Source organism: Scyliorhinus torazame, chromosome 10, assembly GCF_047496885.1.
Source record: "Scyliorhinus torazame isolate Kashiwa2021f chromosome 10, sScyTor2.1, whole genome shotgun sequence".
Taxonomy (NCBI): Eukaryota; Metazoa; Chordata; class Chondrichthyes; order Carcharhiniformes; family Scyliorhinidae; genus Scyliorhinus; species Scyliorhinus torazame.
In genome coordinates this window covers 105,218,904-105,283,708 of record NC_092716.1, presented here as the reverse complement: position 1 = coordinate 105,283,708, position 64,805 = coordinate 105,218,904, and the positions used below count along the sequence as shown (strand labels likewise).

General features: G+C 50.6%; 1 protein-coding gene across 2 annotated transcripts; it reads right to left on the bottom strand.

Moving 5' to 3' along the window:
* Nucleotides 1–27,697: 27,697 nt before the first annotated feature.
* On the bottom strand, nucleotides 27,698–45,474 carry tmem208 (transmembrane protein 208). Of its 2 annotated transcripts, XM_072518562.1 has the most exons (7): nucleotides 45,305–45,474; nucleotides 42,933–43,647; nucleotides 42,610–42,708; nucleotides 42,209–42,268; nucleotides 40,841–40,974; nucleotides 33,948–34,032; nucleotides 27,698–30,116 (listed from the first exon to the last, which is right to left on the bottom strand). In XM_072518562.1, exons 5-7 carry the CDS (start codon nucleotides 40,924–40,926, stop codon nucleotides 29,979–29,981), a joined length of 309 nt encoding a protein of 102 aa, XP_072374663.1. In that variant the 5' UTR covers nucleotides 40,927–40,974; nucleotides 42,209–42,268; nucleotides 42,610–42,708; nucleotides 42,933–43,647; nucleotides 45,305–45,474; the 3' UTR covers nucleotides 27,698–29,978. The 2 variants fall into 2 exon arrangements, with proteins under 2 accessions (XP_072374663.1, XP_072374662.1); XM_072518561.1 differs by lacking the exon at nucleotides 42,933–43,647.
* Nucleotides 45,475–64,805: the final 19,331 nt, after the last annotated feature.

Genomic DNA, 64,805 nt, shown 5'->3' with positions numbered 1-64,805 from the left:
GAGAACGGGCACGAAAAAGCAAGATAGCGGCTGGCTGGGATCAGGCAGTGTGGGCCCAGTGGTCACGGGAGCAGCAGGAGTTTTTAAGAAACTGCTTTGTGGATTTAAAGGCAGAGATGCTGGCCCCTATGAAGGCTTCAATTGAAAGGTTGGTGGAGACCCAGAAGATGCAGGGGACGGCGATCAGGGAGGTGCAGCAGAAGGCCTCTGATAATGAGGATGAGATTCTGGGCATGGCGGTTAGAGTGGAGACGCACGAGGCGCTGCACAAAAAATGGCAGGAGAAGCTGGAGGACCTGGAGAATAGGTCAAGGAGCAGAACCTGCGGATTCTGGGTCTCTCTGAAGGTGTGGAGGGGTCGGATGTTGGGGCGTCTGTGACCACGATACTGGGTACGCTGAGTGTACGGTAATTTGTTTTGTTTTTCTTTCTCTATTCACACGGGTGTAGGAGGGGGACTCTCTCTACCCCACTTAGGTGGGGGGGAGGGGGGGTTGGAGATTTGTAAGGGGAACCCACAGGGGGATTGGAGGTGGAGGCGGGAGCGGCCGGGGCCAGCATGAGTCAGCTGATTTACAGGAGTGCAATGGGGGGGGGGGGGGGGGGGTGTAGGGGGTTAAGCGGATGCTTGACTGGGGGGGCTATGATGCTGCTATGCTGACTGAGGGGGAATCAATGTTAAAGGGGAGAGTCGGGATGGGGGGCCTCCGCCTGGGGGGCCGGAGGGTGTGGGAGGCGCGGGCACGTGGCTGGCCTAGAAAAGGAGATGGCTGGTCGGCAGGGGAGGGGGTGGGGGGGGCTGATCACGTGGAACGTGAGAGGCCTGAATGGGCCGGTCAAGAGGGCCCGTGTGTTTTCGCACTTAAAGGGGCTAAAGGCAGATGTAGCCATGCTACAAGAAACGCACCTGAAGCTCACGGATCAAACCAGGCTGAGGAAAGGATGGGTGGGGCAGATTTTCCACTCAGCTGGATGTGAAGAACAGGGGGGGGGGGGGGTCGCAATTTTGGTGAGCAAGGGGATGGCAGTTGAGGCGGCGGGTATTGTGGCGGATAAAGGGGGTCGATATGTTATGGTGAGTGGCAGGTTGCAGAGGGCCTGGGTGGTGCTAGTCAATGTGTATGCTCCGAACTGGGACGATGCAGGGTTCATGAAGCAGATGTTGAGTAGGATTCCGGATCTGGAGTCATGCAGTTTGGTAATGGAGGGGGGGACTTTAACAGGGCAGCACGGTAGCCTTGTGGATAGCACAATTGCTTCACAGCTCCAGGGTCCCAGGTTCGATTCCGGCTTGGGTCACTGTCTGTGCGGAGTCTGCACATCCTCCCCGTGTGTGCGTGGGTTTCCTCCGGGTGCTCCGGTTTCCTCCCACAATCCAAAGATGTGCAGGTTAGGTGGATTGGCCATGATAAATTGCCCTTAGTGTCCAAAATTGCCCTTAGTGTTGGGTGGGGTTACTGGGTTATGGGGATAGGTTGGAGGTGTTGACCTTGGGTAGGGTGCTCTTTCCAAGAGCCGGTGCAGATACGATGGGCCGAATGGCCTCCTTCGGCACTGTAAAATTCTATCTATGAAACACGATCCTGGACCCGGCACTGGATCGGTCTAGGTCGAGATCGGGTAAGAGGCCGGCAGCGGCCAAGATCCTGAGGGGGTTCATGGACCAGATCGGGGAGTGGATCCGTGGAGATTTGCCAGGCCATGGGCGAAGGAGTTTTCCTTCTTCTCCCATGTGCACAAGGCATAATCGCGGATTGATTTCTTCGTGGTAGGTAGGGCGCTAATCCCGAGAGTGGAGGGGGTGGAGTATTCGGCCATTGTGATCTCGGACCATGCCCCGCACTGGGTGGAGTTGGGGCTGGGGAGGAGAGAGGCCAACTCCCTCTGTGGAGAATGGACGCGGGACTACTGGCGGACAAGGAGGTCTGTGGGCGGGTTCGGAGGTGTATCCAAAGCTATGTGGAGACCAATGATAATGGGGAGGTTTCAGTGAGTGTTGTCTGGGAGGTGCTGAAGGCAGTTGTCAGGGGGCAGCTAATTTCAGTCAGGTCCCACAGAGAGAAGAGGGATAGGATGGAGAGGGAGAGATTGGTGGGGGAGATACTTAGGGTGGACAGGAGGTATGCGGAATACCCCGAGGAGGGGTTGTTGAAGGAGCGCCGGAGCCTCCAGGCGGAATTTGACTTGCTTACCACGGGGAAGGCTGAGGCTCAGTTGAGGAAGGTACAGGGAGCAGTGTACGAGTATGGGGAGAAGGCAAGCAGGATGCTGGCGCATCAGCTGCGGAAGAGAGAGGCGGCCAGGGAGATTGGGGGAATTAGAGATAGGGGGTAACACGGGGCTGAGCTCGGCAAGGATTAACGAGGTCTTCAAGGACTTTTATGGCAAATTGTACGAGTGAGAACCTCCGGAGGGGGGGAGGGGATGAGGCAGTTCCTGGACCAACTGAGGTTTCCACAGGTGGAGGAGGGGCGGGTAGAGGGATTGGGGGCCCCGATTGAGATGGAGGAACTGGTTAAGGGGTTAGGGGGTATGCAGGCGGGCAAGGCCCCGGGACCGGATGGGTATCCCGTAGAGTTTTATAGGAAATTCTCGGAGCTGTTCGGTCTGCTGTTGTTGAGGACTTTCAATGAGGCTAAGGAAAAGGGAACCCTTCCTCCGTCGATGTCGCAGGCTCTGATCTCGCTTATCCTCAAGCGAGATAAGGACCCGTTGCAATGTAGCTCCTATAGGCCGATTTCGCTCCTTAATGTGGATGCCAAGTGTTGATAATTTTTGGTTGTCTCTTAATTTAGCTTTGTTTAATCACGTTTGCTCAAGAGTCGCCAGGTATCTTTCGACACCGCCACAAGGTTCAGAACCGAATACTGATCAATGACTCGATACACCAGTTAGTAAGTTCAAAAGCAATGCTCATTTATTTACACACAGTCAAATCTACTCATGCATAAACTCTACAAACTAAACTACCACTATTACTAAAGCCTATACTTAGCTTCGGGTGCCCACTCAGTCAGTGGAACAATGGCCGTTGCTCGGTTCTGAGGCTGCTGGGTTGAGCTGTTTACAGAGTAGCAACTAGGAGCATTTATCTCATAGCGTGCGTTGACTTGGGACTTACTTGGTCTGGTGCAGCTGCTAGGCAGGTCTCTCTCTTCGGCGAGAGCCAAAGTCAAAGGAGGAAGATTCTCCCTTGGGGGATACCTTTTATACTAAAAAGGGCTTTGCGTGCTTTTGGGCGGGCCTTGAACTTGGCCTCAACTAATAGGGTCTTTCCCAATCATCTGTATCGATTTTCCTCCAATAGAGGGGTGGTTTCCTGATCGCTGGGCGTGTCCTGGTGACTGTCAGTCAGCTTTGTCTTAGCTTCTTCTGGCGCCAGGGAGTCTGTCCTAACATTGTGTATCTAAATGTTTCCCTTTTGTCCCCGGAGATGGCTCATTAGTATGTAGATTGTATGGCAGTTTCTGTCCTGTCTGAGAGTTTAAGGTTCTAATCAACAGACAGAGCTTGCACCTGCTTGTTTCGTAGCATTGTCCAATTTTCCTGGCATTCTTTGCAAGTGTCCATTTTGTAATCGGGACATGGCCATCCCAGATGGCTACACAAGCTGTTGGCCAAGATTTTGGCCACTAGGATTGAGGACTGTGATTGAGGATTGAGGGAGTGATCAATGAGGATCAGACGGGGTTTGTGAAGGGCAGGCAGTTGAATACAAATGTGCGGAGGCTCCTGAATGGGATCATGATGCCCTCGGAAGGGGGGGATGCAGAAGTGGTAGCAGCAATGGACGCGGAGAAAGCCTTCGATCAGGTGGAGTGGGAATACCTGTGGGAAGTGTTAGGCAGATTTGGGTTTGGAGAGGAATTTATAGGGTGGGTCAAATTGTTGTATCAGGCCCCGGTAGCGAGTGTGTCGACGAACCGGCTGCGGTCGGGCTACTTTAGATTACATCATGGGACGAGGCAGGGGTGCCCCCTGTCCTCCCTGCTGTTTGCCCTGGCGATCGAGCCGCTGGCCATGGCGTTGCGGGAGTCCAGAAACTGGAGGGGGTTGGTTGGGGGGGGGACGGGACACATCGGGTTTCACTGTATGCGGATGACCTGCTCCTGTACATTGCGGATCCGGTGGAGGGGATGGGGGAGGTCATGCAGATTCTTAGGGATTTTGGAGACTTTTCGGGGTATAAGCTGAATGTTGGAAAAAGCGAGCTTTTTGTGATACATGCGAGGGGCCAGGAAAAGAGACTGGGAGAGCTACCGCTTACGATGGTGGAGAGGAGCTTTCGCTACTTGGGCATTCAGGTGGCTAAGAGCTGGGGGGTCCTGCACGAGCTCAATTTAGCGCGGCTGGTGGATCAGATGGTGGAGGACTTTAAGAGGTGGGACATGCTGCCGCTTTCCCTGGCGGGCAGGGTGCAGTCCGTAAAGATGACGGTCCTCCACAGGTTCTTGTTCATCTTCCAGTGCCTTCCCATTCTCATCCGCAAGTCCTTTTTCAAGCGGATAAATAGGATTATTACGGGATTTGTGTGGGCAAACAGGACCCCGCGTGTTAAGAGACTGTTCTTGGAGCGCAGTCGGGGGGGTTGGCGCTGCCGAACTTTTGCAGCTATTACTGGGCAGCGAATATATCCATGATTCGGAAATGGGTAATGGAGGGAGAGAGGGCGGCGTGGAAGCGGCGTCTTGTAAAGATACTAGCTTGGGGGCACTGATAACGGCACCGTTGCCGCTTCCGCCGACGCGGTATACCACGAGCCCGGTGGTGGCGGCGACATTGAGGATCTGGGGGCAGTGGAGGCGGCACAGGGGGGAGGCTAGGGTTTCAGTCTGGGCCCCAATACGGAACAATCACAGGTTCGTTCCGGGTAGAATAGACGGGGGGTTCCTAAGTTAGCACAGAGCGGGTATCAAAAGGATGGGGGACTTGTTCATTGATGGGACTTTTGCTAGTCTGAGGGCGCTGGAGGAGAAATTTGGGCTACCCCCGGAGAACACCTTTAGGTACATGCAGGTTCGGGCGTTCGTGAAAAAGCAGATGGGGGAATTCCCGTTGCTGCCTGCCCGTAGGATACAGGTGGTCTCGGGTGTGTGGGTAGGGGATGGCATGATATCGGAAATATATCAGGAGCTGCAGGAGACGGAGGAGGCCTTGGTGGAGGAACTGAAGGGCAGGTGGGAGGAGGAGCTGGGTGAGAAACTGGATGAGGGCCTGTGGGCTGACGCCCTGGGCAGGGTCAATTCCTCCTCATCTTGCGCCAGGCTTAGCCGGATTCAGTTTAAGGTGGTGCACCGGGCACATATGACAGTGACGAGAATGAGTAAGTTCTTTGGGGTGGAGGACAGGTGTGTGAGGTGCTCAGGGAGCCCAGCAAATCATGTCCATATGTTCTGGGCATACCCGGCACTGACAGGATTTTGGAATGGCTTTGCAAAGGCTATGTCCAAGGTCTTGGATACTCGGATAAAACCGAGCTGGGGGATAGCGATATTTGGGGTATCAGATGATACGGGAGTGCAGGAGTCAAAAGAGGCCGGAGTTCTGGCCTTTGCCTCCTTGGTAGCCCGGAGAAAGCTCTTGTTAATGTGGAGGGACGTGAAACCCCCAAGCGTCAGAGGATTGGGTCAGTGACGGCGGGATTTCTCAGGTTGGAGAGGATAAAGTTTGCCTTGCGAAGGTCCTTGCAGGGGTTCTCCAGGCGGTGGCAACCGTTCCTTGACTTTCTCGCGGAATGTCAGGTGGAGGTCAGCAGCAAACCATGGGGGGGGGCGGGGGGGGGTTTGGGCGGTGGATGGATTTTGTTTGTAAAGGGCAGATACCCCACCTTGTTTTGTTACATTGTTAAATGGTTAAATGGTTAAGTTGTTTTCTGTTTTATTGCTGTGTTTTCTTCTCGTTGTTTTTCTTTTTGTAGTGGTTTGTAAAAATTATTGAAAAAGTTTGAATAAAAACAAAATTTAAAAAAAAAGAAGGGTGGCAGAGTTAAACCCGAGAATTACAGACCAATGAGTCGCTCATCAATGGTAGGGAAACTATTGAAGAAAATTCTGAAGGCGAAAATTAATCTCTACTTGGAGAGGCAAGGTTCGATCAGGGTCAGTCAGCATGGCTTTGTCAGAGAGAGGTCATGCCGAACAAATTTGATTTAATTTTTTGAGGAAATGATTGGGTGCTTGGATGAGTGCAGTGCAGTTGATGTAGTTAATATGGATTTCAGCAAAGCGCTTGACAAGGCTCCACATGGGAAACTGATAAAGAATAACATGGGATCCAGTGTAACTTGGCAAGTTGGATATAAAATTAGCTTAGGAGACAGAGGGTGGTGGTACTAGGTAGTTTGTGCGACTGGAGGCCACTGTCCAATGGCAGTACTAGGTCCCTTGTTTATAAATATATAAGCAATATAGATGAGAATGTGGGGAGGTGGGGTGATAAGTAAGTTTGTACGTAACACAAAGATTGGCAGAGTGGTTAATAGTGAAGAAGAAGGTCTTAGGATGGCACTGTAGCACAATGGTTAGCACTGCTGCCTCACAGTGCCAGGGACCTGGGTTCAATTCCGGCCTTGGGTCACCGTCTATGTGGAGTTTGTATGTTCTCCTTGTGTCTGCGTGGGTTTCCTCCGCGTGCTCCGGTTTCCTCCCACAGTCCAAAGACATGCGAGTTACATGGATTGGCCATATTAAATTACCCCTTAGTGTCCAGGGATTTTCAGGTTAGGTTATGGGGTTAGGATAGGACGGGATGGACGGGGAGTGGACATGGGTAGAGTACTCTTTTGAAGGGCTGGTGCAATGGGCTGAATGGCCTCGTTCTGCACTGTAGTGATTCTATGATTCTTAGGCTGCATGAAGATATAGATGGATTGGTCAAATGGGCAGATCAGTGGCAGATGGAGTTTAATCCTGAAAAAGGCAAGATGATGCACTTTGGAAGGAGGAACAAGACAAGGTATTACTAAATGAATAGGAGGACACTAGGAACAGAAGGATCTGAAGGTGCTCATCCACAGATCCCTGAATGTGGCAGGAAAGTTTAATAGGGGAGTTAAGAAGGCATATGGGACACTTGCCTTTATCAGGCGTGGCATGGATTATAAGAGCAGGGAGGTTATCTTAGAGCTGTACAAAACTTTGGTTAGTTTACATCTAGAGCACTGTGTGCAGTTCTGGTGCCCTCATTATAAGAAGGATGTGATTGCACTGGAGAGGGTGCAGCAGAGGTTAACCAGAAAGTTGCCTGGGATGGAGTATTTGAGCTATGAAGAGAGGCTGGATAGGCCCGGGCTTTCTTTACAGCAGAGAAACATAGAATCATAGAATTTACAATGCAGAAGGAGGCCATTCGGCCCATTGAGTCTGCACCGGCCCTTGGAAAGAGTACCCAACTTAAGCCATCGCCTCCACCTTATCCCCATAACCCAATAACCGGACCCAATCTTTCGGACCCGAAGGGGCAATTTAGCATGACCAATCCACCTAACCTGCACATCTTTGAACTGTGAGAGGAAACCGGAGCACCTGGAGGAAACCCACGCAGACATGGGGAGAAAGTGCAGACTCCACACAGACAGTCACCCGAGGCCGGAATTGAACCCGGGACCCTGGAGCTGTGAGGCAGCAGTGCTAACCACTGTGCCACCATGCCACTCTAAGGGGGACCTGATTAAGGTGTATATGATTATGAGGGGAACTGTCCGTGTGGGGTTTGCACATTCTCCCCGTGTCTGCTTGGGTCTCACCCCCAGGACCCAAAGATGTGCAGGGTAGGTGGATTGGCCACTCTAAATTACCCTGTAATTGGAACAAAAAATAAATTGGGAACTCTAAATTAAAAAAAAAAAAGATTATGAGGGGTATGGACAGGGTGGATAGAAAGCAGCTGTTCCCCTTCATTGAAGGGTCAATAATGAGGGGGCACAATTATACGGTGAGGGGCAGGAGGTTCAGAGGTGGTTTGAGGAAAAATGTTTCCACCCAGCGGGAGGTGGGAATTTGGAAAGCACCGCCTAGGAGGGTAATATCATAGAATTTACAGTGCAGAAGGAGGCCATTCGGCCCATCGAGTCCGCACCAGCTCTTGGAAAGAGCACCCTACCCAAGGTCAACACCTCCACCCTATCCCCATAACCCAGCAACCCCACCCAACACTAAAGGCAATTTTGGACACTAAGGGCAATTTATCATGGCCAATCCACCTAACCTGCACATCTTTGGACTGTGGGAGGAAACCGGAGCACCCGGAGGAAACCCACGCACACACAGGGAGGATGTGCAGACTCCGCACAGACAGTGACCCAAGCCGGAATCGAACCTGGGATCCTGGAGCCGTGAAGCAATTGTGCTATCCACAATGCTACCGTGCTGCCGTGCTTGTAATAGAGGCGGGGAATCTCACAACTTTTAAAAAGTGCATTGATGAGCACTTGAAATGGCATAACATTCAAGTCTATGGGCTGGAAAGTGTAGATTTAGTGTGGTTTTGTCTGTGCAGACTCGATGGGCTGAAGTACTGTGTGATTCTATGACTCAAAATTAATTCACAAGTTCTTCACTGATCATACGGCATGATTTCAACTCGCGAGTTTTAATCACATGAAGATATCTGTGCTTGTAATGCAGGACTGTGTGCAGGTCTCCAAGCTCCTTAACATGCATAATGTATTAGTATCATCAATAATCTGAATAACTCTATAGCAGTCAATACAGGAGAGCATGAGCCATACTGCACAATTCAGATAAATTGGCTCCATTCTGCGTTCAGGACTACTGAAATAAGTACTTCTGTTTCATACAGAGAAGCACCTCAGGTGACGAGTCGCTAAACTATTTGTTACTTAGTTACACATCAGTGAATGCAGCAATGATACTTCAACTGATACAATCTGCTTTTGTGTGAGATGTTGTAGGAGGGAGGTGAGAGACAGCAGGGAAACAAAGGAAATACAGAAAGGCTCATTCGCTCTTCCAAGAGTGGATTAAACTGTCAGAACAGTTTCCCCCCCACCCGCACCTACTTTGTCCAAAAGTATATTGCCACAGTGATTAAGATACAGACTCAGCAGGCCATTTATCTACATTTAATAAAAGCAAATTACTGCGGATACTGGAATCTGAAACAAAAACAGAAAATACTGGACAATCTCAGCAGCTCTGACAGCATCTGTGGAGAGAGAAGGGAGCTAACGTTTCAAGTCTGGATGATTGTCAAAGCTTTGTCTCCTGGGCTTGGACAAAGAGTCACCCAGACTTGAAACGTTAGCTCCGTTCTCTTTCCACAGATGCTGTCAGACCTACTGAGATTGCCCAGTATTTTCTGTTTGTTACACTTAATGTTGCACTTGATGCCTGAATCTCCCAGCTTTCTGAGAATTAACTAATTTAAATATCATTGCACTTACTGCAATGACCATTTTGAAATGTTTGTAATGTTCTTTTGATTGTATTGAAGCACCTCAGGGTGCAGCAAGATCTCTGTACTTCCTGTGATGTCCATTTTGAAATGTTTTGTTGTGTTCTTTTCGATATTTAATGAATAAAGTCCATATTTCGAAATGCTACATTTCCTTGCTTTGTTAACTGGATGTCAGTTTGACCCAGTGCTCATATTCTCAACTCTGAATGAGCCCTCGCCTGGGCCTTGAGGACTTAATGCAGGCTGGCACTTCAATGTGACACAGAGGGAATGCAGCACAGTTGGCGGCGCCATCTATTGCAGAAGATATTAAATCGAATGTGACATCTGTTGTAAGGTGAACACATAAATGCCCCAGGCACCATTTTAAAGAGAACATGTGATACTTCCCTTATTGTTATAACCTGTAAGTAGCCTACGGGGTGGGAACAATTAACTTCCCTGTGGCTGTTGCAGAATACGAGCTTCCCTGTAAAGAGGGCAGGGTACCTCTAAACAGTGTACAGTTGTACCATCTATAAAGCTGGCCAGTTAGGCACCAGCTAGGGAGAGATCCAGTTGGGATCCATCGTGCGTTGTATATGATAGTCATTGTAAATAAACAAAGTTGTTCGGAACTACTCGGTATGGACTCCTTTATGGCCTTATAAAACTTATTTTGCCTCCCTCGATCAACAAACTAGCAATGAATATAATCAGAAAATATTGGAAATATCTGTGGAGAAAGAAACCAAATTTACGTTTCATGTCTATGATCTTCCATCAAAATTGGAATAAACTGAGGAGTAATGAGCTTTTAAACAAGTACAGAGCTTGTGAGAGTGGGGGGAGGGAGATCAAAAGGGAGGATCTGTGAGAGGGTGGAAGACAGGAAAGAGTAAATGACAAAAGGAAGAGGTTAAGAATGCAGCAAGTAAAGAAACAAAAGATATGTCTAGAAGAGGTGTAAATGGGAAAGGACTCATTACTAACAGATACCATCCAAAAAACAAAGGTTAAAAAAAAACCAAATGGGGTCAAAGGTAATGATCTGAAATTGTTGACCCTCCAGAAATTAATTCAGCCTATCTACAAAGGGTGAGCACATTTCCTACGGCATTTGCCTGCATAACAGTCGTGCACTTCAAAGAGTAATTTGAGATTTAACATTTTGGGGTGTCCTGTGTTTGTGATTAGATGCCATCACCGATCACCCCTGTGTTCACTGACTTCCACTGGCATCAGGTCAACCAGACCATCACATTTAAATTTCTCATTTTTTAAATTCATTCACCAATGTGGGTGCCGCTGGCTAGGTCAGCATTTATTGCCCATCCCTAATTGTCTTTGAGAAGGTTGTGGGGGTGGGGTGCTGCCTTCCTGAACTGCTACAGTCCATGTGGTGTTGGAACACCCACAGTGCTGCTATGTTCAGTTCCCTCCATGGCCTCATCCCTACCCGACTCTGTACCCTCCTGCAGCCTTACAAACCCCTATGATTCTGGTCCTGTTTGAGCAGCCCTATCACCCTGTGATAATAATAATCTTTATTTTTTGATTTGATTTGATTTATTATTGTCACATGTATTAGTATACACTGAAAAGTATTGTTTCTTGCACGCTGTACAAACAATGCATACCGTACATAGGGAAGGAAGGAGAGACTGCAGATTATAATGTTACAGTTATAACAAGGTGTCGAGTAAAGATCAACTTAATACGAGGTAGGTCCATTCAAAAGTCTGATGGCAGCGGGGATTATTGTCACAAGTAGGCTTCCATTGACATTGCAATGACGTTACTGTGAAAATCCCCTAGTTGCCACACTCCGGTGCCTGTTCGGGTACACTGATGGAGAATTCAGAATGTCCAAATTACCTAACAGCACGTCTTTCAGGACTTATGGGAGGAAACCGGAGAACCCGGAGGAAACCCATGCAGACACGCGGAGAACGTGCAGACTCCGTATAGACAGTGACCCAAGCCAGGAATCGAACCTGGAACCCTGGCGCTGTGAAGCAATGGTGCTAACCACTGTGCTAACGTGCCACCAGGACCCTAGACTCTGGAATTCACAACTTAAACCTCTCTAGTTTTCTACTCTCTCGTCCTTCAAGGTGCTCATTAAAACCTACCATTTTGATCTGTCCTAATGTCCCTCTATCTGGTATAGTGTCAATGTTCTTTGTCTGATTATGAGCCTGTGAAGCACTTTGTGATGTTAAAAGATGTTTTACAAATTAAAGTTTCTTTAATTTCCTCCCCATGCTGATGAATGTGAATGTTGTGCATGTATCCCCCATAGAGCTGTCATGGCACCCAGGTGGCCATTCTCCAGATGCGCCTGGGTAGGCTGAGCTAGCAGGGTTAGAATTTTGGAAAGTAGCAGAGTGCCACAGAAGGCTGGCAGCCCAGGAAGTGCCGATCATGGATATGTTCCAATGGTTATTCGGTCATTGACACATTGCTTTATTTGGGATCTTGCTGTGCACAGCATGACAGGTTCATTTCCCGTATTACAATAGTGGTTATACTTCAAAAGTTGTCAGATGCTTTGGGGTGTCTTGCAGTCATGAAAGGTGCTATATAAATCCACATTCTTTTGATATTATAGAATCCCTACAGAAGGAAGCCACTCAGCCCATCGGATCTGCACCGACCCTACGAAAGAACACTCTACCTAAGCCCAATCCCCATAGCCCTTCCTATCCTTTGGACTAAGGGGCAATTTAGCATGGCCAATCCACCTAACCTGCAGATCTTTGAACTGTGGCAGGAAGCCGGAGCACCTGATAGAAACCCACGCAGACCAGGGGAGAATGCGCAAACTCCACACAGTCATCCAAGGCTGGAATCGAACCAGGGTCCCTGACGCTGTGAGACAGCAGTGTTAACCACTGTGCCGCTCAATCCTGGAGTGATGGCAACCCCCTCACTTTCGAATCCCAGCACATCTATAAGCACTCAGTTTAAAATCATCTGGCAGCGCGGTCGAGATTGAGGGGTAAGTGCCCTTTATCAGCTCGCCCTCCCCTTGGCACTGTGGACTGGGGAGACCCTTACAGCCAAGGTACATCCATCAGCAGACCTCTCACACATCATTCCCACACACACGCAATATTAGAGACATAATTTCTCTCTTTTTTCCGGTCATAAAATCATCTTGGATCCAGTCCAACTCTTTAACACTGGCTGTGGCTGCATGAACTATCGCATTTTGTTTCTGAGGGGGTGCGAGAGAGTTTTGAACCCGGTCAGTTTTGGCTCGCAAAGTAGGTGGCGCAATCGTAATTACAAATTAGATCACAGTTGAGAGCTGTGGTGGGGACATTCAGTCTGCTGCACATCCCTGGAATGAAAGGCCTGACTGACGGATTCTCAGAGGCTCAGGAAGTTTGTGGTCAGGCAGATTTGAACATTCATCTGAAGCAATTTATTGAATTTTGGGAATGAACAGGAATGATTGCCCTGGGCCACCATTTGGAAATGCAGACAGTGGCAGGGTAATAAAACACTTGAAGATGTTACAGTTCAAGCATGTTTAACTGATGAATCAGTTGGTTTATTTAACATCTCTTTCATAACTCTTCAGGCTACTGCTTCATTATTTTGTTGGCTTCATCCTTGTGAGAGGGGATGGGGTATTCTCTGTCCTCCAACCCCTCCAAAAGCCCAAGTAGCATGGCGGGTGAAGCGTGTAGCTGTTGCGTCAGCTGTGGCTCGTCTGTAGCATTCTCACCTTTGAGTCTGAAAGTTGTGGGTTCAAGTCCTGCTCCAGAACCCGAGTACAAAATGGTCAGTGTGGTCCCGTTATGCTGCCTCTGCCATGATATGTAAAACTGATACCCTGCCTGGTCTCTTGGTTGGATGTGAAAGATCAGGGGCAAAATTCTCCGGTATCGGCACGATGTCCGCCGACCGGCGCCAAAAAAGCACAAATCAGTCTGGCATTGCACCGCCCCAAAGGTGCGGAATCCTCCGCCCCTTAACAGGCCGAGACCTAACCTTGAGGGGCTAGGCCCGCGCCGGACTGATTTCCGCCCCGCCAGCTGGCGCGGAAATGACATTGCCGGGTGGCGCCTGCGCGGGAGCGTTAGCGGCCACTCACGGCATCCCCGCGCATGCACTGTGAAGGGAGTCTCTTCCGCGTCCGCCATGGTGGAGACCATGGCGAAGGCGGAAGGAAAAGAGTGCCCCCACAGCACCGGCCCGCCCGTGGATCGGTGGGCCCCGATCGCGGGCCAGGCCACCGTGGGGGCACCCCCCGGGGCCAGATCGCCCCGCGCCCCCCCCAGGACCCCGGAGCCCGCCCGCGCGCCTTGTCCCGCCGGTAAGAGACGTGGTTTAATCCACGCCGGCGGGAGAGGCATTCTAGCAGCGGGACTTCGGCCCATCCGGGCCGGAGAATCGCGGTGGGGGGGGGGGGGGGGGGGCAACTTGCGCGGCGCGATTCCCGCCCCCGCCGAATCTCCGGTGCCGGAGAATTCGGCAACCGGTGGGGCGGGATTCACGCCAGCCCCCAGCGATTCTCCGACCCGGCAGGGGGTCGGAGAATCTCGCCCCTGGTATCATTTTTTCTAAAGAGCAGTGGTATTCTCCCTAGTTTCCTGGCCACTATTTACCGCTTCGACCAACACCATCAAAACAGATAATCTAGTCATTATCACCTTGCTGTTTGTGGGAACATTTATTCTATTGCAACGTATACTTCAAAAGTACTAATTGAACCATAGAATTATGGAATTCCTACAATGCAGGAGGTCATTCAGCCCATTGAGTCTGCACATCCCTACTTAGGCCCAATCCCCCAGCCTGTCCCCAACCTAACCTGTACATCCCTAGACACTAAGGGGCAATTTTTCATGGCCATTCCACCTAACCTTCAGATCTTTGGACTGTGAGAGGAAATTGGACGACCTGTAGGAACTCCACACAGACAAGGGGAGAAAGTGCAAACTCCACACAGTCACTCAAGGCCGGAATTGAACCCGGGTCTCTGGTGCTGCGAGGCAGCAGTGCTAACCATTGTGCCTCCGTGCCACCCCAACGCACTTCCTTTCTAGTGATGTCAGGATGCAACCCCTTAAAGACACATTACACCTTTTATTTTTATTCATTTGTCGTATTTTTGGGGATTCAATCTGCCCTGTCTGCCTTCCAGAATGTAAAATATCCTTATTTGATTAAGAACCATGGTCACTGGTGTCCTGATTGGTATTTTGCCTCAATCCACACCTAAAACAGATTGTCTGGGCATGATCACATTGCTGCTTGTGGGAGCTTGGTGTGCCCAAACTGGCTGCCAGAGTGACTGTTGTTTATAACTGCAGGTCTTTCTTTCAGTGTGGGTTTGTGGGTGGTGATTTGAGAGGTGAAAGGACAGGTCCCCTGCAGTTTGGCATAAGTAGGATGGCTGGAAGAGCCCTTCGGGGAAAACAGACTTCAGAATACAGAGACTCAGTGGCGGCTGTTAACATATCCTGCTATTTAGCCTACATTCTGCTATTAACACCTATATTTAAAACTATCATTGCCACTCCCTTTGGTTTGGTGGGGGTTGTGATATCTTTGTCCTTTAATCTTTCCTGAGGTCCACAAACTGTCCCTGACCTTCTAATTTGCTCCATATACTCCACCCCTTCTCTTAATCACCAGAAAATCCACCATATTTCTACCTCTCTTCAGCACAGAAGAGTCTCATGGACTCAAGACGTTAACTCTGTTTCTCCAGCCAACATTTCCTATCTTTATCTCAATATTGGTATTGTCTTCTGGGAGTTGACAAGGGTGGAGTGAGGATAGAACATACAGTGCAGAAGGAGGCCATTCAGCCCATCGAGTCTGCACCGACCCACTTAAGCCCTCACTTCCACCCTATCCCCTTAACCCAATAACCCCTCCTAACCTTTTTTCGAACACTAAGGGCAATATATCATGGCCAATCCACCTAACCTGCACATCTTTGGACTGTGGGAGGAAACCGGAGCAACCGGAGTAAACCCACGCAGACACGGGGAGAACGTGCAGATGGGGGAATGGGGTAAGAGCAGAGAAGAGTCCTAAAAACAGGCAAGACCCTGTTCAAGCAACTAGTTGATCACTGTTTAAGGCAAGCTTCAACTGAGGCGAAAGGATCCATCTGGAATTTCTAGTGTGGTATGAAATGTTGGGTGGCACAATGGTTTGCACTGTTGCATCACAGCACCAAGAACCTGGGTTCAATTCCGGCCTTGGATGACTGTGTGGAGTTTGCATGTTCTCCCCGTGTCCATGTGGGTTTCCTCTGGGTGCTCCGGTTTCCTCCCACAGTCCAAAGATGTGCAAGTTAAATGGATTGGCCATGATAAATTTGTCCTTAGTGTCCAAAGTTCAGGTGGGTTTACGGGGATAGGGCAACACGGGGAGTGGACCTAGGCTGGGTGCTTTTTTGGACGGTCGGTACAGACTCGATGGGACAACTGGCCTCCTTCTACACTGTAGGGATTCTATGTTTAAGGAACAGTAAGAAGTCTTACAACACCAGGTTAAAGTCCAACAGGTTTGTTTCGATATCACTAGCTTTCGGAGCGCTGCTCCTTCCTCAGGTGAATGAAGAGGTATGCTCCAGAAACATATATATAGACAAATTCAAAGATGCCCGACAATGCTTGGAATGCGAGCATTAGCAGATGATTAAATCTTTACCGATCCAGAGATGGGGTAACCCCAGATTAAAGAGGTGTGAATTGTGTCAAGCCAGGACAGTTGGTAGGATTTCGCAGGCCAGATGGTGGGGGATGAATGTAATGCGACATGAATCCCAGGTCCCGGTTGAGGCCACACTCATGTGTGCGGAACTTGGCTATAAGTTTCTGCGCGGCGATTCTGCGTTGCCGCGTGTCCTGAAGGCCGCCTTGGAGAACGCTTACCCGGAGATCAGAGGCTGAGTGGCCTTGACTGCTGAAGTGTTCCCCGACTGGAAGGGAACATTCCTGCCTGGTGATTGTCACGCGATGTCCGTTCATTCGTTGTCGCAGCGTCTGCATGGTCTCGCCAATGTACCACGCTTCGGGACATCATTTCCTGCAGCGTATGAGGTAGACAACATTGGCCGAGTCGCACCAGTGTGTACCACGTACCTGGTGGGTGGTGGTCTCACGTGTAATAGTGGTATCCATGTCGATGATCTGGCACGTCTTGCAGAGATTGCCATGGCAGGGTTGTGTGGTGTCGTGGTCACTGTTCTGAAGGCTGGGTAGTTTGCTGCAAACAATGGTTTGTTTGAGGTTGCGCGGTTGTTTGAAGGCAAGTAGTGGGGGTGTGGGGATGACTTTGGCAAGATGTTCATCTTCATCGATGACATGTTGAAGGCTGTGAAGAAGATGTTGTAGTTTCTCCGCTCCGGGAAAGTACTGAACGACGAAGGGTATTCTGTCGGTTGTGTCCCATGTTTGTCTTCTGAGGAGGTCGGTGCGGTTTTTTGCTGTGGCACGTTGGAACTGTCGATCGATGAGTTGAGCGCCATCATATCCCGTTTGTACGAGGGCATCTTTCAACGTCTGTAGATGTCTGATACGCTCCTCCTCGCCTGAGCAGATCCTGTGTATACGGAGAGCTTGTCCATAGGAAATGGCTTCTTTAATGTGTTTAGGGTGGAAGCTGGAGAAGTGGAGCATCGTGGAGAAGTGGAGAAGCGGAACAGCCTTCAACCAGATGAAATCGAAGTCCTCAGCAGAGGGCTCAATTTCTGCACCACCAGCAAAATGGACCCCATCAGTCTCGCGGCAGACACGGAGGAATTCATCAGGCGAATGAGGCTCCGGGAATTCTTCCACAGACCCCAAAAGGCCAACAGCGAACCCAAGCAGACTGCGGTGCGGCAACCGAAGAGGAAAGAGTCGAATTGGACCCCTCCGGAAGGCCGCTGCCCTAGACTTGACATGTATGCTCAAGCCGTCAGGAGTCACGTCAATGCCAGATTCATCAGTTGCATTCACAAGACAGCCCTGAACGTCACCCAAGCACAACGCAATGCCATCCGCTCTCTCAAGACCAACCGCAGCATCGTCATCAAACCAGCAGACAAAGGAGAGGCCACTGTCATACTGAACAGAATGAACTACTGCAAAGAAGTATACCGACTCACGGCGCCGAGGTCCCAGGTTCGATCCTGGCTCTGGGTCACTGTCCGTGTGGAGTTTGCACGTTCTCCCCGTGTTTGCGTGGGTTTCGCCCCCACAACCCAAAGATGTGCATGGTAGGTGGATTGGCCTCAATAAATTGCCCCTTAATTGGAAAAAAAAAAGAAGTATACCGACAACTCAACAACCAAGAACACTACAGTTACCCGCAGATCCGACCAAGGAACACATCCGACAACTTAACAGACCGATCAAGACCTTGGATCCAGATCTTCAGAGCACCCTACATGCTCTCATCCCACGTACAGCCCGCATTGGAGATCTCTACTGCCTCCCGAAAATACACAAGGCCAACACATCAGGCCGTCCTATTGTTTCAGGCAATGGGACCCTGTGTGAGAATCTCTCTGGCTACATTGAGGGCATCTTGAAACCCATCGTACAAGGTACGCCCAGCTTCTGTCGCGACACGACGGACTTCCTACAGAAACTCAGCACCCATGGACCAGTTGAACCAGGAACATTCCTCGTCACAATGGACATCTCGGCACTCTACACCAGCATCCCCCATGGCGATGGCATTAGTGCAACAGCCTCAGTACTTAACACTGACAACTGCCAATCTCCAGACACAATTCTGCAACTCATCCGCTTCATTCTGGATCACAACGTCTTCACCTTCGATAACAAGTTCTTCATCCAGACACACGGAACAGCCATGGGGACCAAATTCGCACCCCAATATGCCAACATCTTCATGCACAAGTCTGAACAAGACCTACTCACCGCACAGGACCTTCAACCGACGTTATACACCAGATACATCGATGACATTTTTTTCCTTTGGGCCCACGGCGAAGAATCACTGAAACGACTACACGATGACATCAATAAGTTCCATCCAACCATCAGACTCACCATGGACTACACTCTAAAATCAGTTGCATTCTTGGACACACTCGTCTCCATCAAGGACGGTTACCTCAGCACTTCGCTTTACCGCAAGCCCACGGATAACCTCACGATGCTCCACTTCTCCAGCTTCCACCCTAAACACATTAAAGAAGCCATCCCCTATGGACAAGCTCTCAGTATACACAGGATCTGCTCAGACGAGGAGGAGTGTAACAGACATCTACAGACGTTGAAAGATGCCCTCGTACGAACGGGATATGATGGCGCTCGACTCATCGATCGACAGTTCCAACGTGCCACAGCAAAAAACCGGACCGACCTCCTCAGAAGACAAACATGGGACACAACCGACAGAATACCCTTCATCGTTCAGTACTTTCCCGGAGCGGAGAAACTACGACATCTTCTTCACAGCCTTCAACACGTCATCGATGAAAATGAACATCTTGCCAAGGTCATCCCCACACCCCCACTACTTGCCTTCAAACAACCGCGCAACCTCAAACAAACCATTGTTTGCAGCAAACTACCCAGCCTTCAGAACAGTGACCACGACACCACACAACCCTGCCATGGCAATCTCTGAAAGACGTGCCAGATCATCGACATGGATACCACCATTACACGTGAGAACACCCCCCCACCAGGTACGCGGTACACACTGGTGCGACTCGGCCAATGTTGTCTACCTCATACGCTGCAGGAAATGATGTCCCGAAGCGTGGTCCATTGGCGAGACCATGCAGACGCTGCGACAACGAATGAACGGACATCGCGTGACAATCACCAGGCAGGAATGTTCCCTTCCAGTCGGGGAACACTTCAGCAGTCAAGGCCATTCAGCCTCTGATCTCCGGGTAAGCGTTCTCCAAGGCGGCCTTCAGGACACGCGGCAACGCAGAATCGTCGAGCAGAAACTTATAGCCAAGTTCCGCACACATGAGTGCGGCCTCAACCGGGACCTGGGATTCATGTCGCATTACATTCATCCCCCACCATCTGGCCTGCGAAATCCTACCAACTGTCCTGGCTTGACACAATTCACACCTCTTTAACCTGGGGTTACCCCAACTCTGGATATGTAAAGATTTAATCACCTGCTAATGCTCGCATTCCAAGCATTGGCTGGCATCTTTGAATTTGTCTATATATATGTTTCTGGAACATACCTCTTCAATCACCTGAGGAAGGAGCAGCGCTCCGAAAGCTAGTGACATCGAAACAAACCTGTTGGACTTTAACCTGGTGTTGTAAGACTTCTTACTGTGCTCACCCCAGTCCAACGCCGGCATCTCCACATCATGTTTAAGGAAGACTTTGCATTTCTATAGTATCTTTCATGACCTCAGAACATCCCAAACAGTTTACAGCCAATTAAGTACATTTGTAGTGTAGTCACTGTTGTAATGTAACAAATGTAGAGAACAATTTGTGCACAGAAAGGTGTTAATGAACAGATATTCCACTTTAGAGATAGTTGGGTCAAATATCGATCAGGAAGGGCAGCACGGTGGCGCAGTGGTTAGCATTGCTGCCTCACGGCGCCGAGGTCCCGTGTTCGTCCTGGCTCTGGGTCACTGTCCGTGTGGAGTTTGCACATTCTCCCTGTGTTTGCGTGGGTTTCACCCCCACAACCCAAAGATGTGCAGGGTAGGTGGATTGGCCACGCTTAATTGCCCCTTAATTAGAAAAATTGAAATTATTTTTTAAAATATCGGTCAGGAAACCAGGGAGAACTTCCCTGCTCTTCTTTGAAACGTCCCATTCAAAAGAACTGACATAGCCACAGGCCAACGTCTCACCTGATAGACGGCACCTCCAACTGTGCAGGACTCTCTCAGTACAACCCGGGACCATCAGCCTAAACTATGTGTCAATGTCCCTGGCATGGGTTTCAAACTCAATCACCTAATAATAATAATATTTATTATTGTCACAAGTAGGTTTACATTAACACTGCAATGAAGTTACTGTGACATAGAGACTGGCTTGTTATTGATTAGGCTGAAACATTTGCACTGCTGCCTCACAGCACCAGGGACCCTGGTTCAATTCCGGCCTTGAATGACTGTATGGGGTTTGCATGCTCTACCCGTGTTTGTGTGGGTTTCCTCCGGGTGCCTTGATTTCCTCCCACAGTCCAAAAATGTGCAAGTTGGGCGGATTGGCCGTACTGTGTAGGTTAGGTTGAGGGGTTATTGGGATAGGGTGGGAAAGTGGGCCTAGGTAGGGTACTCTTTCAAGTGGTTGGTGCAGACTTGATGGGCCGAATGACTTCCTTCTGCACTGTAGGGATTCTATGATTTGGAACAGAGAGGGAGAAACTGATGGTGGGGGAGGGGTAGCAGTGTGTTTGGATTCCTTACAGGGGTCAGGCCAGATACACAGTAATTATGGCCAGCACGGTAGTGCAGTGGTTAGCACAGCTGCCTCACGGCATCGAAGGCTCGGCTTCGATCCCGGCCCCAGGTTACTGTCCGTGTGGAGTTTGCACATTCTCCCGTGTCTGCGTGACTGTCACGCCTACAACCCAAAGATGTGCAGGATAGGTGGATTGTACACGCAAAATTGCCCCTTAACTGGAAAAATAAAAATAAATAAATTAAAAAAGATACACAGTTATAAAGGAGTGTGTAGGCTTATAACAGGTATCTGTGGAAAACCCATTACCGGGATTGGAAAAATATCAGACGCTATGGGCTAGATCTTCCGTTGCCCGGCGCCAATTATGTAGTTGGCCATCAGGCAGAGAATTGACTCTGACGCCCAAATCATGGCCGCCAGCGGTCAGCCATGCTCCGCCCCTTTGGTAATGGAGTCATTGGCCCGCCCTCCTGCAATGCTCTGCCTCCGATGGGCCGAGTTCCCAACGGCATTGGACGTGTGTGGGAACCCGGCGTGGCAGCTGCGGACTGTGTCCAGCACCGCCACATTCGGCTGGGATCCATGCTGCTGGCTCGGGGGGGGGGGGGGGGGCTTCTGCGAGGGCTGGGGAGGGGGGGGGGGCAGGGGGTGGGCTGTGCGGTCGCGGATGGTGGGTCGGGTCCGCTCACGGCCGGCGCCATGTTGTACGGCACGACTGCTGCAGGTCGTCAGTCGGGTGCATGCGCGGCCCAGGACCCGGCCATTCTCCGGCCGTTTTCGGCGCAGGAGCCGGGGGTTTCAACCGGTGCCGCTGCTCGCCCCTCACTGGTCCCGGAATCGGTGAGGCTTTCACAAAGACATTTTGCTCGTAAAAGACCACACATGATGCGTTGACGTTAAAACCTTGTCTCTGAAATGGAGAATCCAGCCCGATATTCTTCACACCTCACCCTGGAGCACAATATGATGCATTTCCACATCAAGGGGCTTGGCTGCTTCATAATCACAAGAAAGAAAGTCAACCGACTTGTATCAACTTCATCTCAATCCCAGAATATCAGCAAACTGGCTGGTAATATTACGGTTTGTAACCAATATAAATATCAGTTAAAAAAAACTTCCAATTCTTTCTTGAACTTCCAGAAGGGGAAATCAGTTCAAACATTTCAAATCCCAGTAAGTCAGTAAAGCCGGCCCCAGTCGTACTGGAGTTCCATTCTGAGATGTGCAAGACCAGTTCTGACAAGTTTTGAGGGTACCACCCTTCATTTCCAGATTTTGCTGTTTCTTCCTCATGCAACTGTTCTTCATATGTGGGAAGAACCAAGCTCAGAGCGATGACACGTTAGCCCGATCCTGTTCTCACTCAACACTGATCACCAGATTGAGATCAGGAGCAGGGAATCTGGCTGATTATTTCCCGTCATATCCCAGGGGGTGCTGTGGTTAGCCAGTAATTCTCCCTCCCAGCAAAAATAGATTGTACAAAATGTTGCTGGGGCTAAAGCAGTTGCTAACCACACGGCCAAAGTACTGTACACACCCCTGTCAGCATCAACGGGGCTGGGGTGGAGATGGTTAACAGCTTCAAATTCCATGGGGTACACATCACCAAAAATCTGTCCTGGTCCACCCACGCCAACACTACCACCAAGAAAGCTCAACAGCGCCTATACTTCCTCAGGAAATTCGGTATGTCCACATTAACTCTAACAAACTTTTAGATGCTCCATAGAAAGCATCCTATCTGGCTGCATCACAGCCTGGTATGGCAACTGCTCGGCCCAAGACTGCAAGAAACTTCAGAGAGTCGTGAACACCGCCCAGTCCATCACACGAACCTGCCTCCCATCCATTGACGCCATCTGTACCTCCCGCTGCTTGGGGAAAGCGGGCAGCATAATCAAAAACCCCTCACACCCGGCTTGCTCTCTTCCAACTTCTTCCATCGGGCAGGAGATACAAAAGTCTGAGAACACGCACGAACAGACTCAAAATCAGCTTCTTCCCCGCTATTACCAGACTCCTAAACGACCCTTTTATGGACTTACCTGATTAACACACCTCTGCATGCGTCACCCGATGCCGGAGTTATGTAGTTACATTGTGTACCTTGTGTCGCCCTATTATGTATTTTCTTTTCTTTTCATGTACTTAATGATCTGTTGAACTACTCACAGAAAGATACTTTTCACTGTACCTTGTACACGTGACAATAAACAAATCCAATCCAAAGAACAGACCTGTACATGCGTAGTAAATGGTGTTCTGTGTTTGACAACCTCCCACCCTCAGGATTAGCCTGGAGTCTCCTGGAATTGAAGATCAATCCCCAGGACATTGCTGTGTGTGACCCGAGAGAAAAATCATCAGATCATTAAAAAATATATTTTAAAAACATTTCCTTTGGATATTTCTCTTTATCAGGTATAAAAATACTGATAATGGGAAAATAAAGGCTGCTTCGCTGACAGTCAAGCATCAGAGTAATGACTTTTCTGCTTCCTAATGTCATAAGGATGGATGTGTTGGCCAAAAATTGTTGGAGCGGGGTGGGGGGGGGGAGTCATGTGATGAAACCTCCAGGAATACATTTTTAAAATAAATTTAGAGCACTCAATTATTTTTTTCAAATTAAGATGCAATTTACCGTGGTCAATTCACCTATCCTGCACATCTTTTTGGGTTGTGGGAGTGAGACCCATACAAACATGGGGAGAATGTGCAAACTCCACACAGACAGTGAACCGGGGCCGGGATCGAACCCGGGTCCTCAGCGCCGTGAGGCAGCAGTGTTACCCACTACGCAACCGTGCTGCCCTCGGAATACATTTAATCCCAGTTGGCAACCGTACTGATGCTGTCAGGCTTATGAATGATGACAGGTCATCAACCTGAAAAGGTAACACTGTGTCTGCCAATGCAAGATGGCCACTGATACCCAGCTGCGTGCGTGTACAGGTCTGCGCATGTACAGATATTCAGTGCAGATTGTCCCTTTAAGGGCAACACAGTAGAGTAAGGGTCATCTGATCTGGGTGACCAATCAGGACTCAGAGTGGGCAACCACCACAGAGGGAGGAGCTACTCATCGGCAGAAGTAATCCAGAACTAGCTGCAAACATGCTATTGCTCCACGATTTGTTAATAAATCCCTTGTTGTTCATTAATGTAGTCGCTTAAAGCACCTCATTACATCTAGTAACGGGTTTAGTAAATAGAACATAGAGTGCAGTAGGAGGCCATTCGGCCCATCGAGTCTGCACCGACCCACCTAAGCTCTCACTTCCACCTGTAACCTAATAACCTCTCCTAACGTTTTTGGTCACTAAGGGCAATTTATCTTGGCCAATCCACCTAACCTGCACGTCTTTGGACTGTGGGAGGAAACCAGAGCACCCGGAGGAAACCACGCAGACATGGGGTGAATGTGCAGACTCCGCATAGACAGTGACTCAGCAGGGAATCTAACCTGGGACCCTGGCGCTGTGAAGCCACAGTGCTATCCACTTGTGCTACCGTGCTGCCCAATAAGAGGTTCAATGGCTTACTTGAAGAAATGGCCTATGTGGAGTCAGTTGGCTCAGACATCGATTATCATTGGTAAAATATGGACGTATGTGTTGATGAGCAATCAGTGGATTGTGTAGCTTGAACCGCCAATCCATGTGCCTCGGCATTCCACTGAAAGCAATTGAAATAAAAATCGAGAGCAAAACAGGTTTCAGATTCACCATGCCTCAGACCTATAGAATCTGTGGGGGACTGTGGGGCAATTTATCATGGCCAATCCACCTAACCTGCACATCTTTGAACTGTGGGAGGAAACCGGAGCACCCAGAGGAAACCCACGCAGATACAGGGAGGAAGTGGAAACTCCACACAATCACCCAAAACCGGAATTGAACCTGGGACCCTGAACCTGTGAGGCAGGAGCACTAACCACTGTGCCACCCAAGAACTATCCAACAAACTTTTTAAAAAATAAATTAGAGTACCCAATTAATATTTTCCAATTAAGGGGCAATTCAGCATGGCCAATCCACCTCACCTGCACATCTTTGGGTTGTGGGGACGAAACCCACGCAAACACGGGGAGAATGTGAAACTCCACACGGACAGTGACCCAGGGCCGGGATTGAACCTGGGACCTCGGCGCCAAGAGACAGCTATCCAACAAACTTTGAGAACCAGCTTGAAACAGTGTCCAAGTCAGTTGCTTTTACATTACGATGGTTGTTAGTTATGCCTCAACTCTGATGCTTAAAATGAAGTAATGGATTAATACACCAGAACTCTATGTACTGCACTGGCAGCAATCACAGCCATAAGCTAACTGTTCCTCTCCACAGATGCTGCCTGACTTGCTCCATTTTCCCAGCACTGTTCTGATCATTGTACAGTAGACCATAAACAGTTATGAGTGGTCCATTTAGGGCTTGGGGCAACGATTTGTGTTTAGGAAAAACTTTGTGATGTGAATTCTTACACTTACCAATTAATGGACATGGAACATGGTGTTGGATTGGCTGTTTACACCTTACTGATGGAAAGAAAATTCAGGTGGGGTGTAAAATGGACGACAGATTCACACCTCTGGTGACCTCGGCTCGTGCTGGGTAAAGCTTCCTTTTTGCTGTTTTCAAGTTTCTCCCCTGACCCACTTGGTTACAGGAATATGGTACCACAGCAAATGACAACCCCTCCTCCAGATTGGACCCAAGTTTTATATGTCGGGGGAGGGGACCCAGATAAATAAGTGACTGGTATTGGTGGTCTTTTTCGATCACCCACTGAGGTTCCCATAAGAGGCCAGCGGAACCTCTGCTGGATCTCAAGGCCGTGAGGACTATTTGCTACTGCATTAATATGATGCTGGGGAGGGGAAGGTTCATATGAGGAGGGTGAGGACAGGAAATGAGAGGCTGGACTTGAGAGAAAGACTTGCAGGTCTATAGCACCATGCCAACGAGAAATGTTTGAAGTGTAGTCACTGCAGCTGCCAATTGAAACATGGGATCTTTTAATCTTACTGCAAGGAGGCAAACAGGACTTTGGTTTTAAAGTCTCCTACCAAAGATGGCATCTCCAATAGTGCAGTACTCTATTCTACGTCCCGGAATGTCAGCTCAGATTATGTGACCAAGTCTCTGGAGTTAAGTAAGCCAATGAATGGGGAAAGTTCAAGATGGGCAGGAGTCCAGGATCAGGGACCCTAAAACGACAGGACCATTTTGTCCCATGTAGAATTCTGCAGAAAGTTCTTGTTTCCAGCTGGCAACCAGATGTCAACAATGCAAGACCTACCCTTTTGACCTCACTTTATGTGCATATATCTGTGATCTGGCACCCTGGTTGGGGAATTGATACAGAGAATGGTCCAAAGAGAGCAGTCACCACCCAAACAACCAGTGTTCTGCCAATTGGAGAACTGGAGAATTCCTGATCCCTCTTAAGATGTCACCTCTGACAAAGCTAGTTTGAACTAGGAAAGCTGAAAAAACAGTTGCAGTATGGTGAGCAGGGTCAGGAGAAGGTCTTTAATGAATATTGTTTTTATTTTTTTTCCCAATTAAGGGGCAATTTAGCCTGGCCAATCCATCTACCCTGCCCATCTTTGGGTTGTGGGGGTGAGACCCACATAGACACTGGGACAATGTCCAAACTCCACACAGCCAGTGACCCGTGGTGGGGATTGGACCTGGGTCCTCGGTGCTGTGAGGAAGCAGTGCTAACAACTGCACCACCCCGAAACGCTGCTGTTTGATCCATGAAGACCAACATTTTTAAACGTTTAAAATGCCCAATTTTATTTTTCCAATTAAGGGGTAATTTAGCGTGGCCAATCCACCTACCCTGTCACAGGGAAAATGTGCAAACTCCACACGGACAGTGACCCAGGGCCGGGATCGAACCTGGGTCCTTCGCACCGTGAAGTGCTAACCACTGCTCCACATGCCACCCTTGGAAGATCAACATTTTTACAGGGAGGAGCAGATATTGTAAAATATTCAGGCAGTAGGTGGTTACAATCCACCATCCATCAGTTAGACAGATCTTCGAGCTACATGGGAGCCAAGGGTTAATTTGGGGGGGGGGGGGCAGTTAGTTCAGTGGAGTTAGGGCTGTAACCAAATGAGCCATGATCTTATTGAATGGTGAAGCATGCTTGATGGGCCAAATGGCTACTCTTGCTACTAATTCTTATGATCTGAGCCATCCCCCTTGCAATGATCTCCAGCCTTTTGCGGATGATGAATTAGACAATGAACAGACAACAGCAGTCCTGGATCTGCCTTCTCCCAAGTGGCCATTTGTTTCATCTTTATTCTTCCATGGGGTGTGAGCATCACCAGCACGGGCAGCATTTGTGGCCTAACTACTCTTGAACTGAGTGGCTTGCAGTTGAGTTAGCCACGTTGCTGGGGGGCTGCAGTCATGCGCAGGCCAGACCAGGTAAAGATGGCAGATTTCCGTAGTGAGCAGATGGAATTTCTTTTGCAAGAATCGATGATCGTTGCCATAGTCACCATAACCGAGTTGAGCTTTATAATTCCAGATTTAAGAATTGAATTTAAATTTCACCAGCCATCATGGTAGGATTTCAACACATTAGCCTGAGCCTCTGGATTACTGGGCCAATGAGATAACCGCTATACTGACGTCTCTCCATAGCGTTTGGCAATTTCTGAGGACGTGGGAGTGAGGCAAGTTGATGCCACCCTCCTGTGTGTGCTAAACATTCAGAATCACTTCCCCAGCTTAGTATGATATTCAAGTAGTTGCTGAGCTATCGGGAAGCGGAAGCAGGACAGAAGATTTAAGTATACCTGTGAAGGTCCCCACCCCAGGAGTGACTGCCTGCTGCCATCACCCAAGATATTAAAGCCTGAGGCAGTTGCTAGCAGAGTAGCATATCGTACAATATTTATTCAATATCCATTTGATTTGATGTAAACAATTATTGTTTCTTATAGTTCAATAAAACTTTAAATACAATTACTTGTCACTGATGGAATACAGTAAGTGAAGATTGACGTCTTTGAGCTGTGCCTGCTGACCTATGTGGGCCATCATGCATTTACTGCTTGTTCCCGCCCACACCACCTCTCACCTCCTGCAGGCAATGAATTAAGATACTGATACGTTAAGCTGTGAAATTGTTTGGTCCTTCGGGTTAGCCTGGCACCACGAGTGTCCTCTCTTATGCACAATCTCGGTACGTGTAAAACGCCGCAGGCCTCTGTGCAGCTCACTGCATTGAGAGGACCTTTCCTGGCACTATGCTACGCAGATTAGCATTTCGCCTCTGGTTCTCTTTACGCTGCGGAGATGGTAAGACTCAACTCACTGGATCGGAGCTCAAATGAAAGTCCAACTCAAATTCATTTATACCTTTCATGACCTCCGGACACCCCAATGTGTTGTACTGCCAGTGAAGTACTATTTAAGCTATAGTCACTGTTGCCATGTAGTCAAATACAGCAGCTAATTCGCGTACGATAAGATCTCACAAACAGCAACAATCCGGGAATTGTTTTTTAGTGATATTCATCATGGTTTCAACATGGACCGGGGTAACTCTGCACTTCTTCAGTGTTACTTGCATTCAACCAAAAGGGTAGATGGAGCCTTGGTTTAATGGCTCAAGAAAGACAATGCAGGATTCTCTCGGTACTGCGCTGGAGTGGCAGCTTCGGTTTTGTGGTCAAGGCTCTGTAATGGGAATGAACTCATGGCCTCCTAACGCGGTGTGTATACTACTGACGGATCCACGGAGTGAGAAACGATCTGAAGACTGTCTGTTCAGGAGCACTTGGCACTGCAGCTCTTCTCCACTTCATCTGAATATTACCTAACAATTAGGTTATGAGGAGAGTTAACACTAGTGGAGGAAGAGGGGGAGAATTTTTCCGCTGTTTAGGGAGTCTAGGATAAAGGGAGATAACAGTACAAATCTGAGCACGGCCATTCAGAAGAGAAAAAGGTGGAATTTTCTCCCACAAAAAGCAGATGCTAGCTTAGTTCATCATTTAAATCTGAGCTCAATAGATTTCCCCTCACCAAGGGATATGGAATCAAGGTGAGTAGATGGAGTAAGATATAGGTCTCATTGAATGGTGGGACAGGCGAGGGGATGAATGTCCACCTCCTGCTAGTGTTCCACTCATCTCCTGATTCAAACAGTTTAGAAGCTGGAATTGTGAAGTCTCACAGCAGGAGGGAGAACCAGGCCCTGGGCAAACAAAGTAAGGACCCCCTCCCACCGGTCGAATGGGTTTTGTCAACTCTCAGCTGGGATCCTTGGGATGTTCATTCTCCAGTTTCTTTTGGGACATTGGAGCACCACAGAATGATGGCCCATCGCAAATTGGCGTCAATAAAAGATTCGGCGATATCGGCAAACACACTGAATCACATGCACACATGGGCTCCTCAAACAGTTCCCAAGTCCCAGTCACTGAACTGCACCATCTGTGATTGATCCCTGATCTATGCCAAATTACTGGAGCTCAGAGAGGACATCCTGAGAAGTGCTCCAAAATGGCTGCCCTGGCCCTGTGCTCGGGTTCCTGTGGTGGAAGGTGGATGCTGGTGGACACCTGAGAGGACAGGATCCAGCTCAGCCATTGCACTCTCATTTGGCTGACAATCCCACATCGGCAGTATGGCAGAGGTAACAAAAGATGTCTGATGTTAGAAGAACTATATCCAAGGAAGGGAGACGATGTTTTGAGGAGCGGGTGAGAACAAGCACAGAGAGGGGTCAATTTACACACAAACTAAAACATGAGGTAGTGATTCATTGCTAAGCAAGTTTGATTCCACAAGATTTGAGCACTTTGGCCCACCCACTGGTTGAGTGGTACCTTGTATGTGTTGGTAACGGTGATGGGGGAATGGTGCCTGAAGCTCGAAACGTCCAAGAATGGATCTACCAGAGATGCACACAGACAGCAGAGGATCCACAGCAGCTCACTTTAGCCTTGCAATAATGGCAGCATGGGGGTGATGGTTAAGAAGTAGCGAGTGTCTTCCCCCAGCACAGGCAGGGCTCTAACAGGACATTGGTCTAAAGTGCCTGGGAAATCTTGGCGAGGGAGGTGGGGCGACGGCCAAGCGGTCAGCTGATGGCTCCTAGTAATCAATCGGCAAACAAAGATTTGGCACCAGCAGCTCCTGCTACAGCTGTTTTCTCATCTGTCGTCGCTCTTGACGCCTCTGTTTCTTTTCAGATATCTCCGGGTTGGTGGGGGGTTCCGCAGTAAACCAGGGCCCCAAGATGTTCACCCACAGCAGGTAAAGAGCCCTCCCTGGTGCCTGAGAAACAGAACAGCCAGTCAAATAACCTGCACAGGCATTTGTTCACCTGAAACGCTCAAGAGCAATTTTATTGTGAAAAACACTGTGGGAATGAAGTGCATATTTTTTAATACAAGAAGTATAACAGGTAAGGCAGATGAACTTAGAGCTTTGATTAGTACTTGGAACTATGGTATTGTTGCCATTACAGAGACCTGGTTGAGGGAAGGACAGGATTGGCAGCTAAACATTCCAGGATTTAGATGTTTTAGGTGGGATAGAGGGGGACGTAAAAGGGGTGGAGGCGTTACGCGACTGGTTAGGGAGAATATCTCAGCTGTACTGCGGGAGGACACCTCAGAGGGCAGTGAGGCTATATGGGTAGAGATCAGGAATAAGAAGGGTGCAGTCACAATGTTCGGGGTGTACTACAGACCACCCAACAGCCAGCAGGAGATAGAGGAGCAGATAGGTAGACAGATTTTGGAAAGGAGTAAAAGCAACAGGGTTGGTGTGATGGGAGACTTTAACTTCCCCAATATTGACTGGGACTCACTTAGTGCTAGGGGCTTGGACGGGGCAGTTTGTAAGGAGCATCCAGGAGGGCTTTTTAAAACAATATGTAGATAGTCCAACTAGGGAAGGGGCTGTACTGGACCTGGTATTGGGGAATGAGCCCGGTCAGGTGGTTGAACTTTCAGTAGGGGAGCATTTTGGGAACAGTGACTACAATTCAGTAAGTTTTAAAGTGCTGGTGGACAAGGATAAGAGTGGTCCTCGGGTGAACGTGCTAAATTGGGGGAAGGCTAATTATAACAATATTAGGCAGGATTGGGGGCGAATGTTTGAGGGTAAATCAACATCTGACATGTGAGAGGCTTTCAAATGTCAGTTGAAAGGAATTCAGGACCGGCATGTTCCTGTGAGGAAGAAGGATAAATGTGGCAAATTTCGGGATCCTTGGATAACGAGAGATATTGTAGGCCTCGTCAAAAAGAAAAAGGAAGCATTTGTCAGGGTTAGAAGGCTGGGTACAGACGAAGCCTGCGTGGAATATAAGGAAAGTAGGAACAAACTTAAGCAATGAGTCAGGAAGGCTAAAGGGGTCACAAAAAGTCATTGGCAAATAGGGTTAAGGAAAATCCCAAGGCTTTTTACACGTACATAAAAAGCAAGAGGGTAGCCAGGGAAAAGGTTGGCCCACTGAAGGACAGGGGAGGGAATCTATGTGTGGAGCCAGAGGAAATGGGCGAGGTACTAAATGAATACTTTGCATCAGTATTCACCAAAGAGAAGGAATTGGCGGATGTTGAATCTGGCGAAAGGTGTGTAGTGAGCCTGGGTCACATCGAGATCCAAAAAGACGAGGTGTTGGGAGTCTTGAAAAATATTAAGTCCCCAGAGCCTGATGGATCTACCTCAGAATACTGAAGGAGGCAAGAGGGGAAATTGCTGAGGCCTTGACAGAAATCTTTGGATCCTCACCGTCTTCAGGTGATGTCCCGGAGGACTGGAGAATAGCCAATGCTATTCCTTTATTTAAGAAGGGTAGCAAGGATAATTCAGGGAACTACAGGCCGGTGAGCCTTGTGTCAGTGGTAGGGAAATTACTGGAGAGAATTCTTCCGAGACAGAATCTACACCCATTTGGAAGCAAGTGGTCGTATTAGCGAGAGGCAGCACAGTTTTATGAAGGGGAGGTTGTGTCTCACTAACTTGATAGAGTTTTTCGAGGAGGTCACAAAGATGATTGATGCAGGCAGGGCAGTGGATGTTGTCTTATGGACTTCAGTAAGGCCTTTGACAAGGTCCCTCATGGCAGACTGGTACAAAAGGTGAAGTCACACGGGATCAGAGGTGAGCTGGCAAGATGGATACAGAACTGGCTAGGTCATAGAAGGCAGAGAGTAGCAATGGAAGGGTGCTTTTCGGATTGGAGGGTTGTGGCTAGTGGTGTTCCGCAGGGATCAGTGCTGGGATCTTTGCTGTTCGTAGTATATATAAATGATTTGGAGGAAAATGTAACTGGTCTGATTAGTAAGTTTGCGAACGACACAAAGGTTGGTGGAATTGCGGATAACGATGAGGACTGTCAGAGGATACAGCAGGATTTAGATTGTTTGGAGACTTGGGCGGAGAGATGGCAGATGGCGTTTAATCCGGACAAATGGGAGGTAATGCATTTTGGAAGGTCTAATACAGGTAGGGAATATACAGTGAATGGTAGAACCCTCAAGAGTATTGACAGTCAGAGATCTTGGTGTACAGGTCCACAGGTCACTGAAAGGGGCAACATAAGTGGAGAAGGTAGTCAAGAAGGCATACGGCATGCTTGCCTTCATTGGCCGGGGCATTGAGTATAAAAATTGGCAAGTCATGTTGCAGCTGTATAGAACCTTATTTAGGCCACATTTGGAGTAGTGTTCAATTCTGGTCACCACACTTCCAGAAGGATGTGGAGGCTTTAGAGAGGGTGCAGAAGAGATTTACCAGGATGTTGCCTGGTATGGAGGGCATTAGCTATGAGGAGCGGTTGAATAAACCTGGTTTGTGCTCACTGGAACGAAGGAGGTTGAGGAGCGACCTGATAGAGGTCTACAAAATTATGAAGGGCATAGACAGAGTGGATAGTCAGATACATTTTCCCAGGGTAGAGGGGTCAATTACTAGGGGGCATAGGTTTAAGGTGCAAGGGTTAGAGGAAATGTACGAGGTAAGGTTTTTTTTTTTTTTGTTTGTTTTTTTTTTTTTACACAGAGGTTAGTGGGTTCTGGAACTCGCTGCCGGAGGAGGTGGTCGAAGCAGGGACGATAGTGACGTTTCAGGGGCATCTTGACAAATACACAAATAGGATGGGAATAGAGGGATACGGACCCCGGAAGTGTAGAAGATTTTAGTTTAGACGGGCAGCATGGTCGGCGCAGGCTTGGAGGGCTGAAGGGTCTGTTCCTGTGCTGTACTTTTCTTTGTTCTTTGAATGCGCCATCTGCATCTTTCCTATTTGTGGATGCATCAAATTAAGAGAGCTGAATTGGGAAGCTTTGTTCAGAGTTCTGGCCCACTGCACTGTTCCACCGATTGCCTCCCCAGTCAGATTAGAAGGTCAAGTCCCACTTTCAAGGCCTGAGCACACAACCCAGGCAATACTGAGGGAGCACCACTCTGCTGGAGGTGCTGCCTTTCAGAGGAGACAAACTGAGACCCAGGTGGGCACAGAACACCCCCACAACATGATTTTGAAGAGTCAGATATCTGTCTCCAGTGGCCTGGCCAATTCTTATTCTGCAACCAATATCGAAAACATATTTGATTTTGCATTTAGCACCACGAGCACTCAATCACGACAGTGTATTTGAGAAGCAGATGCCAACCATACACTGAGGGATCCCTGGGTGACAACCCGCCCCTCCCTACAACAGAGGCACAGAGACCAATTTCACTGAATGAGATCACCTCACTCAGTATGAATCCCTGGTTGAATCAGAGACTCATTAGTCAGAGCTACTCACCAGGGAAAGTGAAACACTGAACATTTAGGTGTGGACTTCAATGACAATGAGAAATTTTGCCACACAGAAGCACGAGTTGGCAAGATTCACGCTGCACTTCCCATGTCTAATTTGGGGGCTACGTAGAGAAGATAGTAGGCACTTGTGAATCAGTGCAACCCGGTTTTGTCTTACCATGTGCAAAGTCTTTAAACCAAAGTGCCTCTCTGTCATAATTGAGCATTACTTGTCTAGCTGCCCCGCACTCCTCCTTTTAATCAATAATCAATATGCAAAGAGCAACTCCCTCAGCTAAAGATCCCTTCAGGTTGAAGAGCTGCGGGTTGCAGTGAGAACTTACCAGGAGCCACAAGTACCAAAAGTACATGGATATACAACTGATGACCTGTAGAATGGCAGTCAGCAATATCACATCCTTTAGATGCCTGGAAATAAACAATAGCAGGTTGACGCCAATGGATCGGAATTACAATGAATTTACCAGATGAAATAAAAATAGCACTGTTAAGGTAAAACATCCTGCGAGACTTCACCGGAGTGTTATCAAATCAAATAAAGTAAGCCATACCAGAAGATAGTAGGGTAGAGTGAACAGAAGCTTGGTCAGAGCGTTTAAAGAAACATCCTCCCTCAGTTGCCAGAGCACACTCTGTTGGACAGGTTATCGCCAGACGTGTTGGGGGATGGGAAGATTGCTGATATTTATAGTGGTTGGTGGGCACAGGGAAAGCGGCAATTGAGGAGGTAAAGCAAAGTAGGAGGAGTTGGGAGTTGGAATGGGGGCGTGGTGTGCGATTATGCACCGGGTCAATGCAACACCACCCTGTGCTAGGATGACCTAGGTTCAAAGTGGCGCACAGGACTCATACGAGTGGGTTCTTGCCAGAGATAGAGGATAAGTGTGAAAGATGTGGAGATGAGCCGGCAAATCATGTCCATTTGTCATGTCCAAGTTTGGTGGGATTTTGGGGACCGACATTTGAAGCATTACCACAAATCATGGGGGTAGAGATGTCGCCTGGCCCTCTGGTGGTGATCTTTGGGGCATGGAGCTGTCAGAGGGGAAGGGGTCCGATGTGGTGGTCTTCACCACACTGACTGCCCGGTGGTAAATTCTACTGGAGTGGAGGTCAGTGGAACCACCAAAGATGCTGGCATGGCTGGGGTATATAGCAGAATTCCTTAAGTTGTGTTATGGGCGAGGCATTTCAGAACCCCGAAATGTATCATGGAGTTCAACCAACCTCTCCCTTTAATGGATTTGTTGCTTTTCCGAGCACACGGCTTTTTCCCTATGTGTGGGATTACAATTATGGACACGTGAGTTTTTAAACACAAAACACTGTTTATTCCATGAACTCAACTTAACATCTTAAATAAACATTGGATCTCTTAACACCCCTTACTTCAAAGATAACTCAGAAAATATTGCAACAGTAAATACTTCCTTAAAATGTTCCTTCAACCTTCCAAGAGACTTAACACCTTTAAACAGAATCACACCAGGTCAAGGAAATATATATTTTCTGTAGAATGGCAGAGATATATTAGCTTGGGTGACTTCAGCTCCAACACCTTGCTTTCTTCATGCAGCTCGCTGGAAACCCAGACACACCCACGCTGCTTTCTCAAACCTGGCTTTCTCCCTTCTAAGCAGACCACAGCAAACCAGAACTTCTCAAGCTGCTGTCTCAAACTGGCTTTCTACTTTTAAACTGCTCTCAGCAAAACCAGCCAGGCATTGTTTAAACTGCAAAACCAAACTGCAAAATGGCTGAACTGAGCTCAGCTCCACCCACTCTCTGACATCACTGTTTTCTTAAAGGTACAGTTAGAAGTCTTGCAACACCAGGTTAAAGTCCAACAGGTTTGTTTCGATGTCACTAGCTTTCGGAGCGCTGCTCCTTCCTCAGGTGAATGAAGAGGTATGTTCCAGAAACATATATAGACAGATTCAAAGATGCCAGACAATGCTTGGAATGCGAGCATTAGCAGGTGATTAAATCTTTACAGATTACTTAAAAGTACATTGCTTAAACATCCATGTTTTAAAGGAACCCTCACATGACAGTTGGAAAAGATTAAGTTCGCCTTCAGGGGGTCAGGGGTGGTTCTTGGTGAGATGGAGGTTCTTCTGGTACCTGTTTTAGGACTTGCTGTTGCCAGCGGGTAGGAATGGGGTGAAGGAGATAGACATATGGTCAATAAGGGAATAGTGTAGATGGGCTTTAGAGTGGTTTCACAGGTCGGCGCAACATCGAGGGCCGAAGGGCCTGTCCTGCGCTGTTATGTTCTATGTTCTAAAAGGGAATAAAATGTCAAACTGTGGGGATTGTATTATGTTTTTGAAAGATATGTTTATGTATACTCTGGTTTGAATAAACATACTTCGAAAAATAAAAGTCCTAATGGACAAGGGAGAGGTAGAGGGGGTGCAATTCCTGACTTTGGCTACTGAAGGTATGGCCACCAATGGTGCAGCAATGTAGAAGAGACCAGAATTGGAGGAGCAGAGTTATTTTGGAGCATTGTAGTAGGTTAAAAAGTGTATTCACAGTCTCAGCTACTATTCCTGTGCAAAGTTATAAATGGGGAAGAAATAACGTTGAAGTCAGCATGCTTTAACACTGCGAGCAGGTAGAGGGGGTGAATATTTGGTACTGGGCCACACTGTACTTACCTTCTCCATGGCTTCTCAAAGTGGCTGGGCCTTTAAAAACACCTGATTTACAACAGCTAGCATGATAATAAAGGGGGTGGGTCTTCCCTACCTCTGACTCCCATGCCCTCGGCACAATGCCTCAGGAGCCTGCTGCCCTGCACCTTTCCCACCCAGCCCGAGTCGGAAGGCCAGGTGAGAAAGGAGTGGCTTCATTTCAGACAGAGTAACTAGGAGCGGAGTGACAATCCGACTCGGATTAACACTGCCCCATGTCTTCTTTGTTCCTCAATTACCTTTCCTGCTTCTCGCTGGTTTAAACATCACCTCAGCTGTATTAACAACTTGCTCACATGCCGCCTGATGCTCAAATTCACAACAGAACCGGAACTCAGGCTCACCTCAAAGACACAGCAGCAAACAGCGGTGCTCTTATGGAGCAGGCTTTGGCTGGAGAGGAGGCAGGTGGCTGGCAGTGAAGGAAAACAGTTCTACTTTACCGGATTGCTATTAATATTCACTGCTCCTGCTTGTCACTCACTTCTGGGACAAGGCACTGTTCATTCCGCTTGCCCAGTGTCCTGTCCTATTGCAGTTCCAGCAAATATCTCCCCTTTCTCCAGGCGAAGATGCCGGTCACCTTTTCCCTGTGATAAGCTATCAAGCAGACAGTGATCATGAGGTTGAAATGTTAGCCTATGAGCCATCACCCCATACTCCCCACACCCCAGAAATGCACAGACTAAGGGAGGGCAATTAGCTCACACAGAAAAAAAGGAGATTTTACCCTAATTTATGCAGTGATTTGAATCCAGGGAAAATTAACGTAACAGAAAATTCTGAAAATAGTCAGCAGATCAAGCAGCATCCGTGGAGAAAAACAAACTGCCATTTATACAGCACTAATATAAGTCAGGCGAACATCGTAAAGTGCTTCATAGTCAATTAAGTACTTTGTGAAGCTCCCACGCACAGCAATGATTAGGACCAGATAATCTATTTATTTGAGATGTCGACTGAGGGATAAATATTGAACATAAGGAGTAGTAGGATTGGGCAATTCAGCCCCTCGAGCCTGCTCCGCCATTCAATACGATCACGTCTGATTTCATCTCGGCTTCAACTCCTTTCCCGGGGCAGCCCGGGGTGCAGTGGTTAGCACTGCTGCCCCATGTGCCGAGTTCGACCCCGCCCCGGGTCACTGTCTATCTGGAGTTTCACCTTCTCCCCCTGCCTCTGTTTCACCCGCGTAATCCAAAGATGTGTAGGGTAGGTGGATTGGCCATGCTAAATTGCCCTTTAATTGGAAAAAATAATTCGATACTCTAAATTTATTTTAAAAACTCCACTTTCCTTTCCTTTCCCATAACCCTTCACCCCATTACTAATTAAAAATCTGTCTATATCCTCAAATTTACTCAATGTCCCGGCATCCACCGCACTCTCGAGTAATGAATTCCAGATTCACGACCCTTTGAGAAAAGTAATTTCTTCTATCGGTTTTAAATCTGCAGCTCTTTATCCTGAGACAATGACATCTTGTTCTTGGGCAGCATGGTAGCTTGGTGGTTAGCACTGTGGCGTCACAGCACCAGGGTCCCAGGTTCAATTCCCGGGCTGGGTCACTGTCTGTGCGGTGTGTGCACGTTCTCCCTGTGTCTGCGTGGGTTTCCTCCGGGTGCTCAGGTTTCCTCCCACAATCCAAAGATGTGCAGGTTAGGTGGATTGGCCACGCTAAATTGCCCTTAGTGTCCAAAAAAGGTTAGGAGGGGTTATTGGGTTAGGGGGATAGGTGGAAATGAGGGCTTAAGTGGGTCGGTGCAGACTTGATGGGCTGACTGGCCTCCTTCTGCACTATGTTCTAGATTGCCCCTGTTATGGGCCAAGGTTTGGAGAACCCCAAAGTGTATCATGGAGTTCACCTGACCCACAACTTTGAATAGATTGTGGTTATGGGGAGCACACGGGCCTACTTCACAGGTGTGGTGCAACAGAGCTTTACCGTACTTTTAAATTAAAACAATGTTCATTTATGAAACCCGTTCATACTTTATAAACCCACAGTAAACATCTTAACAACTATCAACACCAATAAGTCCCCAAAGATACAATATTCTATAAGTCAACTATAATCTTTCCTTATTATCATCCAAAAGACCCTTTTTAACACAGAGATCAGGTTAAACTTCACTACTGAGAGCAGTCAGCACTTTGAAGTCACCTAATTGATTTGGAGACAGTCTTTAGTTTGCAGAGAGATCCTTATGCAGCTCCTTGCTTTGCCTGCAGCTATCCGGCTCTCAAAACGAAACTAACCACACCCTGTAGCAAACAGCCTAAAACGAAAGTAAAGCAGACAGACAGCCCAGCTCCACCCACAATCTGACATCGCTGATAAACACCCATTTCTTAAAGGTACTCCCATGACACCCACATGAGGAAGCATCCACTTTTACGTCTACTTTGTTAATACCTTTTATCATTTTCTATCCCTCAATTAGATTGCCTCTCATTCTTCTGAACTCAAAAGAGTATAGGCCTAAATTGCTCAATCTTTCTTCATAAGACAAACCTCATCTCTGAGGGATAAATACTGAACATAAGGACTAGGAGCAGGATTGGGCAATTCAGCCTAGTGAACTATCAACCTAGTGAACCTCCTCTGAACTTCCTCCAATGCAACTACATCCCTCCTCAAATAAGGGGACCAAACTGTACACAGTACTCCAGTTTCACCAATACCATGTACGGTTGCAGCAATGCTACTTTTATACTCTATTCCTTTAGCAAAAAAGGCTCCACTTGCCTCCTTATTACCTGCTGTACCTGCCTACTAGTTTCTCCGATTCATGCACGAGGACATCCAGATCCCTCTGCACCAAAGCACTCTGAAGTCTCTTCCCATTTAGGTAATACGTTGCCTTTCCATTTTTTCAACCAAAATGGATGACCTCACACTTTTAAAAAAAATTTAGAGTACCCAATTCATTTTTTCCAATTAAGGGACAATTTAGCATGGCCAATCCACCTACGCTGCACATCTTTGGGTTGTGGGGACGAAACCCACGCAAACACAGGGAGAATGTGCAAACTCCACACGGACAGTGACCCAGAACGGGGATCGAACCTGGGACCTCGGCGCCATGAGGCAGCAGGGCTAACCCACTGCGTCACCATGCAGCCCTGATAACCTCACACTGAGCCACGTTAAACTCCATCTGCCAAATTTTGGTCCACTCTTCTAAGCTATCTATATCGATTTGTAAATTTTGTATCTCCTCATTGTAACTTACAATCCCACCTACACTAGTGTCATCTGAAAACTTTGCTGTAGAACCTTCTATTCTTGCATCCAAAGTCATTGATATAGATTTAAATAGTTGCAGTCACAGGACAGTACCCTTTGGCACTAGTTACTTCTTGCCAACCAGAAAAAGACCATTTGTCACGACTCTCTGCCTTCTGTCAGTTAGTCTGTGTTCCATCCAAGCTAATAAATTACTCTTAATCCCAGATGAACCTACCTTGCGTATTGACCTTTTGTGGGGCACTTTATGGAAGTCCAGATATACTACATCTCCAAGATCCACATTATCCAGTTGGCTTGTTACATCTTCAAAGAACTCTATCCTTAGTAATTTTCAACGACGGATGTTAAACAAACTGGTCTATACTTTTCTACTTTTACAGACACGGGGAAAATGTGCCAACTCCACACAGACAGTGACCCGGGGCCAGGATCGAACTTGGGTCCTCAGCGCCGTAGGCAACAGTGCTAACCACAGTGCCGCCGTGCAAAATAATGATTTAACATCTCTGCCATTTCTGTGTTCCCCACTATGAACTCATTGGTCTGATCCTCCAAGGGACCAACATTCGCTTTTACTCTTTCCTTTTATTTGCTTATAGAAGCTTTTGCTACCGTTTTAATATTTTGTGCTAGTTTTCTTTCATAAATTCCCTTTGCTCTTTTTATTACTTCTTTAGCAACCCTTTTTTGATTTTTAAAAGTTTCCCAATCGTCAAGCCTGCCACTGGCCTTTGCAATGTTGTATACCTTAGTTTTTGTCTTATGTTATCTTTCACCTCCTTGCTTAGCCATAGATGTTTTTCTTCCCTCGTACAATCTTTTTTCCTCTCTTGAATATATTTTAGTTGGGATAAATTTAATATCTCCATGACAATTGCCACTGCTCATCTTTTAGTCTTCCTGTCCAGTCCACTAGGGCCAAATTTGTCCTCATGCCTACATAATTATCTTTGTTTAACTTCAGAACGCTAGTGCGGGACTCCAGTTTCAGAACACTCGGGATAGCTCCCCTGCTCTTCTTCAAAGTGACCCAGAGGTGGGAGTGCTCACAGCGGAGACGTGGGTCGGTCACAGACCTGAAACTTTATCTGTTTTTCACTCCACAAATCCTGCTCAACAGTGCTTTCCATTTACAGACATCTAAACAACTGCATAGCGATTCACCTTTGGCTAAAAACCACAGTAAAATCCGAGGAACATGTAGCGGGTACTCAAGATGGCCAGGCAACTCATTGGAACAAGACAGCGACTTGTGGACACTCACTCTGCCATACCCTGCTCCATGTTGAGGTCAATGCCTCCATCGAGTAAGGTTCCATCCGAGAATACGGGCTGTGCCATTCCCTGCATCCATCGGTAGCTGAAGCTGTAGACCACAAAGGCAAAAGCTAGCAATCCCTGTCCGCGAGAGAAAAAAGGCTCCATTAAAAGAAAGACAGAAATAAGCCTGGCTCATTTTGTTTCCCATCACTCATTATAAATCCGTCACTGCACCTCACCCAAATATCGCTCCCAGGTTTCTCACCAAGACACTGTTACTGTTTTCCTCCCTCAGCTTCTGCAAGAAACACCTTTGCACCCTCAATGATTTAAGCCCCATCTCAAGTCTCACTGTTCTCACTCCTGTGTTTACTGGTCAGTTTTCTTCCCAAAATATTTCTTTCCGTCCATGTGAAGTCTCTTACCTACATATGGCCACGCCTTGATTATGGAATCTCAGGTCTTGCTACCCCCATCGTACCTACCTAAAAATTTTTTTTTTTTTAAATTTGTTCGTGGGACGTGGGCGTCGCTGGCTGTGCCAGGATTTACTGCCCATACCTAATTGCCCTCGAGCGGGAAGTTAAGAGTCAACCACATTGTTGTGGATCTGGAGCCACATGTAGGCCAGACCAGGTAAGGACAACAGATTACCTTCCCTAAAGGACATTAGTGAACCAGATGGGTTTTTACGACAATCAACAATGGTTTCATGGTCAGCATTACTTTTAATTCCAGATTTTTATTGAATTCAAATTTCAACATCTGCAGGCTGGTACCTAGTTTCGGGAAGGCAATCTCCCATCATTTTCTGGTATAGCTCTCCAAAACCCTTCCAAATTCACTTCCTATCGGTGAATGTCTGGCTGGAAGGGGGGGGGGGAACCACCACCCACAAATCACTTACCTCTGCACTTTCAAATTGCCTTCAGTATAACATTTTAGCAACAGCCAATTTAATAAATCACAACTTACCCTGAACCTATATTTAAACAGGTGAATATCCATTTACTGAATTAGGCTGGAAACATTCTGATGGTTCACAATTGTCTGTGATACTATAGTTCAGTAAAAACACTGGCTTCCACTCTTCCCGTTTAGATCCTCTGCCCAGAAACATCCCAAACTTGGGATAAATCTTACTCTGAAGTACGGTCAGGCTTACTCTTAAAGGAACCTGCATTTCGAACATGGTCCCCATTAGAACTAGGACTCTTCCCCACCTCGCCCTCCCAACCCTGCCCCTTGGGCTTAAGTAGGGTGCTCTTTCCAAGGGCCGGTGCAGACTCGACGGGCCGAATGGCCTCCTTCTGCACTGTAAATTCTATGATCACAGTGAAGGAATATAAAGGAAGCGACCTTTCAGGCTTACCCAGGTCCAAAACGTGACTGAACTGTAGAAGAGGAAGAGGTTCACAGTCCCGTAAATAGCCTGGGGAAGAGACAATGCAGCCATCAGAAAGAGAATAACAAACAACACACCTTATCTCTTGTCAAAGGGGCAGTTTGAGGGTCTAGTAAAGGAAAGGCAAATTAGATTATTCAAGGAGGCGGTGGGTTAGTGAGAGACCAGAGGGCGAGCGAAACTGCAAAGGGCAGAGAACATGCAAATCTCATCCAATGAGAAAAGAATGTGCACAAAATGTAACACAACGGCCGCTGCCTGGGAGAGGCAAGTCCCCGCGTACAGTGTTTGCAGTGATGCAGACCTGACTTAAGACACCATTCCCCCAGGCCCCTCCCTCACAGAGATGCGAACACCATTAAACTTACATTAGCTCCTAGAATAATTCTCAGGTAGAAGGTCAACGTCTCCTTGTTCTCCTCAAAAATCTGCTTCTTCCCTTTCGTTCCAACCTTGCCTCCCTTCGGCTGCTCCAACAAGAAAAGAAACCATTTTAGCAGCTTTAGGGTGATAAGATGGGATGTTGACTCTGCATTATAAACACAATCAGCATCGCAACTCTTCAGCTCAAACAGCATTAACACAGAAATATGCAACACCTGTTGAGAGGCACAATTCGGACTTCCAGTCCACGTCCTTTCACAGAACTCGGGTACTGACTGACTTTATTCTGCTCTATTTAACAAATTACCTCCAATTTTCTCCCTGTCACCTTGAGTCATGAGTACATGGAGAATGACGAGACTAATTCCAGTGCTCCCTCAGTGATCTCTGTTCCAAGGAAGCTCAATGCAAGGTTCAGCAACAGGCATCATCGTATTCGTCTGGCTGAGCAATGCCCTGAACACTGACAGATAAGTTCAGAACACAGCTATACCACTCCCAACCGCACAGCATTGGGCATTTGATCATGGAGTGGAACTGTTGGAAGAATGAAACTGGCAGGGGCTATGGTGCACCAGGAAAGAGCTGCGGGCCGAGATGCCAATCTGTGCACTGCCCTCTTCTCCCAAGTGGTGGATTCACAGTCTGGCACTTGCATTTTCTTGGAAGTGAAGAGATGTGCTGTAACTACAGCTTGAGTTCATCCCTCTCTCTATATAGTTCCTCGCTTTCTCTGGTGCAGTTTTGTGCACCCGCGGTTTTCTCCCCATTGTTCCATTCATAGCTCTAATACCTCATAGATGGCCATTCGTATCACCCAATAATATTCTCTTCGGCAGTTACAGGCCGATTGATCAGAGGTGATTGTACAGCTACTGATTTTTTCTCCAACCCTTATTGAGGATACGTCAGGCTTGTGTTCTGATGAAGGATCACACTGTCAAAACGACCAGAAACTGAATCCAGCATTTTCTGCTTCAATGCTGGCTTGGCAGCATATTGGATACAGCAGGTGTAAAAATCTGTTGAGGACAATGGTGCAGTCAATCCCACTCACCTATAGTTAATTGGATGACATAATCAAACAGCATACCCCCAAAACTTGACTGGAAGATGAGCAGAGGAAAGGGAGCAAACAGGAAACCAAATCGACAGTATAGTAATCCAGTCTGCAACTGAATCACAGGCTAGCAGTTTACCAGCTTCAGGCTGATGCTGTACTACCAGCTCATTTCCCTGCCAGAGACACTCCCTTTCCCCATAGCCCTGAAATTTCTCTCCACCCAGCTTTCTTTTCAAAGCCACGTTTCAATCTTTCCACAATGCATTCTTAGGCAGAGGGATGGGATGTAGGGGGATGGGAAAGTACAAGCACACCCATGTCCCACAGTGTAGTTAGAGCTAGTATCAGCTTACAACTAAGAAAATGGTGAGTGAGCCTGGGATGAGGGTGTTTCTCTCCCAAACCCCCCAACTGTGTGGGCCTTATGCCCATCCCCAGCTCTGTATGGGAAGGGGGTACAACGCCCCCACTGACCAACCCCAGGCCTGCGTGAAGGGTACAACAAACCGGGCCTTGATACACAGCAACCCCCCCCCCCCATGCGGCAGTGTGGGGGGTACACCAGCCCCTGCCCCAGTGTGGGAGGGGGATTCCCCAGCCCCAGTGTGGGAGAGGGGAACGCCAGACCCTGCCCCAGTGTGGGAGGGGGATTCCCCAACCCCAGTGTGGGAGAGGGTTATGCCAGCCCCAGTGTGGGAGGGGGGTTACGCCAACCTCTGCCCCAGTGTGGGAGGGGGGTTACGCCAACCTCTGCCCCAGTGTGGGAGGGGGGTTACGCCAGCCCCTGCCCCAGTGCGGGAGGGGGGCTACGCCAGCCCCTGCCCCAGTGTGGGAGGGGGGTTACGCCAGCCCCTGCCCCAGTGTGGGAGGGGGGTTACGCCAGCCCCAGCCCCAGTGTGGGAGGGGGGTTACGCCAGCCCCGGCCCAAGTGTGGGAGGGGGGTTAAGCCAGCCCCTGCCCCAGTGTGGGAGGGGGGTTAAGCCAGCCCATGCCCCACTGTGGGAGGGGGGTTACACCTGCCCCTGCCCCAGTGTGGGAGGGGGGTTACGCCAGCCACTGCCCCAGCGTGGGAGGGAGGTTACGTCAGCCCCTGCCCCAGTGTGGGAGGGGGGTTACGCCAGCTCCTGCCCCAGTGTGGGAGGGGGGTTACGCCAGCCCCTGCCCCAGTGTGGGAGGGGGTTACGCCAGCCCCCACCCCAGTGTGGGAGGGGGTACACCAGCCCCTGCCCCAGTGTGGGAGGGGGGTACACCAGTCCCGGTCACAGTTTGAGAGGGGGGGGGGGGGGAGAAACACCAGTCCCTGTCCCAGTGTGGGAGGGGGGGTACGCCAGCCCCTGCCCCAGTGTGGGAGGGGGGCATGCCAGTCCCTGTCCCAGTTTGGGAGGGGGTACGCTAGCCCCTGTCCCAGTGTGGGTACGACACCCGCTCCGAATCCTATGTGTGGGGTACACCCGCTCCGAATCCTATGTGTGGGGTACATACTACACACGCCCCTCCATCCTCCCTCTGGGCGCAGTGTGTGTGTGGTGGGGGTACAACGTTACCCCCCTCCCGGCCCTGTGTGGGAGGGTACACCCCGCTCTCTCCCTATCTGGGATCCACAGCCCAACACTTACCGCCATATCCCCGGGCACCTCAATACAAGGCAAGACCGGCTCTCTCTGGAATTCGCCTGTTACCGGCCAGGAGGGCTGGCTTGTAAATCCGCACCGGGACCACCTCAAACCATCCAGCAGACACTTCAGATGAACAGCTCAGCACTTCCGGCCCTCTCCGGCGCATTGTGATGACGCATGCAGGTGAATGATGTCCATGCAACGTGTTGCGCGCTGACGCAATCCGGCCCGGGCATGAGCGCAGTGACGGAACCCGCCTCCTGTAAGGAATCCGGAGCTCAGGAGGGCAGTGGTTACGTGGGCTCAGGACACAGTGTTTACCTGGGGCTCAGGGATTGGTGCCTACCTGGGGCTCAGGGATGGATGTACCAGGGGTTCAGGGCACAGTGTTTACTGGAGCTCCTGGGACTGTGTTTACCTGGGGCTCAGGGATTGGTGCCTACTTGGGGCTCAGGGATGGATGTACCAGGGGTTCAGGGCACAGTGTTTACTGGAGCTCCTGGGACTGTGTTTACCTGGGGCTCAGGGATTGGTGCCTACCTGGGGCTCAGGGATGGATGTACCAGGGGTTCAGGGCACAGTGTTTACTGGAGCTCCTGGGACTGTGTTTACCTGGGGCTCAGGGATTGGTGCCTACCTGGGGCTCAGGGATGGATGTCTACCAGGGGTTCAGGGCACAGTGTTTACTGGAGCTCCTGGGACTGTGTTTACCTGGGGCTCAGGGATTGGTGCCTACCCGGGGATCAGGGGTGGATGTTTACCAGGGGTTCAGGGCACAGTTTACCTGGAGCTCCTGGGATGGTGTTTACCTGGGGCTCAAGGGACAGTGTTTACTTGCGGCCCTGGGGCAAACACCTCAACCCTGTCCCCGTAACCCAGTATCCCCACCTAACGTTTTTGGACACTAAGGGTCAATCCACCTTGATGTGACCATCAATTCACTCAAAGACGTGCGGAGAAGCAAACCGTGGTTTCAATCAGCTTAGAACTGTGCCTGACTGCGACCAATACAATACTGACGGCAGGTCAGCAGCACTTATACTTCCTCTAAAAGGGTGGAGCCATGGGCGGAGCCTGTACATGCCCCAACATATCCCCCTGTGGGTGAAGCCACACAAAGGCCCATAGGTGGAGCCCACAGGGTTAATGACATAACATAACATAGTACAGTGCACTGGTGAATTATCAGTAATTATACATTCACCACATTCACCCCCTGTTTAAAAAATGAAGTCCGGCGGGTTGACGGGCTCATAGATTCAGTCGGTCCCGTGCCCGGATCGTACATTGCGACCGCCGAAGGACTGGTGTTGCAGCTGCTTTGGGTGGCTGTGGAAGTTGGTCCGGAGCGGGCACAGGCGTGGACTCCGGAAGCGGCTCTTCCGGAGCTTCATTCCTGTGAACCAGTGCGGCGGGTGGGAGGGAGCGCGGGAACCAGATGGGGTTGGACGGGACATAGCGTGGGGGATGCAGCGTGGTAGTGGTGGTGGAGCCTGCGGGTGCCAGGTCCCGGAGGGAGACGGTAACTTGCCGGCCATCGGGGTGTCTGGTATACGCATAGTGTGGGTTGGAGTGCAGGAGCTGGACCCTCTCTACCAGGGGGTCGGTCTTATGGCTCCGAACGTGTTTTCGGAGGAGGACTGGACCCGTGCCATCTGAGGTAGCTCCCCTAGGGAAAACAAACAAGCGGTCATGAGGAGTCTGGTTTGTGCCCGTGCAAAGGAGGGACCTAATAGCATGGAGCGCATCAGGGAGGAACTCCTGCCAGTGAGAAACTGGGAGATTCCTGGACCGTTGGGTCAGTATGACGGTCTTCCAGACCGTCGCGTTCTCCCTCTCCACCTGCCCGTTTCCCCTGGGGTTATAACTGGTAGTCCTGCTCGAGGCGATGCCCTTACTGAGCAGGTACTGACGCAGTTCGTCGCTCATGAACGACGAGCCCCTATCGCTGTGGACATAACTGGGAAAGCCAAACAGGGTGAAGACACTATGCAGGGCTTTAATGACCGTGGGGGTGGTCATATCAGGGCAGAGGACGGCAAACGGGAAGCGGGAGAACTCATCTATGATGTTAAGGAAGTACGTGTTGAGGTTATTGGAGGGGAGGGGCCCTTTGAAATCGATACTGAGGTGTTCAAAGGGCCGGGATGCCTTTACCAGATGGACCTTATCCGGTCAATAGAAGTGCGGTTTGCACTCCGCACAGATTTGGCAGTCTCTGGTTATAGCTCTGACCTCCTCGGTGGAGTAGGGCAGGTTGCGAGCCTTGATGTAATGTGCGAGCCGGGTGACCCCTGGGTGGTAGAGGTCATCGTGGATAGCCCGTAGTCGGTCATCTTGCGCACTGGCGCATGTGCCGCGGGACAGGGCATCTGGGGGCTCGTTGAGCTCCCCAGGACGATATACTGTATTGTAGTTATCGGTGGAGAATTTGATCCTCCACCTCAAGATCTTATCATTCTTGATCTTGCCCCGCTGCGTATTGTCAAACGTGAAGGCAACCGGTCATTGGTCGGTGACGAGGGTAAACCTACCAGCGAGGTAGTGCCTCCAGTGCCGCACGGCTTCCACGATGGCTTGGGCTTCTTTTTCGACTGAGGAGTGTCGAATTTCAGAGGTGGTGAGGGTGCGTGAAAAAACGCTACTGGTCTGCCTGCTTGGTTGAGGGTGGCGGTGAGAGCGACCTCTGAGGCGTCGCTCTCCACCTTGAAGGGGACGGACTCGTCCACCGCGCGCATCGCGGCTTTGGCAATGTCCGCCTTGATGCAGTTGATGGCCTGGCGTGCCTCGGCTGCCAGTGGAAAGAGGGTGGCCTTAAATAGTGGGCGGGCTTTGTCCGCATACTGGGGGACCCACTGGGCGTAATGGGAGAAAAATCCAAAGCACCTCTTCAGGGCCTTGGGACAGTGAGGGAGAGGGAGTTGTAGGAGGGGGCATACGGTCAGGGTCAGGGTCGGGCCCTAGGACCCCGTTCTCCACGACATAGCCGAGGATGGCTAGCCTGGTTGTGCGGAAAACTAATTTCTCCTTGTTGTAGGTGAGGTTGAGTTTTTGGCCGGTTTGGAGAAATCGATTGGTGTCGTGTTCCTGCTGATCATGGCCGCAGATGGTTACATTGTCCAAGTACGGAAACGTGGCCCGCAGCCCTTACTGGTCCACCATTCGGTCCGTCGTTGGAACACCGAAACCCCGTTTGTGAAGCCAAAGGGGACCCGGAGGAAATGGAAAAGGCGGCCGTCTGCCTCAAACGCCGTGTTGTGGCGGTCCTCCGGGCGGATTGGGAGCTGGTGGTATGCACACTTCAGATCCGCCGTGGAGAACACCCGTTAGTGCGCAATCTGATTTACCATGTCTGCAAACCGGGGAAGGGGATTGAGTTGCGTAAAGCGGTTAATGGTCTGGCTGTAATCAACCACCATCTGGAACTTTTCCCCGGTCTTGACGACCACCACCTGAGCTCTCCAGGGGCTATTGCTGGCCTCTATGACCCCCTCCCGCAAGAGACGCTTGGCCTCGGACCTAATGAATGTCCTGTCCTGCATGCTATACCGCCTGCTTCTGGTGGCTACTGGCTTGCAATCGGTGGGGGTCGATTTTTAGGGTCGCGAGGCTGCATATGGTGAGCGGGGGCAGGGGCCCCCCGAACTTAAGAGTTAGGCTCCTGAGGTTGCACTGGAAGTCGAGTTCCAAAAGGAGAGGAGCGCAGAGGTCTGGGAGCACATATAGTTTAAAATTAGCGTACTCAGCGCCCTGGATCGCTTGGGTTGCAGTAGTGCACCCTTGGATTTGCACCGAGTGTGACCCAGAGGCGAGGGAGATGGTTTGTTGCGTCGGGAATATTGGGAGCGAGCAGCATCTTACCATGTCCGGGTGAATGAAGCTCTCTGTGCTCTCCGAGTCGAAGAGGCAAGGTGTCTCGTACCCGTAAACCCGGACGGCCATCATGGAGCTCCGGAGGTGCTTAGGTCACAACTGGTCCACGGTGACCGCGCTGAGTTGTGGGTAGCCGGCGGCGTGATCGGAGGTGCTGGGGCGGCCCCACGATGGCTGTCCGTGTAGGTCGTACGTGTCGAGCGGCAAAGAAGACGGTGGCCCCGTTGGTCGAGCGTGGTGGGTGATGAGGATGATGGAGTCCAAGATGGCGGCCCCCATGGATCGCACGTGGCCGGCCGCGTGGGGGAGGATGGCCAAGGTGGCGACCCCCATGAGTCGCACATGTTGTGCGGAGGCGGAGTCGGCAGACACGCTGTCACCTTGCGGGGTCTGCGGGCCAGTGAGTCTGTGGATCGGCTCTGTGAGTTTGAGTTCTTAGACCTGGCCAGGCAGACCTTGGCGAAGTGTCCTTTTCGCCCGCAGCTGCTGCAGTTCGGGTTGCGAGCCGGGCAGTGCTGTCGGGGGTGTTGGGACTGGCCGCAAAAATAGCAGTGTAGCCCCCCATGATGGGCGGGCGGCCGCACGGCAAAGCTTGGGGTAGTCTCTGGTCGGGGGCCCACGAGAGGGTCACGTGGTCGGCCGGAAACACAGTAAGTCTCTGAAAAGCGACCTCCAGAGAGGTTGCTTGTTTTACCGTGTCGTCCAGGTCCTGGGCCCCTTTTTCGAGCAGACTCTGTCTCACCTAGTTCGATCGGGCCCCCGCCACGTAAACGTCTAGGACGGCAAGCTCCATGTGCTGAGTGGCCCTAACGGCCTGGTAGTTACAGTTGCGCGCGAGGGCTTTGAGGTCACGTAGGTAATCATCTAGCGACTCCCCGGGCGCTGGTGGCGAGTGGTGAAGACGTGCCGCGCGTTGACCTCGTTCACAGGCCGCACGTAGAGGCGTTCGAGTAGTGAGAGGGCCTCTGTATAGGAAGCGGCTTCGTCGAGCTGGAAAGAAATGCGATGGCTCACCCGTGCGTGGAGGAGGCTCAGCTTCTGATCGTCAGTGACGGATGGCATAGACGACGCGGTGAGTTAGGCCTTGAAGCATCAAAGCCAATGTGAAAACATTTATTTCGCCCCCGTGGCCTGCGGATCGAGTTCCAGTCTGTCAGGTTTGAGGGCTGATTCCATAGTAGTATTTTAAGCTGATTAAATTGATGCGACCATCAATTCACTCAAAGACACGTGGAGAAGTAAACCGTGGTTTTAATCAGATTAGAACTGTGCCTGACTGCGACCAATACAATACTGAAGGCAGCCCTGCAGGTCAGCAGCTCTTATACTTCCTCTAAAGGGGGTGGAGCCATGGATGGAGCCCGTACATGCCCCATCATATCCCCCTGTGGGTGAAGCCACACAATGGCCCATAGGTGGAGCCCACAGGGTTAATAACATAACAGAACAAAATACAGTGCACTGGTGAATTATCAGTAATTATACATTCACCACACACTTAATCTGCACATATTTGGGCTGTGGGAGGAAACCGGAGCACATGGACAAACCCACGCAGACACGGGGACAACATGCAAACTCCGCACGGACCCAAGCTGGGAAGCAACAGTGATAACCATTGTGCTGCCGTGCCACCCATAGTGGCAGTGGGATGTCACCAGTTCCCTCAGACTGGATCCCTACAGGACTCCTCATCCATCTTGACCCACTCCGCACCCCCAGGCTCAGGAGCACCAACCCCACTTTCTGCCTCTGCCCGTGTAGCTTGTATCAAAGTAGGTTACAGCAAATAAACACCCCGGGAAACACTCTTCCCAACAATCAACTGTACAGTTTGTACAGATTTTCCTCCTCTTTACACTCAGCACCTTCCCCGCCCATATAAACTCCAAAATCAATGTCTCCAATTTCTGGAAGAAGGCCTTTGGGAAAAAATTGGGAAGGTCTGGAAAACGAATAGGAACCTTGGCTGAACATTTTTTATTTTTATTTATTCAGAGTACCCAATTATTTTTTTTCCAATTAAGGGGTAATTTAGCGTGGCCAATCCACCTAACTTGCACATCTTTGGGTTGTGGGGGTGAAACCTACGCAAACATGGGGAGAATGTGCAAACTCCACACGGTCTGTGGAGGTCGGGATTCGCACCCGGGGCCGCAGTGCCATAGTCCCAGTGCTAACCACTGTGCCACGTGCCTTCCCCAAAACATTTTTTTTATTTTAAAAAAATCTTTTTAAACGCATTTTATTCAAACTTGTATCAAGTAGGTTACAGCAAATAAACACCCCGGGAAACACTCTTCCCAACAATCAACTGTACAGTTTGTACAGATTTTCCTCATTTTTCACTCCCCCCTTCCCGTCACCCCCCCCCCCCTCCCCCCAACGACGTACAGCTCCTCAAACATGGTCACAAACATCCCCCACCTTTTCCCGAACTCCCCTGCTGAGCCCCTTAACTCATACTTTATCTTCTCTAACCGCAGGAAGTCATACAGGTCACTCAACCATGCTGCTACCCACGGTGGCGATGCCAACCGCCACTCCAGCAACATCCGTCGCCGTGCAATCAGAGAGGCGAAGGCCATGATATTGGCCTTCCTCCTCTCCATGAGCTCCGGCTTCTCTGAAACCCCAAATATCGCCACCAAAGGGCCCGGGTCCACTCCCTCCTCCACTATCCTGGCTAAGACCTGACTAAGTGAACACTCCCGCCCAGAATCTTCCCAATTTTTCACAACCCCAAAACATGCGCATGATTCGCTGGCCCCCGTCTACACCTCTCACACTCATCTGCTACCCCTTGAAAGAACCCACTCATTCTCACCCGAGTCGTATGCACCCTGTGCATCACCTTAAACTGTATCAGGCTCATCCTTGCACAAGAGGAAGTCCCGTTTACCCTTCGCAGTGCCTCACTCCACACTCCCCAATTGATCTCCATTCCCACCTCCGCTTCCCATTTCTCCTTGATCTTCATCACCCGCTCGCCTCCCTGCTCCCCCAGCCACTTATATATATCCCCAATTCTTCCCTTCACTTCCACATCCGGAAGCAGCAGTCGCTCCAGCAGGGTGTATCCCGGCAATCTAGGGAACTCCTTCCAGACCTTTCGTGCAAAGTCCCTAACCTGTAGATACTTGAACTCACTACCCCTCGGCAGCTCTACCCTCTCCCTTAGCTCCTTCAGACTGGCGAACCCTTCCTCCAAATACAAATCCCTCACCTTGACCAGCCCCACTTCTCTCCACCTCCTGTATACACTATCCATCCACCCCCGGCTCAAACCCATGATTCTCGCACAGTGGCGTTAGCACCAACATCCCTTCCATTCTAAAATGCCTCCTCAGCCGATTCCATATCTTCACCGTGGATTGCACCACTGGGCTCCCTGAATACCTACTCGGAGCCATTGGCAATGCTGCCGTCACCATAGCCCTCAAACTAGACCACTTACAAGATTCCTCCTCCATACTAACCCACTCTACCCCTTCTCCTTCCCACCACCGCCGCACCTTGTCCACATTCGCCACCCAATAATAATGAAGCAAGTTTGACAACGCCAACCTCTCCTGCTGCCTCTGCCTCTGTAGCAGGGTCCTCCCCACCCTCGGCACCTTCCCCGCCCATACAAAGTCAGAGATGATTGTGTCCACTTTCCGAAAAAAGGCCTTTGGTATAAAGATCGGGAGAGCCTGAAAGATAAACAAGAACCTCGGCAGAATATTCATTTTCACCACTTGGACCCTCCCCGCCAACATTAAGTGCAGTGTATCCCACCTCTTAAGATCCTCCCTGGCCCCCTCCACCAGCTTCGTTAAGTTCCACTTATGGAGCCCCGTCCATTCCCTCGCTACCTGAATCCCCAAGTACCTAAACCTATCCCTCGCTACCGTAAATGGCATTCCCCCCAGATAGCCCGCTGTGCCAGGTCATTCACCGGGAATACCTCGCTTTTCCCTACATTCAGCTTCTGTCCCGAGAACCCTCCAAACCTCCCAACAGGCCCATAATCATTCCCATACTCTCCAACGGATCCGAAACATACAGCAGGAGGTCATCGGCACAGAGCGACAGCCGATGCTCCCTCTGTCCCCTCATTAACCCCTGCCACTCTGCCGACCCCCTGAGAGCCATCGCCAACGGCTCTATGGCCAGCGCAAACCGCAGCGGCGACAGTAGGCACCCCTGCCTTGTACCCCTGTGTAAGACAAAGCTTCGTGAGCTCATATCATTCGCCCTCACCCTCGCTCATGCGGCACATACAGCAACCGCACCCATGCCACAAATCTCGGCCCAAACCCAAACCTTCCCAAAACTTCAAACAAGTACCGTCACTCCACACGATCAAATGCTTTCTCCATGTCCATGGACACCACCACCTCCAGTACCAGAGCTCTCGACGGATTCATCACCACATGCAACAGCCGTCTTATATTACTCGCGAGCTGCCTGCCCTTCACGAAGCCAGTTTGATCTTCTGCAACCACCCCCGGGACACAATCCTCCATCCTCCCCACCAACAACTTAGCCAATACTTTCACAGCCGTGTTCAAGAGTGATATGGGTCTATACGACCCACATTCCACTGGATCCTTCCCTTTTTTGGGGATGAGTGTGATTACTGCCTGCTTCATTGTCTCCGGCAACTTCCCCTTCTCCAGTGCTGCATTAAACGCCCCCAACAGATGTGGTGCCAGGTCCGCTGCAAATTCCTTATAAAATTCTGCCGGGTACCCCAGAACATTTATTTTTACACCCTGTACCCTCCCAGCCAGTGTCAGGCAAAGTGTATCCCATTTCCTAAAACCCCCACTAATCTCCTCCAACGTTGTCAAATTCCACCTGTGCATCATAGCCCATTCCCTCGTCACCTGAGTCCCCAAATACCTGAATCTTTCCCTAGCTACCTTAAATTGCAACATCCCCAAGTTGGCCCCCCACCCCGCCGCATTCACCAGAAACACCTCGTTCTTCCCGACATTTAACTTGTACCCAGAGAAGGCCCCGAACCGTTCCAATATTCCTTTGATCCTACCCATACTCTCCAATGGGTCCAACATGCATAACAACAGCACGTGGGCAGCACGGTAGCACAGTTGCTTCACAGCTCCAGGGTCCCAGGTTCGATTCCCGGCTTGGGTGACTGTCTGTGCGGAGTGTGCACGTTCTCCCTGTGTCTGCGTGGGTATCCTCCGAGTGCTCCGGTTTCCTCCCACAGTCCAAAGATGTGCAGGTTAGGTGGATTGGCCGTGCTAAACTGCCCATAGTGTCCAAAAGGTTGGGTGGGGGTAAAGGGATAGGATGGAGGCATGGGCTTAAGTAGGGTGCTCTTTCCAAGAGCCGGTGCAGACCTGATGGGCCGAATGGCCTCCTTCTGCACTGTAAATTCTATGATAACAGGTCATCTATGTACAACGTCACCCAGTGCTCTCTGCTCCCCCTCACAATCACTTGCCACTCCACAGACCCCCTAAGGGCCATCACCAAGAGCTCAGATGCCAGTGCGAAAAACAACGGTGACAGCGGCACCCCCTCTCGTTCCCCTATGCAGCCCAAACTCCGTGACTCATCCCATTTGTACATACACTCACTACCATGGCTACATAGAGCAAGCAAATTCATGCCACAAACTTCGGGCCAGACCCAAAACTAGCTTGTGGTATTATCAGGTATTGCAGTACCCGAGAGGCTAAAGACCATTGGTTAAACCTGGGACTTTGGTATGTAGCTCCGCCATGACAGAAGAACCGGTGCCGACCCAGCAGCCCTCATTCTGTACCGAAGCTGCTGGGGAACAGATCTAGTCTATTAAAGCCTTCAGTTATGTTACTACCTCGTCTTTAACTGTAATTGATCGTGCATCAATTTAATAGACTATTAAGCTGAAAGGATGGATCTCCGAATCAAGCCGGAGTGTCTACAACTCAGCCCCCACGCGGAGAACTTGGCGGCGATATTTAAGCACTGGCTGGCGTGCTTTAAAGGCTACCTCGAGACGGCCGGAGGCACCCCCTCAGGAGAACAGAAACTGCATCTCCTGCACTCAAGGGTAAGCCCTGGGATCTGCACCTTCATCGAGGAGGCAGAGGACTTTGATGCTGCAATCGAACTGTTAAAAGGACTTTATATCCACCCTGTAAATCAGGTCTCCGCACGTCTCCTGCTTGCAACTAGACGGCAAAGCCCCGGGGAATCGTTGGAGGAATTCTACCGTGCGTTACTGGTGCTGGGCAGAAACTGTGGCTGCCCGCAAGTTTCAGGGAGCAAGCACACGGAACTCCTAATCAGGGATGTCTTCGTAGCAGGTATGAGCTCCTCAGAGATCCGCCAAAAACTCTGAGAAAAAGACACCCTGGTACTTAGAGAGGCACGGGCCCTGGCAGGGTCCATGGACGTTGCCTCCAGAAATGCGCAATCCTATGCGCCCGATCGCACGGTGGCCCCCTGGGCTGCGTCGCATCCCGCAGTGGCAGCTCCACAGACCTTCCCCGTGTCCCTGCAGGCCTGCGCTGTAAGACGGCCCGCTAACTCCGTCGGGCCCCGCTGTTTCTTCTGCGGGCAGGCGAAGCACCCCCGCCAACGCTGCCCGGCCTGCACCTCCACCTGCAAAGGGTGCGGCAAGAAGGGCCATTTTGTGGGGGTCTGCCAGGCATGAGCCGTGGCCGCTGTCTCCAGCGACTCCGGACTGCTGCGGCAACCTTCCCTTCGGGCCCCAGGCGGCCAGCACTCACCGCCACTCCCCTATCCGAGGGCCACGTGCGACCCACGGGCGCGGCCATCTTGCCCCTCGGACACCACGCTGGACGGATGGGCGCTGCCATTTTGTCCATCCCCGCCGCCATTTTGTCCATCCCCAACCACCATGTGCGACCCATGGGAGACGCCATCTTGGATGGGGCCCCAGGCCCCCAGCACGGCCGACTACACGCTGCCCGATCAAAACCCGCAACTACTTCATCTGGCCTCAGTGACTCTGGACCAAAATCGACCTCGGACACTCGCAACAGCAACGACGACGGTCTTCATCAACGGCCACGGGACGTCCTGCCTGATCGACTCTGGGAGCACGGAAAGCTTTATACACCCCGACACGGTAAGGCGCTGTTCACTTGTTATCCACCCTATAAACCAAAGAATCTCCCTGGCCTCCGGGTCACACTCGGTGGAGATAAAGGGGTTCTGACCAGCAAACCTCACTGTCCAAGGCAGGAAATTCAACAAGTTCCGCCTTTATGTCCTGCCGCACCTCTGCGTGGCTACACTCCTGGGGTTGGACTTCCAGTGTAACTTGCAAAGCCTGACCTTTAAATTCGGCGGCCCTATACCCCCCCTCACTGTCTGCGGCCTCGCGAACCTTAAAGTAGACCCGCCTGCCCTGTTTGCGAACCTTACCCCGGATTGCAAACCCGTCGCCGCCAGGAGCAGACGCTACAGTACCCAGGACCGGACCTTCATCAGGTCAGAGGTCCAAAGGCTACTGAGAGAAGGGGTCATTGAAGCCAGCAACAGTCCCTGGAGAGCTCAAGTAGTGGTGGTAAAGACCGGGGAGAAACATAGGATGGTCATTGACTACAGTCAGACCATCAACATGTTTACGCAGCTGGATGCGTACCCTCTCCCCCGCATATCCGACCTGGTGAACAGGATTGCGCAATACAAGGTCTTCTCCATGGTGGATCTCAAGTCTGCCTACCATCAGCTACCCCTCCATACTAGTGACCGCAAATACAATGCCTATGAAGTAGATGGGCGGCTCTATCATTTTTTAAGGGTTCACGTTGGTGTCACTAACGGGGTCTTCCAACGCGAGATGGACCGAATGGTTGACTGGTACGGCTTACGCGCAACGTTCCCGTATCTTGATAACGTCACCATCTGTGGCCATGACCAGCAGGACCACGACACCAACCTCCGAAAATTTCTCCAGACCACGAAAATCCTTAACTTAACGTATAATAAGGATAAATGCGTATTTAGCACCAACTGTCTAGCCAATCTAGGCTACGTAGTGTGAAATGGAGTTATAGGCCCCGACCCTGAACGCATGCGCCCCCTTATGGAGTTCCCCCTCCCTCACTGCCCCAAGGCCCTGAAGCGCTGCCTCGGGTTTTTCAGTTATTACGCCCAGTGGGTCCCTAACTAAGCAGACAAAGCCCGACCCCTAATCCAGTCCACAACCTTCCCCCTGTCGACAGAGGCTTGCCAGGCCTTCAGCCGCATCAAAGCAGACATTGCAAAGGCCACAATGCGTGCCATCGACGAGTCCCTCCCCTTCCAGGTCGAGAGCGACGCCTCCGACGTAGCTCTCGCCGCCATCCTCAACCAAGCAGGCAGACCCGTGGCCTTCTTCTCCCGTACCCTCCATGCTTCCGAAATTCGCCATTCCTTGGTCGAAAAAGAGGCACAAGCCATAGTAGAAGCTGTGCGACACTGGTGGCATTACCTGGCCGGCAGGAGATTCACTCTCCTCACTGACCAACAGTCGGTGGCGTTCATGTTTGATAATACACAGCGGGGCAAGATAAAAAACGACAAGATCTTGTGGTGGAGGATAGAACTCTCCACCTACAACTACGAGATCTTGTATCGTCCCGGGAAGCTAAACGAGCCTCCTGATGCCCTGTCCCGCGGCACATGTGCCACCGCACAAGTGGACCGCCTCCGAGCCCTCCTCGAGGACCTCTGCCACCCGGGGGACACTCGTTTTTTCCACTTCATTAAGACCCGCAACCTGCCCTACTCCATCGAGGAGGTCAGGCCAGCCACCAAGGACTGCCAAATCTGCGCGGAGTGCAAACCGTACTTCTACCGACCAGAGAGGGTGCACCTGATAAAGGCTTCCCGTCCCTTTGAACGCCTCAGCATGGACTTCAAAGGCCCCCTCCCCTCCACCGACCGCACCACGTACTTCCTGAACGTGATTGCCGAGTACTCCCGGTTCCCATTCGCCATCCCCTGCCCAGACATGACCGCAACTGCCGTCATCAAGGCCCTCCAGGGTATCTTTACACTGTTCGGTTTCCCCGCGTACATACACAGTGATAGGGAGTCCTCCTTTATGAGCGATAAACTGCGTCAATTCCTGCTCAACAGGGGCATTGCCTCAAGCAGGACGACCAGTTACAACCCCCGGGGAAATGGGCAGGTAGAGAGGGCGAACGGAACGGTCTGGAAGACCGTTCTACTGGCCCGACGATCCAGGAATCTACCAGTCTCCCGTGGCAAGAAGTCCTCCCGGAGGCCCTCCACGCCATCCGGTCACTGCTCTGTACACCTATCAACCAGACACCTCATGAACGTCTCCTTGTCTTCCCCAGGAAGTCCTCCTCCGGGAACTCGCTCCCAACCTGGCTGGCAGCTCCCGGACCCATCCTGCTCCGGCGCACAAGTCGGACCCGTTGGTCGAGAGGGTCCACCTGCTGCACGCTAACCCCCAGTACGCCTACGTGGCATTCCCTGACGGCCGGCAAGATACAGTCTCCCTTCGGGACTTGGCGCCCGCCGGAACCCCACGCGCACCCAAACCATTACCCCCACCACCACCTCCCCCTCCACAGCACCTCACAGGAGGGTCAGTCCTCCCACCGCTCCTGCCTAGGCCCTCCCACCCACCGACGCCCCCTACAGGCGCTTCCCTCTCGTGTCAACCGTTTGCCCCACCAGCACCATCTAGGGGTGATGAAACTGCCATGGAGGCCGAAGCCACGCTCCCGGAGTTGCAGACGCCCGGACCCCCACCAGAATCACCACCGAAGCTCAGACGATCCAGCAGGACGACCAGGACACCCGGCCGACTGATTGCTTCACTGTAACTGTAAATGAAGACTGAATGTATATATATTCTCGACAACTCTGTAAGGAGGTATCACGGTACCTCCACATCTGATCATACCATGTTAGATGCAGCTGTAACCACTGGCCACCATCCACGCTGGACTCTTTTTTAACAGGGGGTGCATGTGGTATTATCAGGTATTGCAGTACCCGAGAGGCTGAAGACCATTGGTTAAACCTAGGAGTTTACCATTGGCTGTTTGGTATGTAGCTCCACCCTGACAGGCGGGGTATAAGAACCGATGCCGTCCCAGCAGCCCTCATTCTGTACCAAAGCTGCTGGGGAACAGATCTAGTCTATTAAAGCTTTCAAACAAACAAAGAACAAAGAAATGTACAGCACAGGAACAGGCCCTTCTGCCCTCCAAGCCCGTGCCGACCATGCTGCCCGACTAAACTACAATCTTCTACACTTCCTGGGTCCGTATCCCTCTATTCCCATCCTATTCATGTATTTGTCAAGATGCCCCTTAAATGTCACTATCGTCCCTGCTTCCACCACCTCCTCCGGTAGCGAGTTCCAGGCACCCACTACCCTCTGTGTAAAAAACTTGCCTCGTACATCTACTCTAAACCTTGCCCCTCTTACCTTAAACCTATGTCCCCTAGTAATTGACCCCTCTACCCTGGGGAAAAGCCTCTGACTATCCACTCTGTCTATGCCCCTCATAATTTTGTAGACCTCTATCAGGTCGCCCCTCAACCTCCGTCGTTCCAGTGAGAACAAACCGAGTTTATTCAACCGCTCCTCGTAGCTAATGCCCTCCATACCAGGCAACATTCTGGTAAATCTCTTCTGCACCCTCTCTAAAGCCTCTACATCCTTCTGGTAGTGTGGCGACCAGAATTGAACACTATACTCCAAGTGTGGCCTAACTAAGGTTCTATACAGCTGCAACATGACTTGCCAATTCTTATACTCAATGCCCCGGCCAATGAAGGCAAGCATGCCGTATGCCTTCTTCACTACCTTCTCCACCTGTGTTGCCCCTTTCAATGACCTGTGGACCTGTTCACCTAGTTCTCTCTGACTTTCAATACTCTTGAGGGTTCTACCATTCACTGTATATTCCCTACCTGCATTAGACCTTCCAAAATGCATTACCTCACATTTGTCCGGATTAAACTCCATCTGCCATCTCTCCGCCCAAGTCTCCAAACAATCTAAATCCTGCTGTATCCTCTGACAGTCCTCATCGCTATCCGCAATTCCACCAACTTTTGTGTCGTCTGGAAACTTACTAATCAGACCAGTTACATTTTCCTCCAAATCATTTATATATACTACAAACAGCAAAGGTCCCAGCACTGATCCCTGCGGAACACCACTAGTCACAGCCCTCCAATTAGAAAAGCATCCTTCCATTGCTACTCTCGGCCTTCTATGACCTAGCCAGTTCTGTATCCACCTTGACAGCTCACCCCTGATCCCGTGTGACTTCACCTTTTGTCCCAGTCTACCATGAGGGACCTTGTCAAAGGCCTTACTGAAGTCCATATAGACAACATCCACTACCCTACCTGCATCAGTCATCTTTGTGACCTCCTCGAAAAACTCTATCAAGTTAGTGAGACACGACCTCCCCTTCACAAAACCATGCTGCCTCTCACTAATACGTCCATTTGCTTCCAAATGGGCGTAGATCCTGTCTCGAAGAATTCTCTCCAGTAATTTCCCTTCCACTGAAGTAAGGTTCACCGGCCTGTAGTTCCCTGGATTATCCTTGCTACCCTTCTTAAACAGAGGAACAACATTGGCTATTCTCCAGTACTCCGGGACATCACCTGAAGACAGTGAGGATCCAAAGATTTCTGTCAAGGCCTCAGCAATTTCCTCTCCAGCCTCCTTCAGTATTCTGTTTCAGTATTCCTTTCAGTTCTGTTACTACCTCGTCTTTAACTGTAATTGATCGTGAATCATAGCTAAAGGGGGCAGTGTATACCTGGGGCTCAGGGGTACACTGCCCCAGGTGTACCCCTGAGGCAGTGTATACCTGGGGCTCAGGTGGCAGTGTTTACCTGGGGCTCAGGGGACAGTGTTTGCCTGGGGGCTCAAGGGCCAGTGTATACCTGGGGCTCAAGTGGCAGTGTTTACCTGGGTCTCAGGGGGCAGTGCTTACCTGGAGCTCAGGGGCCAGTGTTTACCTGGGGCTCAGGGGGCTGTGTTTACCTGGGGCTCAGGGGGCAGTGCTTACCTGGAGCTCCCGGACAGTGTTTACTGGGAGCTCAGGTGGCAGTGTTTACCTGGGGCTCGGGGCAGTGTTTACCTGGAGCCCAGGGGCCAGTGTTTACCTGGGGCTCCGGGCGCAGTGCTTACCTGGAGCTCACGGACAATGTTTACTGGGAGCTCAGGTGGCAGTGTTTACCTGGAGCTCAGGGACAGTGCTTACCTGGAGCTCACGGACAGTGCTTACTGTGTGGTCAGGGGGCAATGTTTACCTGGGGCTCGGGGCAGTGTTTACCTGGGACTCAGGGGCAGTGTTTACCTGGGGCTCAGGTGGTAGTGTTTACCTGGGGCTCAGGTGGCAGTGTTTATCTGGGGTTCGGGGGGCAGTTTATCTGGAGCTCAGGGACAGTGGTTACCTGGGACTCAGGAGCAGTGTTTACCTGGAGCTCAGGGACAGTGTTTACCTGGAGCTCAGGGACAGTGTTTACCTGGGACTCAGGAGCAGTGTTTACCTGGGACTCAGGAGCAGTGTTTACCTGGGACTCAGGAGCAGTGTTTACCTGGGGCTCAGACAGCAGTATCCACCTGGGGCTCAGACAGCAGTATCCACCTTAGGCTCAGAAACAGTGTTTACCTGGGGCTCATGGACACTGTTTAGCTGGCACTCAGGGGCCAGTGTTTACCTGGGGCTCAGGGACAGTGTTTACCTGGGGCTCAGGGACAGTGTTTACCTGGGGCTCAGGGACAGTGTTTACCTGGGACTCAGGGATAGTGTTTAGCTGGATCTCAGGGGGCAGGGTTTACCTGGCACTCAGGGGCCAGTGTTTACCTGGGACTCAGAAACAGTGTTTACCTGGGGCTCATGGACCGTGCTTACCTGGAGCTCAGGGGCCAGTGTTTACCTGGGGCTCAGGGACAGTGTTTACCTGGGGCTCAGGGACAGTGTTTACCTGGGACTCAGGGACAGTGTTTAGCTGGATCTCAGGGGGCAGGGTTTACCTGGCACTCAGGGGCCAGTGGTTACCTGGGACTCAGAAACAGTGTTTACCTGGGGCTCAGGGACAGTGTTTAGCTGGAGCTCAGGGGGCAGGGTTTACCTGGCACTCAGGGGCCAGTGTTTACCTGGGGCTCAGGGACAGTGTTTAGCTGGAGCTCAGTGTGGTGGTAAGTATGAGGGGTAGTTCGGTACCCAGTGATGCCGAGTGGCTATTGGTGGACAGACACTGGGTCCTGATTGGATCTGCCACCTACTGGCTCCACTCAGTAAGGCGGAGTATAAGAACCCGGGTTCACCCAGCAGCCGCATTCTGTAACCGAGCTGCTGGGGAACAAGTCTGCGTAATAAAGCCATCGATTGACTTCATCTCATCTCGCCTCGTGAGTGATTGATTGTGCTACAATTTATTACGCACACTTTGAAAGACTATGGAGCTCCGGATTGCCCCTGAGTGTCAGCGAATTAGCCCCCACGCAGCAAACTCAGCAGCCACTTTTAAACACTGGCTAGCGTGTTTTGAGGGATACATCCGAACGGCCCCCGGCAGACCTACGGAAGACCAGAAAATGCAGGTCCTGCATTCCAGGTTGAGTCTAGAAATCTACACACTCATAGAAGACGCGGAGGATTTTCCGGCGACGCTCACCATGCATTCGGCCCGTCAATCAGGTCTACGCACGCCACCAACCCGCGATGAGATGACAAATCCCCGGGGAATCACTGGACGAGCTCTACAGCGCGCTGCTCATACTGGGGAGGAACTGCAATTGCCCACCGGTGACTGCTAATGAACATACGGAACTCCTCATCCGGGATGCTTTCGTAGCAGGTATGACCTCATCCCAAATTCGCCAGTGACTGCTGGAAAGAGACTCACTGGGGCTCACGGAGGCACGGGCCCTTGTGGCCTCCCTCGATGTGGCATTGCAGAATACCCGCGCTTACGCCCCCGACCACGCGGCAGCCCCTTGGGCTCCGTGGACCCCCACCGCGAACGACTCCCCATCCCCCCGCAAGCCTGCATGGCCAGAGCACCAGACCACCCGGGGGGGGGCCCCGCTGCTACTTTTGCAGGCAGTCGAAACACCCCCGGCAGCGCTGCCCGGCCCGCTCGGCCATCTGTAAAAGTTGCGGCAAGAAAGGGCACTATTCAGTGGTGTGCCAGTCCCGGGGGGTCGCCGCAATCTCCGGGGGAGAACTGGGACCACAGACTCAACCCCCCCCAACGATCCATGTGCGGCCAAGAGGGGCCGCCATTTTGGGTCCCGGACTCCATGCGGGGGGAATGGGCGCCGCCATTTTGTGCCCCCCCCGGCCGCGTGCGATTCATGGGCGTGGCCATTTTGTCCGCCCCCGGCCGCGTGCGATCCGTGGACGCCGCCATCTTGGCTGACAGCCAAGACCCCAGCATGGACGGCTCCGCGGGGCCTGAAGAAAATGCCCCAATGCTGTAACCGCGGCTGGCTTCGGTGACCCTGGACCAGTCGCGGCCCCGAACGCTCCAAACGGCAACGACGATGGTGCTGGTTAACGGGTACGAAACGCCATGCCTGATCGACTCTGGTAGCACGGAAAGTTTTATCCATCCGGATACGGTAAGACGCTGTTTTCTTTCAATTCACCCGAGTACCCCAAAATTTTTTCTGGCAGCAGGATCCCATTCTGTAGAAATCAAAGGGTTCTGCATCGCGAACCTCACGGTGCAGGGGAGGGAGTTTGAGAATTACCGACTTTATGTCCTCCCCCACCTCTGCGCTCCCACACTCCTGGGGTTAGATTTTCAGTGTAACCTCCAGAGTTTAACGTTTCAATTCGGCGGCCCTATACCCCAGTCACTATCTGCAGCCTCGCGACCCTCAAGGTCAAACCGCCTTCCCTGTTTGCGAACCTCACCCCGGATTACAAACCCGTCGCCACTAGGAGCAGACGGTACAGCGCCCAGAACCGAACATTTATCTGGTCAGAAGTCCAGCGGCTGCTGAGGGAAGGCATAATCCAGGCCAGCAATAGTCCCTGGAGAGCTCAGGTGGTAGTTGTAAAGACCGAGGAGAAGCAGAGGATGGTCATAGACTATAGTCAAACCATCAATCGTTACACGCAGCTGGATGCGTACCCTCTCCCCCGCATATCCAACATGGTCAATCGGACTGCACAGTACAAGGGGCGCGATTCTCCACTCCCGCGACGGTTGGGAGAATCGCCTGGGCCGCCAAAATTTCCGGGGACGCCGGTCCGACGCCCTCCCGCGATTCTCCCAAGCGGCGGGAACGGCCTGGTCGAGTTTCGCGGGCCGCAGGCCGGAGAATCGCCGGAGACACCCAAAATGGCGATTCTCCGGCACCCCCGCTATTCTCAGGCCCGGATGGGCCGAGTGCCAGGCCAAAATGGCGGGTTCCCCCAGGCGGCGTCCACACCTGGTCGCTGCAGTCGGGAACAGCGCGCAAACGCTGGGGGGGCGGCCTGCGGGGGTGCGAGGGGGGATCCTGCACCTCAAATGAGGGGTGGCCCGCGATCGGCGCCCACCGATCGTCGGGCTGTCCTCTCTGAAGGAGGACCTCCTTCCTTCCGCGGCCCCGCAAGATCCGTCCGCCATCTTCTTGCGGGGCGGACTTAGAGAGGACGGCAAC

What these genes read in the sequence shown, in the direction of transcription:
- tmem208 (XM_072518561.1), bottom strand. An exon ending in GAATTATTCTAGGAGCTAAT is followed by an intron (nt 42,269 to 42,609) that starts GTAAGTTTAATG and finishes TCTCTTCCCCAG; the next exon opens with GCTATTTACGGGACTGTGAA. An exon ending in ATGGAGCAGGGTATGGCAGA is followed by an intron (nt 34,033 to 40,840) that starts GTGAGTGTCCAC and finishes GTTTATTTCCAG; the next exon opens with GCATCTAAAGGATGTGATAT.